This window comes from Nyctibius grandis, chromosome 8 (genome assembly GCF_013368605.1).
Source record: "Nyctibius grandis isolate bNycGra1 chromosome 8, bNycGra1.pri, whole genome shotgun sequence".
NCBI lineage: Eukaryota > Metazoa > Chordata > Aves > Nyctibiiformes > Nyctibiidae > Nyctibius > Nyctibius grandis.
In genome coordinates, this window is record NC_090665.1 from 14029117 (window position 1) to 14096295 (window position 67179).

Consider the following 67179-nt stretch of genomic DNA (forward strand, 5'->3'; position numbering starts at 1 on the left):
GTGGTGGCTGAGTGAGATGTGGGGTGTGTCAAGAGAGGGAGAATCCCTTTTCCCTGGACCCCCACAGCAATTGTTCCCAAGCGTCCCCCTGTACTGCCGTGAGCACAGACAGTTCTGAGAGCCACCAAGCAGAGGCAACCCTTGCTAAAAACCCTTCGAAGCCCCAGATGAAGCTCAGGCTGGTTCATCAACACAAAGGGACTCTGCAGGGGTTTCCAGCTTCCCTTTGCTCTGTGCAGGCAGCGAAAGCCTGGCTCGACCGCGAGAACTTCCCGTCAGGGACACCACAATGTTCTGTTTCTTTGCCTCAACTGCCATGACTGCCAAGGGACAGGGGCTGGGGATCAGAGGGGGACATTTCCAGGAGTGGAAACCCAGTCTGCTCCACCAAGCCCTCCCACCCTGACACCACTCACAGGACAGACCCTTTTTCCACAGCAAGAAAAAACTCTGGGGCAGAGTTCCTCTGACTCAGGAGCTGTTTCTTTTCCTCTTGTCCTCACCATGACCTCTCTTTATGACCCAAGACGTCTTGGGCATCTCAGGCATTTAGGCCTGAGAGATTATACTCGGAGGTACCCTGGGGAGCTGCTCCCTGCCTCTCTCCCAGCAGCCCAGCAATAATTTTCCCCCAATATTTTTGCTGCAAAAAAAAAAAAAAAAAAACCACAAAAACCACAACTCAGGAAAAAAGCTAAACTAGAGCCACCACGCAGGGAGTTGACAGAGCACAACGCTGTTCCTCACAGACTTGTGGAGTATAGGAACGTGCTGGGGCCAGGCAATGGCATAAAGCTGATGGGAGCAGGGAAGGAGCTGTGAGAAGAGGGGGGGGGAAAAAAAGGCAATGGTGTTTCAGGACAACAAGGAAAGAGCTGCTTAACTTCAGCAGAAGCAGCCTGCAAGGCCCTGGACCGAGCTATCACCTTGCAAGAGCCGCCTTGCCCACTGTGGTCCTCTTGACCACCTTCTCAAGCAGGCTGGCTGGGGGCAGCTAGTTTGTGTGCCACTCTGCAGGGGTGCATGGGGGGAGTCCCTGGGGACCTGCACCTCTGCTGGGATCCCTGACTGGAACAGGACCCCACAGTGCTGTGCTGGGGACGGCTGCCTGGGCAGCCAGGGCTGCTCTCCCTCTGCCTTGGAAAGGCCGGCCCCTAATGGCAGGAGAGAAGGAGTTCAGCCTCCTCAGAAAAGCAATGAAGTATTTTTGGACCAGGCAGTGATTGCAGAAAGCTGGCGAGATGTACGCATGGCAGCCCCTCGCTGCGGGATCCCCTAGTGCAAAGTCATATTCCCACTAACCCTTGAGCTGGGACGTCAGGAAAAGATCAGAGACACCTGACCCTGCCAGCCACATGGCGTGGTCTGCAGGGAGGTGACAGGAAAAGGACCTTTTATGTGTAGTGGTGGCTCTGCCAAGCTGAGGGGAGCGAGGCTCGGTCATCACCAGGCCATGAAGCCACAGAAAGCCAAGACACCAGCTTGGGCAGCACCAAGGGTGCTGAAGGGGAAAATGCAACCGCACCGAACTTGCCGGTGCTCGGAGCCTGGCAGCTGCCTGTGCTCGCACAGGCTCTGCCCACTGCCCACCCACCCGACCCTGGGAGGGACGAGAAGGGGGCAGCCCACCTCAAACACTGCTCGGAGCAGCCTCCACCAAGCTCCTTGGAGCTGCTCCTGGGAGGGCAGGGAGCTGGGTGCCAGCAGAGACCTGCCAGCACCCACAGACAGGGGTAGGGTGAGGGCGAGCAGACCATCCCACAGCCACCACAACCTCCTCCTCTGCTGGTGGGACAGACCTGCATGGGACACCAGCTCACTTTCAGGGCATCATCCTCAGCAACAGGCTTTGCCCCATCCCGCCCCTGTAGGCTGTGCTGGGTCCCCCACTCCTCGCCCGTCCCAGGGGCCACCCAGTCACCCCCTGCTCACCCAGGGTGCCACGATGCTACCCCAGCCACTGCTGTCCCCAAGGTGCCCGCACCAGGCTGCCCAGCCAGGGGCATGCAGTGCTCCCCAAAGCCCTCAGCTTGGAGCAGGCTGCCACCAACCTGCACCTATGGCGAGGAGGAGCACCCCTGCACAAACCTGCTGTCTTCTGGGACTCAGGGGGGCCCCGGGGAAAGAGGGTGAGCAGGAAGCAGACCGAGGTGCCCCGTGAGGATCTGGGAGAGACTCGATGGCACATGAAGGCTGAACCTCCCTGAAAGCAGAACCTCAGGCAGCTCACAGCTCCCCACCACGAGAGGCTGCACTTGCTTGTCGTCTCAAGCCAGGCTGCCAAAAATCTCCTCCCCCAGGCCCAGCAGCCCAGGGCAGCAGGAGCCAGCACCTCCAGCATGCAGACATGGGGCCCACAACCACAGCAGAGGCTGGGCAGGGGCTGCAGTGTCCCCACCCTGCCCCAGGGTGCAGGGAGCCTTGCCCACCTGGATGCCAAGCTGGCTGGCGAGCAGTGCTCCGGCTGCATTGCAGATGTGGCCCAGGAAGCTGTACAGGAGGCAGAGGATGGACGCCTGCTGACAGCCCTGCCCTGGGCACCCACAGGACAGCCTAGGGCAGAGGGACAGGCTGCTCCAGCCGTGCTGGGCACTGTGGGATGCCAGAGCTAAGCAGCCCCACGGCCTCCCACAGTCCAGCCCAGCCCCAGGGAGTTACAGTGAGCGGGCGGCGATCCAGCACAGCACAGCCAGCATCCAGAGCCCCCAGGACACGCAGCCCGGCTCCCCAGCCAGGCAAGCTGCTGGCCAGGCAGGAGAGCCACTGTGCCCTGTGGCCGGTGTCCCCTGCACGGCTGGCTCCGAGCATCCCTGAGCAGGGAGTGCCACCATGGGCTGCCAGCACCGGCCCACAGGTACAGCACCCAGCACTGCCCTCCACCCACAGTACAGTGCCCAGCAGCTCCCCCAGGGCAGAAAGCACCAGACTCCTGGTCAGACTAGGGCTCCTTAAACTGAGCAGAAGACCAGGAGGAGAATGGCAGCTCCAGCTCCTGCCCTGCAGGGAGGAGAATTGTAGTTCATGATGCAAGTGCAAGGTATCATAAAATGGGAAGTTCAGCTTCGAACTATATTCCCAAACGAGCTCTCAGGTAATGACATCAGCCAGGAGAACTAACTGCTTGCATTATAAAGCAAAGCCCCCTAGAAGGGGAGGCAGACCGCTGGGGTGCTGAAAGTGCTGCGGATCCCAAAGAACAGACCGGAGCCAGTTGCAGCCCGCACACTCCTGCTACATGCACGAGGTACTTTGAGAAAACAGCACTCAGAAACAGAAACTTGCCTTCTGCAGACAGCCCCAGGAGCAGCCGAGAGGCACATTCAGCAGGTGGCCGGGGCGAAGCACAATGTCTCCTTTGTGCAGGCTCCTGACACCAGAGCAGCCCCACACCGCCTCAACCTGCCAGCTGCTCGTACGGGCTGTATTGAGCTGTCAACACGGCCTGGCTGACTCTCCCCAGCAAGGGCAGGGCAGGGTGGATGCGGTTCAGCTACAGACCAAACCACCACAGGAAAGCATTAATTGATCCACGGTCCTCGCCTATTACCCAGTTTCCCACTGCTCAATAGCAGCATAAAATATTAACAAGCCTTTAGGTCCACAACTCTCGTTATGGTCCTTCTTCTACCAAGGCAAGAGCCTTTTAGCACAGCAAGGAGCAGTTTACATTTAACAAACCTGAGAAAACATTAATTGCTCAGTTATATTTACACTGTGCCTCCATTCATTCACGCAAACACGGCAAGCGGTTCAGCAGGTCTTGCAGCCAAGGGTTTCTGCAAGCAACAAGCAGAATCATCCCAAGCCTCAGACCCTGGGGATTTCTGTTATTCACTAGATTTGGCAGGGTCTACACCAGGACACAGCCTGTCCACCAAGGAGGCTCATGGAGACCCAGCTGGGAAAGGGCTGAAAATGCAGAAGAAGAAAACAGGTATGTGCAACATGAACTAAGAATTGAAAAAGCTTTGAAAGGAAAGAAATAGAATAGAAAAAATATTTTAAAGCTTCGATAAAGGATACCCCCAACTTCAATTTGACAGATAACAGCTTCACGAAAGACAGGACAAAAAGAAATGGGTGTTTCTGAGCAATCAGGTCCCTAAAGTATTATAAGGGACAAAAGCAGAAACTATCCTTCCAAGGAGGGTGGGGAAGTCTAATCAGAGACCAATTTGGCTAGGACACAACCTCTTCAGGAAACAAAGGCAAAAAGCACCTCCTCCAGGAGAACCAGATTAAATAGTCTCTTCTGAGAATCTACTTTCCGCTATGGTACACTGACTTAAAATACCATTGACCATATTCATTCAGTATAATTATGCTTTAGTTTTACAGTTGGCAGGGAAGTATCTTCCCTTCAGTGATGTAATTAAGAACTCGAGCGCAGGGACTCCAGGGGAAGCAGGAGCCGAGGTGAGAGCTCTGCTATCAGGGGACCCCCCGCATACACGGTGCAAACTGGCTCTACAGGACAAGCACACAGAGGGTCACAAAGCCAAAACCAGCTTCGTTGCACGCCCCACATCTGCTGTGGCTTTGCCCAGCAGTTGCTTTCATCTCTCCATCCACACTTAAGGCCTGGAAAGTACAAAATTACAAGACAGCAATCCTTTTTTTAGTATGAGACCAGCGTCATCTGTTACTTTGCTTCACCACCTAAAAAAAAAAAAGCACAACTTGTCTTTGCGAGCCTTTCCAGTCCTATCATTACTCCCTGGGCTGGACTAGGGATGAAGAGCACTGACCAAGTGCAGAAATATCTTCTCAGCAGGGCAACCAAGGAGTAAATCTCACTTAAGCCTGATCCCAAGTAAGTACAGTCTTTTTAGCATCAAATGCTAATGTACTCATTAAAATCTGCTGTTATGACACTTCTGTGACGAGGTCAATGTCCGACAGGTCAGTGAGACAGAACATGATGCCATATAGGAAGTAAAATCTCAAATATATTTAAGGACAAATTAGCACCAGATTTTTGGCCGGTCACACGGAGCTAATGTTTTAAAATACCAACAGGAAGTCACACAGAAAAACAACTGGTACCAGCTCAGTGTGAAGGACAAAGCAGCAGCATTTTCCTTGCACGGTGTGCCATGCTCTGCTCTGCCTTAAGCAGAGAGATGGGGAGTGGTTCCAGTACCGGATTCTACAGAGTAGGGCTGGTACAGCAGAGAAGGAAGAGGGCAATAAAGATCCTTTTACCTCATTTCTCAACACACTAATGTGTTCTGTCAAATCAACAAACAAGCTTTAAAAAAAAGAGACAAGCAATAGCGTCTCAAAATGTAACAAACATCACTCATTGAAATGAAACTATTTAAAAGATTTTAGTCAGTTTTACAGGGCTTGCTTTGATCCCAACAGCTATAAAATACATCCTTTATGGATGGAAAAAAACATTCCTGCACAGCTCCATCTGCTCCCATTGAAAGGATGTTTCAGCAGCAGTCAAATGTCTGGGCTCGCTTCCAGATAACACAGGTTATCTGGAAGCCAGAACAGCCAGGTCTCTGTTGTTCTCAGAAGGGATGAACTTCAACTACCAGAGCCCACTCTTATCCCCTGCCCAGGCCAATCCACAGCACGGAGCTCCCAGGTCAGCTAGCCATGCCTACTTGTCCTTTTTTTCCCCCTCCGTTCAGGCCTGCAGGACAGTGCAGTCCCTGCCCAGGAAAGTCCAGATACCAGTGCCACAGCTAAGCCTCCAGGTGCTTAGTGATCCTGCGAATTTTCTCCTTCTTGTTCCTGTTTCCGTGTTTTTTCCAGGGCTTTCCTACCACATTCCCAGGATTGGGTGTAGTCACAGGCACGAGGCCGCTGCCAGGCCGGTATCCCATTGCAGCCCGGACACCTTTCATCAGGGCACGAACGTTCTCCTGGAAGAGGAGACAATCACCAGTGACCGATGAGGAGATATTTAACCACAAGGAACTGTGATATGTTCATAAAACCAGACACATGCAAGCTCAAACCCATCAAGACCTGCTCAGCCCCCAGCTCCAGAGCTGCAGGAAAGGTCACGCCATGCAGCTGAGTCAAAGCATGCCAGCACACTCCAGTTCTGTCTGCAGCCAAGCCTCGCTGCGCCAGGCCCTCAGCATCTACCACTGCAAGCAGAGGCAGAGCGTTGACGAGACACGGAGCTCCGACAGACATTAGCTACGGCACTAGGATTGATTCTCACAGTCTCTGCTTTGCACACAACAAATTGTCTTTGCAAATAAATCTGGCGTCTGGGAAAGCCAGAGACTAAAATAACTTGCTCAAGTCTGGAGCGTGGGTAGCGCTGCCGGGGCTCACAGCTCATTGCCAGCACTTTGGGCAGCCAGAGGAAGAGTCTGGTAATCCCAAAAATTCCTTTCAGGTCGTAGTTTTCCGAAACAGTTTACTGTTTTTTGAAAAGGCCCTGAGTTTTTGTTTTCAAAATGCATGACTATCTTTAGCTGTGCTGAAGCCAACACTGTTCATATCCAGCTAACCAAGCAGAAACGACCACGCTATCTATGACCCGTCCTCTTCACTGCTAAACACCCTGTTCTGATCTTTGTCAGGTATGCAGGCTTAGTCAGTTATGTGTTTGACATTTCATTGAGTCATTAATAAATTTTTTCAGTAGTGTAGGGGCAAAGCAGATCCCTGTGGGACCTAATAAAAAGCATAAAAGTTAAGAGAAATTCCCATTTTCCACTTCATTTTGAGATTTCTCAGATTTTAAATCTGTTTCTGTGTTCTCTTCATCCGATTTCAGGTTCTGAGTCAAAACAACCATGTAGTACTAAATCAATTGTCTTAAAGAAGCTGCTCACGTTACCTAAATACGTCATCTCAAGAAAGTAAAGTTAGTTTGAAGGACCTCTTAATCCAAAACTATGCTCTTGGTCGGCTGCTGTGTCACACCACTCTCCTTCCTTGTCTTTCTTCCCAGTCACTCTCCTGTTTGCTCAAGATTGATGTTAGGCCCATAATGACAAGGGTCACCCCACTGACCTTTTAAAAATCAACTATGCACACCTCACTAGCTGTCTTTCAGTCACCTAGGACATTCCCAGTGATTTAGGAGATAATGAAAAGAACAGAGAGCTCTTGGGTAGAAATTACGTGCAGATCCCACAGCACCTAACACCATTAATTCCACGCAGCATCCCTCCATCCTCAAAGCTATTTTTTCCAGTAACACTGACACACCAGTGCTGCAGTAAAAACTCCTAGAATAAATCTCTAGAATTTACCTGGTGGAAAAACGTTTTGTCCACCACATTTTCAATTTGTTTTGCTTTGGTATTTTTCTCAGGCTTCACCTGTGCACTAGCCTGCACAGTTCTGCTCTCTGGGCATCTTTGACGCTGGTGCTGAAAATCATTTGGGTCAACGCTAGGAGGTGGATGGCAATATAACAGCTTCCCCTGTGAAAGCAATGGGATACAGTTATTACCAAAAAACCTCAGAGAGAGACCCAGAGAAGAAAGAAAACAACTCCAAACTTAAGAAGGGCCCTGGAAGTCCAGGGGCTCACACTGGCAGACTATCAGTACACTTTATTTCTCCTCCCAGGCAACAACTGGCTTGACTTCTAAGTGGACATACTGTTCCACCTCTACTTCAAAGCACCATTTTCAGCTGCAATGTCCAGCTGCAAACAATACAGTGCAGAACTCTCAGGAGTACTGAAGAATCCTATTAAGAAATAGTCAACAATAAGTTGCCAAGAGGTGCTGTAGAAGCATGCAGTGTTACAACACTCAGAACTACAGTCCTTAGTGCCAAATGCTGGTCCAACTATACAATATGGGTGCGTTTCCTGATTATCTGCTGCCGATTTTAGAGATATAATTTATTTAGCTAGCACCATATTTTTAAGCAGCCATCTTTTTTAGATTAGCAGCTTGAGAAATTCCATTTATTCTTTTAAAACATAAAAATAGCCCGATTAAAAGAGTATTTTGACATACGGTGATTTTATCCAGAGAAATAGAGTTCACTTTATTGTGCTCCTTCATGCTCCAGTGAAACCTTCAATTCACCTTCTAGCAAGAAAGGAAACCCAGATGTGGGAAGCACTTACACTGACATAGTCTTTTAACACATATCGAGCTGATCTCGGCTGGTCTGGCTGTCCATGAGCTGTCATAAAGCCTCTCATATCTGGAAGACAAATCCAAAGTACATTCTGTGTCAGTACAACAAGAGAATTAATACACTCTTCTCTGCTGCCTAACTGCACATTTGCATCCTTTCTCAAAAACCTCCCTTAGAAAGAGGCTTCTGGTGGGGAATGCAGGGAAAAAAGGGAACATTGCTGACTGTAGGGGTACTGCAGAAGCATCCTAACCTGAAAAGAATGATGAGAGCTGACATCTCCCTACGACCAGAAAAACTGCTTTTTTTATTTTTGATTTAAGGCCAGAAAAGATTAACTGCATCAGAGAATCAGACAAGGGAGATAAACCTTCACTGCATTCTTCAAAGTCTAGTTCAAGACACAGTTGATGGGAGGCATCTAAAAGGAGGAGAGCACCACACTCCACAGACTGGCAGGGCATTTCACCAACACCCTCAACACAATCACTACAGCTGTCAGACAAAACTGGCAAAGCACCACTGTGACAAACACATGAGATCAGCTGTTAACAAAGGCCCTTCCTGAAAGTATGGGAAGTCCTAATGGGAGGTTCAATGCATGACAAACCTCAGCTGGGCCTAACTTTAAAAAGTTCTCCTAAGGCCATGTTCAGGACCATGCACACAGCACAGGCAATAGGTTTTAAAGGGATCATCACTCACATCCGTATGCTGTTAGCAGCTCTTCAGCTGTTGGCTTTCGATCTGGATCCTCATCTTCCCTTGGCCTTATGATATTTATTCCATAGGTTGCTTCCAAAATGTTTCGTGGGATATGCTGGCAAACATAAGCTAGTGAAGGAAACCACCTGGTGATTTTCAGCTACACAAGTAATCTTAATCCTGCCGTAGTCACTCCCAGAGCACACATTAAGAATGACTTCTGGATTTTGTCACAAACCAGAAAAACGATGCAAGCCTGACAAGACAAACTTGAAATGAGATGGGGAAAGACCAACACAGCAGGGCTGTTTTATCCAATGTGTGTCCCCACCACCCCCAACGTATGAGCACGTGTGCCCCTAGCAGGGCTGGAACATGCTACATTGCATACTCCAGATCCAGCGCTTGGGGACACTCTCACAAACCCCATGCAAAGGATATTAGAGAAATGGGTGGGACATGATCCCTCATCTGGTCTATGGGCAGAATTCCAGAACAAATCATTTCTGCCTTGGTAGAGATGAAAGATGGCATCACCAGACCAGGGCAATCACACAGGCACAGGCCAGGCTCCACATACAGGGTCTACACAATAAACAACCGATGAGTTCACCAAGGCAAGTCAATGTCCATGGAGCAAAAAGGAACAAAACAAAACAAAAGAATCAAATGCATAGATGGAACAAGGATGCAAATGAGAATAAGCAGAAATTCTACTAACACAGATATCTGCCCTGCTGGCCCCAGGCAATGAATTAAGGAAATCTGCAGTGGAAGGCAGCAGCACTTCAAAGGTTCATAAATAAGGTGTCCAGATGGGGGCAGCAAGATCTCCAGCTCTCCAGTCTGATGGGAGAGGAGAAAGCACTCCAGAAACCTTTAACTAAATTGGACTTTTTGGAACAGGTAGGAGATTGCACAAGTACAAATCCCACAATTCTTATTATAGCATTTGAGTTGCTACCTCAGAATTAGGAGCTTGATCAATATGAAAATGGCAGCATAATTAGACTTATAGCAACAACTGCAGACAAGGATGGTTTGAAAGCACACACTTTTCAGAGGTTCTCTCCTCATGACTGGTGTTGAAAAAAGAAGGGCCAAGCTACTTAAATAAAATCAGGACATGGAAAATATCTCCCATTGCACAGCAGCTCTCATCAGTGACTCTCAAACTGTAGCAATAGTTCAGAAGCAAGAACTACAGTCGCAAAATGATATACATCAAGCCCACCCCTCTCCAACCTAAACTCTGCTGGGCAGGGTTCAGGGTGGCAGAGTTCTCAGTGAGTCCACTTGGTTACAAGTAGTTCATAATGAAGCTCTCTTCCACTGAGGGTGGGGAGGTGGTGGGAAACCAATGCTCTTTGTTAGCAATACCTGAAAGTGTTTCGTATGGCCTGGCGTAGCAGACACTGACACCTTTTTATTTCCAAGGATTGTGTTGATGGTCGAACTTTTGCCAACATTAGGGTAACCCACCTAGATGACAAAGAAGTGGAATGGAAACAGTGATATCAGGCAGGGCGATGCCAGAAGACTGGCAGAGCTCTGACATAGGAGTACGTTAATAAAATGTACTAAAAAAATTAAGGCAAGCAGTGTGGAACATTGAGCTCCAGGAACTTCAGAATTAATCTTTGCACAAAACCCTCAGTGACTTGTGCTTGCTAGTTTTTTTACCCTTATAGGAAGCCACGCTGCAGGATGAATTTTTCCCATGGAAGGCATATGGAATTAAAATTTAGATTAAGCAAGTTCCATTTAAGCACAAAGTCCAACTCACCAGCCCAACATTTACTTCCCCATCCTTCACCCTTGGTCCATTGTGCATGGTTTTGAATATCTCCAGCAGCTCATCTCTCTGTACCAGATGGCTGAAGTTCCTGACGTTCCTGTTCTGCTCCTGCACTACACACTGCACTGCAGCACCATCAGTCCTGCTTTCCATCCTCTCTGGAGCAACAGCATTTACTCTGTCCTCGCCTTCATCTTCAGAACAGGTTTGCCAGGCCTCCTCTTCATCATCTTCACAGTCTTCATATTCATCACTACTGTCATCATCACTAACCAGAACTTGGTTTACAGTTTGGAAAGCACTGCCTGTGGATGTGGTTTCTGCGCTGTCGTGTGCTGTATCTTCTTCTTGAGTGGAGCTTTCATCCCCAGAATCACTAGGGTCCTCTGCTACATCTTCAGCATCTAGTTCCTGTGTGAACAGTATTTCATGGGTGAAATGCAAAGATAACACTAAGTCTTGCTGTTGACTGCAGTTGCTGCAGCGCAGTCAACTGTGTTTTCATCAACCACATGCCACGGACTGACAATTCACTGCTTACATCACACAGGGGTTTTAGGGGTCTTAAGTAGGATACAGAAACAACTAGCCCGTTTTAGGAGAATGACAGAAGTCTTCCAAGAGGGACTGTTAGCTTCTCTGTGAAGCCGTTAGAGGTTTCTCTCCAGAAGCACAACTCTGAATGCGGGCACACCCACAGCACCCTTAAACATAGCAGCAGCAGAGCCCAGCAAATATATTTTTTTATAACTATCAAGTGTTCCTAGTAATAGGAATAAATGTAAATTTTCCAAAATGTTCAGAACACAAAGCTATTTTGTTTCAGGTCTAAGCATTCCATTAAAATAATTTCAAGCTGTCTTGTTTTCAGTCCAATTCTTTACATTTCTTCCCTGTCAACAGTTCACATTCAAAAAGAAAGACCTTTTCATAACAATAGTATTTTGACCTTTCTTTCCAAAAAACAAAACAGTCTCGCTTTTACAACAATCTCTAAAAACATTTTATCCAAGGACTGTAAACCAGCTGAATAGACTAGGTATTTTTGGAAGGAGATACGGGATATTCCATAGCTCAGCAGCGATGGCTGTAGCAAATGAAGTGAGTAAAACCTGAAAGCGGCATCTACTGATAACACGTAACTTGGGGCAGCAGCACAGTTTGTTCCACTGGGCAAAGAAAGGCTCTCAGGTACTTCAGGTTCTCTAAGGAACACCTCCCCCCCAGCCCGGGAGAGAAAAAAAACCTCTGTACAGATAACCACGTTCCTCACAGCATCCCTCTTGGAAAGGATTCCAATTCTGACAATGAGTTCAGAGTTTACAAACAGATCTACAAGGGCTGTTTCTGCAGATATTCATCAGTAGCCTTAAGGGACAAATTTACATTCTAGTTCAGTATTATTTATCATGTCATTAACCTTGAAAGAGAAACTGCAAGCACTATGAACAGTGTACCACTTTGTTTCAGAGAGAGGAGAGTAAAATGGTGAGCAATCATTAAAATGCTGTTTTACAGCCACATAGATCCTGAGAATAATCCTTCTTTGAGAGAAGGACTGTGCCCCTCCTAGAAGGATGCTCAGGTATATCACAAGCATAACTACAAAGCAAGTTATCAGAGGCAGCCAGCACATACCCAGTTGGAACTGGTCATCCACAGTACCTGTGCTTCTCCAGACAGCCGTTTGCACTCTGCCAAAGCTGACCAGAACACCACCTTAATGCCCTCTTTCTCAAAGAACTGTGCCCAAGCAGCCCGCTGCTCCTCACTCAGTAAGTCGGCTTTGTTTATCAGGATCATGTTCTCCTTGTCATTGCTGACTTCCTTAACATAACTTTCCTGAAGAAAACAAGAGAAGGACCAGTTCGTACTCTGGTTTGGACTCCTCCTCCCCCCAAGGTGAGATAAGAGCAGCACGACAGGTTACCCCATCCAGCTCCACACGAGTGCAGCTAAGCTTACCGTCCCCTGGGCCAGATGGAACTGGTGTTTAGCAGACAGCTACAAGAACAAATTGGAGCGTGCAACTGCAGCAATACAGGTTGTTTCTGGCCACGTGTGCAAACACCTTGTCTGCTTAGAGCTACGACAAGATATTAATCAGCACCTCACATCAGGAACTCCTAAGATGAACTACTTGAGCAATTTTGTATCTCATTGATGCACAGTGTTCTATAGTCCACCATTACAAAGTTGCCAGTTCAATAATTCTTGATCCTTCGCTTTCAGCACAGTAATCCTGACCCATTTTTATTCCACTATGCTTTTAAACAGAACAATTCCTCTAACTGTGGATACTTCTGGTGGGTAATGAGGAGCAATATAAAATCTGCAATATAACATCTGCAGAACTGCCTCTAAATCCACAACACTGTGTGAAATACCAAAAAACATTGAAGAAAAAGAATTTGATGCAAGAATACTTGCATAAATAAGATATCCAGTTAGGCAAAACAGCAGAATAGCTTCAAGGTAGCTGCATGTGTTAAACAAAAAATAAATCATATAAACTCTAAGAAATAAAATGAAGACAACATTCAAGAAAGTGGTTTACTTACCAGATCTTGGCATCTAAACAGAAGGGGGTTTCTAGCATCTACTATCTGGACTACAATATCACTGCAAAAATAAAAGAAAGCCCTATAAAGTACTCTTTCTTACCTTGCCTCAAAGAAAGCAGCAAGGCACAGCACATTACTCGCTTTTAGGTTTTGCTTGGAATTTTAATGGTTTTAACTGTTTTATCCTACGAAGTACCTTTTCTGAATTAACAAAGCATCTCAGCATCCCACATACTCCAGAGCCACACTCCTGCTACAAGCCAGTACTGGTGTACAGTATTTCTGCCTCACTTGGCTAATTCCACAGCTGGCAAGGGGAAAGGAAGCACGCGAGTTTTGCCAATCCATCTACCCTTCAGAAATGCTCACCAGGCAAGAACCAGAGTAGTGGTATTCTATCCTTTAGCACCTAACTAAAAACTGTGATAACACAACTTTTTCTGTCTATTCTCATACCCCAATTGCTGCGGGGTGGCTACAGAGAGGAAGAAGAGGTAGTTTTCCCACACAGTGAGATATTCTGCAACACTGTTGTCCCCTTTGCATGGAGCAAGATGTACAAAGTCTCCCACAAATGACAAGGAGATTCTAAGCATTTGCTATCAGGCATTTTCAGCTTTCCTTTGTGCTCTTCTTGTCACAAAAAAACATAGAACAGTGAAAGAAAAGTCTTAGACTCCAGTGAAACATGTTGCTCCCCCATGCAAGCAAGGCCTTGCAAGCGTGCTTTTAGGAAACATCTTCCAAATCCAGACACTAGGTTGCCACCACATACATGAGCGAGACTCATCAGTTCTACATGCAAATGAAACACATTGGCTTCAGACACCAGAGGCATCCATGCTTCTTTTTTCAAAAGGAAGGGAAAAAATTTAAGTACATTCTCTTCCACTAGAACTTCTCCAGGCAGGTAATTTAAAATACTGGTTGCTATGCGCTGATTCTATTTGTTTGACAGGGATTTCTGTTAACTCAGGACAGCTTCGGAACACCACGAGTTCAATGGAAGAATTTCAAGCCTCACTAGGCAGTTGGTTACATATTAAAAAAAAAAAAAAAAAAAAAAAAAATCAATAAACCCCCCAAGGGAGCTATTTAATAAGCTGCATGGCTGCAAAGAGGTACAAAGCAGTTACAGAAATTCAAAGATCAATACAAGAGAAAGCTGACACCATGGTACTGGGATTGGATACAGAGAAGTTACTGAATCACAACGCTGGGAGCTAGTCTGAAGCAAACACAAGAGAAGACTGACAAAAGAGCAAATTATCTGGCAAGGTAAGGGACTGGACCACTTTTCTGCGCGATTCTGAGACAGCATCCTCACTCTACATGAAATAAAAAGCTCCAACAAGAGCAGAAATGCATTAATAACACACTTCAGCCACCTCAAAACACACAATACACTACTCGCACTGCACATCATGATACCCTGTAGTGGATGCTCCAGACCCAGCCCTCTCCCAGTCAAAGGCCCAGCAGCACCCAGTACAAAGCCACTTCTGTGAAAGGACCAGCTCACCATGACCTCACTGGTGAAGTATTTTTCAATTTTAGGAAAATCGGACGAGATGATCTCAAACTTAATTACTAGTGAAATTAAATGCCCCAGTTAGATTAACGCAGCAGATAGCACTCCTATTGTATTACAGCTCAGCAGGGCAAACAAAGCTATTCCTGTGATATGACAGGTTGCTGTCTTTTGCGGACTGCTGCAATTTCTCTGCATGGCAAGAGGCCAAGGACCAAGAGGTTCCTTCTTTCCCACTGTTATTTAGTTGTTCTCCCTTGCCTCCTGCCCCTGACCAGCAGGCTGCTGCTGTGTGGTTGAGAGAGAGGGGAAAGGGTTAATCTTGGCAAAAGGCCTCAAAGACACATTCTCAAGAGAGGCCTCTCACACAGAGCTTCTGGAAGAGGCCAAGAGCAGCAGCTTCTGAAGAATCATCAGAGACTTGCAGTGAACCGCCTGCAACATTGCGGTGCTGAGAGCTAGCATGCACCACCAGCAGCTGCCCTTCTTCACGCCACATGTTGATCACTTCAAAACAAAACCACTTCAGTGCTGATAATAAAACATTACTAACTGTAATTGTTTTTCCTGTGCTCAGACACTTGAAGCTTGACTCAAAGTCTTCAATTCAGGAAAACACATTAAACATGACTTTTAAAAGTTACATAGTGATATTCTTTACCTTCTTTCAATGACTCTCCAAAGCTGACGCCAAAATTCCAAGTTTCGTTCAAATGGGGTTAGAATTAACTTTTTTTCTTCTTCAAGGCTAAGACAAAACAGAGCAAAGATGTCTCATTTGGCCCATTTCAGGCAATAAGCACACCACCAGTTCTTCCTTAGATCCAGGACGCTTTCATTTCAGGGAGAGCTATCAAATCAGACTGATATAGCAGGTACTATTTCTGCTGGTTTTGTGTCCAGGTAAACTGGTGGCAGTGGCACTGGTTCAATGGGGACACAATGGCTCCTGACCATGCCAATGGAGAAGTGGTAAATGATGGAAAAAGCAAACACTCATCAGAAGTCTGCCTGTGAAATTTCAGAGCCACAATAATAAACCAGGGAAGCTATCCCAAATGCCAGCAGTTATTACTCAACCGAGTACCACCTGGAAAACATAACAAATTTGGGGATGGTACCTGACATGGCTCTATACAACCTTTGACTATTACCAGTGCCTGAGGGACTTTGCTCAGGGCAAGCATGGGTTCGCTGGGTGTGTGCAGACACCACCTAACTCTCCAGGCCAGCAGAGGCAGCGCAGGACCAGCACAAGCACTGCACACTATTCAGAGCAGCACTGTTGCTCTTAGAAAACATGTTCACCACTCCTCCACTTCACAGGCAAGAGCAGAACATCACACTCCGTACTGAAGAATTTTAACTGTAATCAGTACAAGAACGTGCACACACGTGACAGCTATGCAGAGCTCACCACAAAGGTGTGCCTGGACTGTGGATGGGCTGTCCAGCCTTCCAAAACAATTACAGGGAGCTACTGACATGACGTTAATTTTATAGGTCCAGCAAGGATAAATACACCCCACCGCTTCCTGTGTCTCCAAATCCCACCAGCTACTTACCCAGACACAAGGGGCATACTCACTGGGCAAGCTGTCGCCTCCACTCGAGAAAGCTCTCCCTCTCAGCTTGCTTCAAGTCCTCCGCACTGGTCGTCCTATCCCAGTGTGGCCTGTAACAATCACATTTTGAGGTGAGTGGTCAGAAGCAGCAATCAGACCAGTTACGTCACTGCAATAAACATCCATAAAGAACACAGGGACCACACATTCAGCTATGCTGAGATGGTTATAGTTCAGATGTGTGTTGACCTGTTTCCAGCAGCTTTAAGTACGTCTTTTTACCTTGTTCCTTCTATACTCCACTAGCTGAAAGGCCACTACCCTACGCACACCAGATCTCACAAAGCTGTTTATTTGAGCTAAGATCTGTAGGGCATTTAAGATGGGGGATTCACCTCTCTGTCCACCATGCACAGAGCTCTGGAAAGGCTTACTAGATGGCCTGGATGCACCAGCTCCAGCAGTGCCAAGCTTTGAGCAGGAAACTCATGAAATCAGGACAGACAGGCTGAGGCTTGCAGCACCCGTGTGGCAGGCAGGCACCTGTGCTGTGGGTTACATCAGGCATGTGCAGGCCAGGTAGTGGCTTCCCTAAAAACAGGGTATTGACAAAGCAGAGGGCTGTCCCTGGGCTTGCGGCCACCAAGGGGCCGAGCCCACTCGGCAGAGGGGACCCAGGCCCAGCCCTGCAGGACTCACCTCCGTGGGATGCGCAGGAACTGCCGGTTCTCCTCATGCAGCTGCTGGACACGCTGGGCCTCCTGGGCCGTGAGCAGGCCCGTGCGGCTCTGGGCAGACACGATCTGGATGTTAAGATGCTCTGCAGAAAGAGCGAGACAGTCACCCAGAGAGCCAGCTGTCCCTGTCACCAGCCCTGCTGGCTCCTGCCACCCCACCCCAGCCCTGCTGACCCCCAGCCCTGCCTCAGGACCCCATCCCCTGGTCCCTTGCCTGCACAACCCCATCGCCAGCCCCAGACCTGCTCCCTCTCCCTCATCCCAGAACTGGCCCTGGACCCCCGCCTGGGTCCCCAGCCCCAGGTCCCCCTCCCCAGCCCCTGGTTGTTCCCTCCCGGCCCTAAGGTCCCCCTCGCCCGGCACTGGGCCCCTCCCCTGGCCCAGCCGCAGCCCAGGACCCCTCCCCGGGCCCTCACCGGCCATGAAGCGGGTGCCAGCCAGCTCGGCCGTGGCCAGGAACTCCTCCAGCGGGCTCTGCTCGGCCGCCGACCGCAGCTCCGGGCCGCGCTCGCCGCCCACCTCGCTGGCGTGCAGCTGCGGGGACAAGAGGCCGCCGTCAGCCCAGGCCGCCCAGGCCACCCCGGCCCCCGGCCACCCCGGCCTACCCATGAGGAGGCGCCGCGGCGCTCCGGGCCGCGCTGCCGCTGCAGGCTGCGGCCCAGCCCCACGCCCCGCTTCTTGCCCATGCCGCCGCCGCCTCCAGAGGAGGCGGGAGCGCCCGCCCCGCTTCCGCCGCCACGCGCGGGGGCCTCCGCCGCGCCCCGCGCCCGCGGAGCAGCGTTCCGGGCAGCCGGGTTCCGGGGCGGCCCTGCGCTCCTCGCGCCCGCCGCCGGGCGGCGCCACGGCCCCGGCACCGCCGCCCCCCGTGACCGGCCCCCCGTGCCCGGCCGGCCTCTCCATCGCTCCGTGCGCTCACGGACCAGCCGTCCGGCACCCGCCCGCACGCTGCCCTGCCCGTCCGTCTGTCCACCCGCACCCACACACACCCTCTGTCCACCCCCACGCTGCCCTATCCGTCCATCCATCCGTCTGTCCCCACGCTGCCCTGCCCATCCATCCATCTGCCCATCTATCCATCCATCTGTCCATCCATCCATCCCCACGCTTGCCCTGCCCATCCATCCGTCCATCCATCCATCCATCCGTCTGTCCCCACACTGCCCTGCCCATCCATCCATCCACCCCCACAGCTCTCAGCACGGACACACGCCTCTCCGATGCTCCCCTCCTCAAGGCCAGTTCTAACCCTCCCACTCCCACAGCAGCCACCAGCCCCACCATTAACACATGGCACTAATAAAACACAAGGCACGTCTAAACACGACGCCCAGAGGTCTGTGCTGCTCCACGGAGCCCAACGCACAGGGCTGTGAGCCCCAGCAGAGCCACCTACGGCAGCGCCGACGGCTGCGGGGGCCGGTTTTGCTCGCCGGTTCGGCCTGGCACAGATGCTATCTCCGAGGAGCGAACAACGCCAGCAGCGAGGCGTGCGAAACCCTGTCCCAGCAGCCGGCGATGGGGGCAGGGGTTTTGTGCGTCCCTCCGGGGAAAGCCACAAGCTCCCGGGGCTGAGGTTGCCCCTGCGCCCTGTAACACACCCAGCCCAATGCAGGATCCCCATCCCCGGTCTCCATCATCCCAACACAGCGAATAGTGTGTATGAGGAACAACGGTGACAAAGCAGGATCCTGGTTGTGACAGTGGAAGGTGTGCTATGAGGCAGCTGCCAAAATCTAGCCAGAGTCTGGGCATCTCTGCAGGACAGAGGACATTGCCCACCCAGCCAGGGAACCATCAAACAGGTTTCGGTAGCAGCCGTCGCAGCCGGGTCCAGGTCAAGATGGGAGAGAAGGTTCAATTAATAAACAACTCGACCTGTTCTTGCACAGTGAACTGATTTATGAACCATTTCTCCTTTATGGGTATTGGGTTAAGGCCAGACATTTTTGACTATAACTCTGAAATGTGTATCAGTTGTAATCAGAGAATAACCTGGCTAAGCCCTGGAAAACACAGGTCCTGCCGACACAGGCAGGCAAAGCTTAACTTCAGGTGCTGGCCGCCAGCGGCACGGCAGCGTGCAAAAGCCCATGGGCAGGAGTGGTCTTTTCTCACGCTCAGCACTACGTCATGCTTCCCCAGGATAAACGCTCGTTAGGAAGACACAGTTCTTCCTTTCTTCTCCTTTTCAAAGCCGGCAACCGTACGGCATAAATTTCCCAAGAACGTCTGAAACCTTGCCATGCTCATCCCAGGCGCTGCCACCACCGCCAGCCTGTCCCAGCCCCTCCTTTGCCTCCTAAAGGCAAATAAGACAGATGAAAGGGGACTCAGCGTTCGCCTTTTCATTTATGCGAGGTGCTTCAGTGGAGGGCTGGTGGGCTGCAGACAGCACGCAGGGATTTAGTAAATTAATTTTTAATCAAGTCATCTTTAATAAAACCATCTCAGGTCTTTATGTGGGCACTGAGGCAGTAATATAAGTGCTCATTATTCTATTTCTTTTGTACTTCAGTTGAAAGGTACCTTCCTTCTGCGCTGCATAATCATCAACCAAGGCAGCCAGCCAGCCTGGCCTTTCCCCACACCTTGGGTCTGGCAGCACTTCTAACCCCACAGCTGAAGCAGGCACGATGCCATTCCCAGGCTGCCCAACCAGGGGCAAAACGCTTTAATAATCCCATCGGCGCAGCCCCGGCAGCGCAGCCTCGGCACCGCCGAGGTCCTTGGCTGGTGACACAGCCACCGGTACGGAGCACAGAGCTCGATGGACCTCCATGGGACATGGGCAGCCATGGCTGGTGGCATGAACTGGAAACAGAGACACTTGGGGACGGGCAAAAGTGCTGGCACAGGGGGGAGAAGGAGGCTCAGGCTTGCTCCACTGCCTGCAACCCTCTGTGTATGCTGGGGGCGGTGAGGTTTGAGGGTAACCTGAGAGCAAAGATCTGTGCATTTTGATTGGGGTGGTTTTCCCACACGTTACCCTTTATTCCCACACTATTCCCCATTTCCAGACTGAAGTGCTCCAGGGACAGTCACTGCAGATATTTTCTGCCACCTTTGTGGGAGCTGCTGAAGAAAAGCGCAGATTGCCCTCATTCTTGCAACAGACACATTTCTGGGCGCTTCATAAACACTAAGGAATTATTTCTGTCTGCTGATGCCAGCAGCACAGCGAGGATCGTTTTGAGCAGAGCAATGCTGAAGGAGATACAGACTGGGTGATCCAAGGGACAGAGACATCAGAGCCTCAGCTAGCATCTTAATTGGCTATTTCTAATTGCAACGTTTCTCATCCCACCCCTATTGCTCTGCTGTGCCTACCTGAGCAAGACAGGCTGATTCTGGTTTTACCTAAACATGACAACCTGCTTCTGCTAGATTAATCGTGGATCAATCTCACGCAGTGAAAAGGGCCATAGAGGAAGAGGTGCTGTCACAAGAGCTGTACAGAGGCAGCTTGGCACCAGTGTGTGCATGCCAAGAGCCCAGACCACCAAGCAGACTGTGGAGGAGAGGAGCGCGCTGCTGCCAAGTCCAATAAACCTGTTGATTTGCAGCCCACTCCCGTACGATGCAGCAGCTACCACGGCAGGCAAAATGAACACGAGTTTTGCTGCTGGGTCCCGTTTTTACAACTCAGCTCTTTGACAGCAGTGCTTGGGCTGGAGCGCAATGCTGTCCCGGGACAGCAAGCACCCCCTGTGCATCACCAAACCTCTCACCGCTCCTTTGAAGTGTGTAACTGAGTGCCCAGCGCTGCCGGCTCTTTGGAGGGTGGCCATAGCTTTGGGACTTCTCACAAAACCATTGCATAGACAAAGCAAAATCTGCTGTCCTTCTAGCACACTGTAATCATCAACTTGTGTCAAAAGGGCTGGCTTCCCTCCCAACTCCTTCTGCCTTGGAGCCAAACCACTGCTCCAGTGTTTGATGCAAATCCTGAGAATTATTTAGCAGCAGCAGCTCTTTTTCAGAAGCCAACACCACCAGTGCATTTTTGCCTAAAGGAAACATTGTTCTTTCTGGACAACTTTTCCTCCATTTTCCTCTACGGCAGCACTGGGAGATCTCAGGACTGTGTCTCTAAAATATTCATGTGACAGCTATTCATTATTCATCTAGGCTCACAATGCTCGATTCAGCGGCACTGCCAGCCTCAGCCTGACAAGCAGACCCATTAAGAAACCCCCCACAAAGCACCCCTGCAAGAACATCAAGACAATTTTGCTCTGTGCACAACTGCAGCTGCTTGAACCCCCTTCTTTCCAGCTGCATTCAGAAGCATGCCGGCACCATAGGAACAGGGGGAGCTCGCTCCACAAGCTCCCCCATCTTTTGGTGAAGGTCTCGGGCCCCTCTAGGAAGAGCAGCACCCCAGGGAGGCTCTAAAGCAGGGCTGCCTGGGCAAGGCTGAGCCCTGAGAAGGCACCAACCCCACTGGGGCCCTTGGGCGAGTTTTTTAGACTCTGCTTCTTCCACCAGCCCGATGAAGATAAAAACGCCTCTGTGCCTGGCAGGGTGGGGGAAGGTTAATTAGAGAGAGCTGCCTGCGTCTTTGAAGGTGCAAAGTGCCGGGCAGGAAGCCAGGAGGGGATTTCTCCAGCTCCCGGCGTGCCAGCTCTGCCTGGGCAGGCTCATCCCCTCTGCCCGCCACTGCCTGCACCAGCTCCCCCTCTACACAGGCAGGGATGGCCCCATGGTGGCAGACCCAGGATGGGGCATCGAGCAGCGGATGCCACCCCAACACCACCTCTGCACCGCTCTGCTGGCAGCATGGCAGGAGGACCAGTGCCCGGCACAGCCCCACTGGCCCGGCGAGCATCCCCCGAGGGTGCCGTGACCCCTGAGGGAGGGCTCTGCACCCCCGGCCGCCGGCTGCCCTTCTAATTATAGCTGTGGGCGCAGGAAGCGCTGTGGCAGCCTGTGCAGGAAGCGGGGTGTGCCGCCCTCGGTGACTGAAAAACAACCACGGCGGAGGTGTGCCGCCACCGCCACGGCCCTGCCGAGCAGCGCAGCCCCAGCCCCGGGGCTGCCCCCGGGCTGTGGCACCCCGAGCCACAACGGCATCGCCCTCGGTGAACCCAGGGGGATCCAGGGCCGTCACCACATGGACCCTCCACAGGCCTCACACTGCCCCAGCATCGCCCTCAGTGCACCCAGGGGGATCCAGGGCCATTGCCGCACAGACCCCCCGCAGCCCTCACACTACCCCACTGTGTCAGCACTGCCTGTGTCCCCAGCCCCGACGCCCAGAGCCCTGCGGGGCAGGGCAGCCTGCAGGATGGGGTGCTGCTCCCCTTCAGAGAGGCAGGAGGGCAGCAGGGACGGCATGAGGCATCCATTAAGGGCTTCGAAGGATCCTTCTCCCTGAGCAGCAGATGCTGTTCCCTGCCCCGCCGACTCATCTCAGGCTGCCCCAGCTCCCACCAGCAGGCTCCAACTACAGCCTCTGCCAGTGAGACTCGGCTGATGGCCGGCGGGGCTGGGGTCTGTGGCACCCCGCCAGTCCCCATCAATGGCCTGTGGGGCCCAGGTGCCGCTCAGCCTTTCCGTTTCATGGAAAATCCTGACAGTTCAGCATTTCCTTTGTCATGGTTCAGAACAAAGAGTTGAAACTTTGACATTTAGCGTAGTTACAGAGCCTCTGAAATACTTTGTTTTGGAAAATACTGAAATGCCGGTTTGAAATGTTTCGCTTTGACTGTGTCACTTCAGCTGCTGCGGCACAACGAGCTCCGTTGCTATCTGAGAGGAGAAAGCCTGGGATGTTTTCATACACTGACAAAATCAATGCATTCCCATGAATTATTTTGGTCTTGTCATATCAACTTTTCCCAGCACCTTTACCCGCTTCTCTCCCCAACCAGAGCCCCGCATCAGCTCCAGTTCCAGCTGCTGGGCACAAAAGCCATCCCCAAAGCAGGGCTGCTCTCTGCAGGGTTTTACTCTCTCCCATCGCGCAGGCCCCGGCATCCCCCCATACCGCAGCAGGGCAGCCAGCACGGGCAGCCTGGCATCCCCCTCCTACGGAGGCGGTGGGCAGCTGCCCGCCTGCCCGCACCCCAGCAGGGCAGCGTGTGCCCTGGGGCCGAGAGGTGCATGGTGGGGTGCAACCACGGGCTCCAGCGCAGACCGGAGCGGCCAGGGGAGGAGGAGGATGGAGCAGGGAAAGGGGGAGTGTGCCATGGGCCAAGCGCAACACTCGCAGCGCTGCCGGCGCGGGGCAGGCTGGGCCGCGGGGCAGAGATGGTATCTGACAGACTTTCCCACGCCTCGCACAAGCTCTCGGGGCGGGCGCACGCAGGCAGGTGATGCTCAGTAGCTGCTGGGGTATTGCATAAATAGAGAGCGGGCTGCTGTGCTTCCCCCAGGCTACAGGGCCATGCAGATAAGCCCCCAGCGTGCATGTCCTACACAGCACGGGTGCTGCCGGCCTCACAGGCGGGGAGGGAGCCTCGTGCTCACCAGGAACCAGGCAGCATGGCCTGGCCCCGCAGGGCAGGCTCCCCTCTCATTGTGCCTCAGCTTCTCCTCCTGGCAGTGAAATACGGACATCCAACGTGACAGGAATAGCCCCATGCTTAGGGCAGGTGCCCCAAGCTTTACTGATCTGCTCCCTGCTGCCAGACTTCACCCAAACGCTGTGGCACAGCTCCCCAGCCCAGCACGGAATTAGGAGGGGTCAGCATTTCATTTGAGAATTGCAATTACAGGCCACCATGATATGCAACATGCTCTTCTGTTGCCAAAGCATGTGGTGGTTCTCCACGCCCAGAACTGAAGCAGCTGCTGCACAGGAGGAACGAGAGGGTCCTGAAGCTAATTGGGCCCATTAATGAAGCAAGGAAGGCTGCAACGGTCTCCGGCACACCAACTGGTGAGCAAGCACGGCGAGGAACTGAGCTGAGACCGTTTGCATCCTCGAGCAGGGCTGTAACCACAAGATACCTTCCCTGCAGCTGCACTTCCAGCCAGCCCGGAGGCAGCTATGTCGGGGGGCACCACCTGGAGCCCCCAGCAGGTCCTGCTCCCACCGAGAGGCTGCCGTGCCCACATGTCTCAGAGGAGCAGAAGAGGTTGCTCTTGGCCTTGCAGCTCACAGGCGCCAGCCGGAGGTGGCAGCCGCTGAGCACGGGGCAGGTGTGGGTCTGGGGGGTACGAGCCAGGAGCTGTGGGGTCTCAGTGCCGTGGTTCAGCAGGACACCACGAGGGAAGAAGGCAGTTCTGTGGGCACTGTGGGAGTGCCACACCACGTGTGGGTGTCACATGTCACCCTAAGCCGTTGGATTTATTTTATGTGCACAGCAGCGTCTTCTGATTTCACCTTGAAAGACAAAGAAGACAAAGGAAAAGCACACTGGATGCTTCTGGAGATGAAATGAACTAGCTGTACAAACCAAAGTCCTCCTCTCCCTGCCATACAGACGGATGGTCCTGCAGGCTGGCAGGAGCTGCCTGCAACGGGATGCAGCACGGCACACAGCCCCTCCTGCCCACCGCACTGACAGCGCTGCGAGGGGCTCCCAGTGGGCGCCCAGCACTCAGCCTGCGTCAGGCCAGGCAGGGCCGAAAGCAGGGACCCCCCAGCTGGGGTGGGCTGCTGCTGGGCACCCGGATGGGCCAGACCTCAGCCCCTCGCCTGCCCTCCTGCCGAGTCCCAGCAGGACTCTGCCAGAGAGGCAGAGGGCTCGGTTCAGCGTGGTGCGGAGCCCAGGTGGGCATCTCAGTGGGCGCTGGGCTTTACGCCAGGGGTCCAGCCAGCTTGCCCCGGCCGCGCAAGGGCTTGTGTGTGCTGACCGGTGCATGCCCGGCCCATGTGCAGCTCCCCCGCTGCCTCTCTCCCCTTGGAAAATGGGAGCATTAACAGACTCACGTCTCAGGGCCAGCACCAACCTTCTGAACACCGCGAAAGCTGCGGAACACAGGAAATGCAGCATGCCCCAGCTCCACACCCACCCCTGGCCTCTGGAACCCATCGGTGCGGTCAGGCGTCCCCCGGTACCAGCTGCGGCCGAGCAGGCTGCGGGCACGGCGCTGCCGACGCTGCCCTCCAGCGAGGGGGTACTGCTGAAATGCCAGCAAACGGGCAAGCGCTGGTAATAACTCGACGCCTGTCACTGTGGTTAGTTGCAGTTCCCAAGTGATCTGCTAGATGGCATAATGTAGCAATAATGATAATAACGATAACGATACACGGGTTTAATTGATCCAAACTCTAGAAATAATTTGTCAAATAATTTAAGCAGGTGTTTACCTATTTTACTGCACGAGTACGTACCGCTTGCCTTTTGTCACACGTTTATTCAAACCCTGACGAAGTGCCCTTCCCTGCAACCCTGCAATTTCTATTCTTTCTGGCAGAGGATATAACACACGACACGAGAAGCTATAGCCACGACACAGAGACCAACTTTCCAAAGCTCTCATTATGCCTGTGACTGTACTCGAGCAACCCCAGCAAGAAATTAGAAGCAAGCTTCTGGTTATTCGGTTGCTGCGTATAAATAAAGAGCACAGCATTACTCATAAGTAATAGCTTTTATGTGCTGCAGGCCCGTCGGCTCCCAGAGCCGGACTAACCAAATCAAAGGGAAGATTATGTTGCAAGAGAGAGACTCCTCCACGGCACGCCCCGGCCGGGAAGGCTTTGGGTTCTCCCGGCCGTGGGGTCTCCCGCAGCGGCCTCGGGATTTTTATCAGTTTGGGAGGTTTTGAGCCGCCAGCTCCCCCCTCCCCGGCTGCCCTCTGCGCCAAGGCCGGCCGCGCCGTGGGGAGCGGGGCGTGACGCCGCGGGGGGGGGGGGGGGCGCATCGCGGGCCGGGTCCCCGCGGCGCCCCGCTCCCCCATGGCCCGGGCGGCAGCGGCCGGTGCCCCCGCTGGGGGCCGCGCTCCGCGGGCCGGGGCGAGCGGGCCGGGGGGGCCGCCCGGCCGGGCTGGCACCGCCCCGCGCCCGCCCCACGGCGCGGCGGGGCAGGGGCCGGGGCCGGGGCCGGGGCCGGGGCCGGGGCGCCGCGGCGGGCGGCGCAGAGCGGCGGCGGCGGGCGGGCGGCGAGCAGCGCGCCGCCGGCTCGGCGGGCCGCGGGCAGCCGGCGCTCCGCCCTCGGTGCGCGGGGCCTCCCCTCTCCGCGCCCGCGGAGCGCCGGCGCTCGCCTATATCTACGGCCGCGGCGGCGCGCCGCCCGCAAGGATGTGAGGCGGGCGGGCAGCCCAGCCGCCGCCGCCGTGGCATGCTCCCCCGCGCCCGGAGCCGTCGGCGCGGCGCCTAGCCGCGGCTCCGCGGGGCGATGCTGCCCTGGAAGCGGAGCAAGGTGGAGCTGGTGGCGGGCGAGGCGCGGCGGCAGAGCAAGCCCAAGGGGTACGCGGTGAGCGTGCCCTACTCGGCGCTCACCTCGCTGGCCCGCGCGTGCCCCGAGAGCGCCCTGCACCGCGTGGGCAGCATGTTCCGCTCCAAGCGGCGGAAATTCCGCGTCACCAGCGAGGACCCCACGTACACTGTGCTCTACCTGGGCAACGCCACCACCATCCAGTCCAAGGGCGAGGGCTGCACCGACCTGGCCGTCTGCAAGATCTGGAGCAAGAGCGAGGCGGGGCGGCAGGGCACCAAGATGAAGCTGACCATCAGCGCGCAGGGCATCCGCATGGCCCACGCCGAGGACAAGGGGCTGCGCCGGCCCGGCCACCTCTACCTGCTGCACCGGGTCACCTACTGCGTGGCCGACCCGCGCCTGCCGCGCGTCTTCGCCTGGATCTACCGCCACGAGCTGAAGCACAAGGCGGTGATGCTGCGCTGCCACGCCGTGCTGGTCTCCAAGCCCGAGAAGGCGAAGGCCATGGCCCTGCTGCTCTACCAGACGTCGGCCACGGCCCTGGCCGAGTTCCGGCGACTGAAGAAGCGGGACGACGCGCGGCACCAGCAGCAGCAGCTGGTGGGCGAGCAGAGCATCCCGCTGGTGCCGCTGCGCAAGCTGCTCAACGGGCAGTGCTGCTACAAGCCGCCGGTGGAGCGGAGCCGCAGCGCGCCCAAGCTGGGCTCCATCACGGAGGACCTGCTGGGCGAGGAGCAGGAGGAGCGGGCCATGCACTGCGACTGCGAGGACATCCTAGAGGCCCTGGGCGAGCCCGAGGGCGAGCTGCTGCGCGCCGGCGCCGGTCGCGGCGAGGGCCCGGAGCTGGGCCAGCTCCTCCGCGACCTGGGCGAGCTCAGCCTGGGCAACGACCTGCGCTCGCTGCGCGCCGACCTCCGCGTCCGCCGGCTGCTCTCCGGCGAGAGTACGGGCAGCGAGTCCTCCCTAGAGAGCAACGGCCCGGACGGCGCCGCCCCGCCCTGCAACGGCGCCGAGCAGCCGCCCCCCGGCGACCCCGAGACCGGCTGAGCGCTCGGCTGCGCCGGCAGTGCGGGGTCCCCTCCGGGAGTGCACGGCGCCGCCGGGGCGCACCGGGTCCTCTCTGGGACGGCACGGACCCTCCGGGCACCCTCCGGGAGTGCACGGCCCCACCGGGGCACACCGGGTCCCTCCGGCCCCGCCGACGTTGCACGGCCCCACCGGGGTCCGTCCGGGAGCCCTCCGGTTCCCTGCGGCGCCCCCGCGTCCCGCAGCATCCCGGGGAGCGGCCGCCCCTCCCGGTGCCGGTGCCCGCCGTGGCCCGGGGAGGGGAGGCGGCCGCGGGCTGTTTACCTCCGGCTCAGCCCTTGAAGATCTGCCAAATTCCTGGAATAGCTTTCCCCGGGGAGGGCGGCGGGAGGGAGGTGTTGCGCCTTGTTTACAGTCAGAAATCTCACATCCGAGAGGGCCCCCCCCCCGCCGGTTTCTCCATTAAAGTCGCCCCATCGTGCTGTCGTGTCCGAGAGGTTTGCACTGTTGTGAAATTTTTTTATTATTATTTTTAAGTTAGACCCTTTTTTTGGGCCCCGGTCCTGTCCCCGGTCTCAATGCTCTAGATCTTTTGCTGTGCAAAAGAAGACTCTACTTGTGGCTGTTCACCTGTACATAGGGAAATGTATGCAAATACATTTTGTTATTTTTAAGAACACCACCATTGCGATCTCCTCTGTTTGCACATATGTGAAGAAAATAAAGATGACAGTAATTTAAAAGAAACTGGGGTCGCTGTAGCCATTTGGCCTCTGTGTGTGCATGTTCCTGTAAGGAGACGGGCGGGGAGATCCCTTGGGATGTGTTGTAGGTGCAGGAGGGCACTGTGCCGGAAGGGCTTTGCAAGCACCGAGCAGGATTCCTGAGCTGGCTGGGGATCTTCCACTGCGGGGAAACACACTGAGCACTTCTGGTCTCTTAACACAGGGATGGGATGAGTTTTTCTTCTCTCCGCAGCCTCTAACGAGAGAGAGGCAGGAACGTGTGAGAAGCCTCGTGTCGGGGCTCTCTGGCTGGATCATAGTCTCAAGAAACCTGACTGCGCAGCTCTGAGGCTGCCGTGGGGCTCGCGCGTGGGGTGAGCTGCCCCTTGCCTGGCAGCATGCGCATGGGTGCCTGGAGCACCGTGCAGCCCTTGTGGGGTTTGCAGTCGGCCGCTATTGCTGCAGCTGGTCCCTCGTCGCTTGCAGCGCCAGCCCGAGACAATTTCATAACCTCACGCAGGGTAAGCAGCGAAGTTGATTAGCCACGAGACTGCCGCAGTATTTTTAGCTGTAAATCTGTTTGTAAGAGGCAGGCTCCCAGGGCAGTAGAGATGTTCCGGTTTCATTTGTCCCCAAGTGGAGGTATCAATTAAGAGAAAATTACTCTGGCATTTCTGATGTCTTATGTTTTCCACTGTGCCTGTGCTGCAGTCGGGCGAGTTGCAGGAATGTCATTGAAAAGCCCAGCCAGCTGCTGGGGCCAGGCCACACTACTTGTGCAAGGCACCAGCCTCTGAACTTGTAAATACCTCATTAAAACAGATTGCAAAATCTGCCACCGCACTGGTGAGAAGCTTTTACCACTGCCTCAGTGCAAGTCAGTGTGAGGAGGGAGGCACTGGGTAGGGTGTAATGGCGAGAGGGGGCAGCCCCCCCTCAGAACAGGCACCTGCTTGCCCAGGTCACGCTCAGCCTGTGACAGGCATCGAGATGCAGCAGGTGACAGTGGCTGCTGCTGGATTTGAGCACAGAGCATGGGCAGGCTGGCACTGCTGAGACACACCTTGCAAAGGAAAAGGTGCCTCTTGCTGCTCTTTCTCAGGCAAAGCTCCCCTTGCCTTTCCCAGGGAGGGAAGGGGCAGGCAATGAGGTGGGGAATGAAGCACCCAGAAAGCTTATCCTGCAGTGCTTTCCCCAGGGTGGGGGCTGCGAGTGGGGTGGAGGGAGCGGGGCACGCTTGGAGCAGGGCAGTGATAGGGCACCCTGAGAGCAGGGCACGCCGGGGAGCTCACAGGCTGGTTTGAGCTAACCCCAGTTGCTGAATGACCGGGCGGTGTTCGCTTTACAACCTCTGTGTGTGCTTAAAGGCAGTTAATGGCATTAGCTCTGTCAATGCCTTTCCTCTCTCCAGAAGAGCCATCATGTCTGCAACAGTAAGGAAAGGTTTTTACCGCATGCCGGAGCTGAAAGCAGAATTCCCTGAGCAGCACGGGCAGCAGACAGGGCCTGAAGCATTTCCCCTTGAAGCCATTAGCAGGACTACTGTGCAGTTTCCTTAGAGGCCGGTACAGGTCATTAGCTGTAAATGCAGGGTCCAAATCCCTTTGTGCCTGCGATATTTTGGTACTAGAACCACTGAAAAAAAAAATCATACAGATGTCTGCAGTGTTACTGCGAGGTTATTCATGTGTGCTTAACTGCTGTGCCTTCCCCGTAGCAGCATTCATGGGCCTGCAAATGAGAACAAGTGCCTGTAAGGAGAAAAAGGTCATTATATTTTCTGCACAGCAAGTTTGAAGGAGCACCTCCCTAGGATAAGGAGAGGAGGAGAGAGCGAGACCCTCTCTGTCGTAGGTTCAGATAAAGGGCTGAGCTGCTAATGATTTTCCTTTGAAACAAGTACCTTCTTGCCAAGCTAAAAGCCTGCTGCCGGGTGATGAGAAGAGCAGGACTTTGGGAAAAGCCTCTGCAGGACATGCAGCCTCTGCTGACTGCCGTGAGGTGGTTCCATTCTCAGCCCTTGGAGGTTTCCAGCACAGCAAGGTTGAACATTGAGCTCCACACAGCGCCGACCGAGCAGACAGCGTAGGATGAATTGGCCAGAAAATACCCGTAACAAACGATACACCACCAGGAGAGACAATGATCCTGCTCCGAAGGCTTCAGCTGCTGGTCTGAATCCGGCAGAGGAGGTGGATGCTCGGGCCAGTCAGCTCAGGTACCGCACCAGGTGCCTGGGATTTCCAGAGCGTGTTATGGCTAATCAGAGCATGTCATTATTCCAGGCAACAACGATGATTCCCCGAATGTGAAGAAATTAAGGGAAACAGAGCACTTGTTACTAATACTATTTGTTGACTTGGTGTATTTGCTGGTGTACTACAGACTTGCTCCTGCCCATAGGTAATGAGGCTGAGGGGGGCCAGACCAATGTGGAAGTGTTTGCAGGATCCCATGTGCAGCTGCTTGTTTTTCTCAGCCCTCAGCATCCCCTTCTCCTGTCCTTAGATCTTCCTCATCCACAACAGGAAAAAAATATAATTTTCAACCAGAAAAATTAGCCAGTGGTCAAGTGGAGTGAGCTAGGTCACGAAACGACTTTTAGCACAGACTGCAGGACTGATTTAGGTGGGGAATTATTTGCAGTTCAGTTTGGTGACATGCCCTGCACGTGGGCACGTCCAGTTTGCCTGGCCAGGGGCAATGCTGCAAGAACTGCTGGCTGAGGGGCTGCTTTGGCCTCCCAGGTGCGAGGTCTGGTTGGATGTCACCAGGTCAGTGGTGAAAACCTCTTGCTTTTTGGGGTCTACAGGCAATACCCAGTATCAGGCACAGCTCCAGCCCCTGGGGCAGTTCCAACTCACCTTCAGCACACACGCTGCGACTCTCATGGGGAAGCAGGAAGGCGTCAGGATTTCCTCCTTGGTGGTGTGTTGGAGAAGAGCAGCTGACCTGTCCCACTGCTGTTAGTCATCCCCAAGACACCACAACTGTCCCATTACCCAATTCTTGGCGATCACACCAAACCTCCCATTACTTAGTGGGGAAAACCCCCAAATTTCAGCCTGCAAACGAGGCACAGGGCAGGCCTCCTACCTTCAAACCATCCAAGGGGATGTGGGTGATAGCACTGCACAGCCCCTGGTTTTCTCGGGCGAGGGTGGCCAGGGTCCCATGGGTGACAGGAAAAACCTGCAGTGCCGTAAGCAGTGCACAGTGCCCTGGCTGTGCCTCACCTCCCACTTCTCCTGGAGCCGAGAGGAAACAAAACCTGCATTTCCAAAGCCAGCAGCAGCCCCAGCTCCCACAGAGCTCACGTGCCATGAAGGCAGCTTCCCCCTCCTCGCCCCAGCTGCTGGCAGCAGCGGGGGCTGTTTTCCCCAGCAGCTGGAGGGAGATGATGTGCAGGGACAGGAATGCGAGGGCAGGCAGCCAGGGCAGGACATGGACAGCGTGGGGTCCCAGAGGCCAGGCCAGGTCGGTTCATCCGCGGGGCTCAAAGAGGGCTCGAAGAGCCCCGCAGATGAACCGACCTGGCCTGGCCTCTGTGGTTCTGCTTCTCCCCGCAGCTCCATCACCCACCCCAGGCAAGGTGACACCCCCAGCTTGCTGGCTGGTGGCTTGCAGCGGGCTGCATCTTGGTTAAAGCCTTGCAAGGTGCATGAGCCGGGGGCAGGGGGTGTGTGGAATTGGCTGCTGCTATGTCCCGGCGTGAAATCAAAGCTATGCATTCAACAAAACATGACATTCCCGCTTGCCAGTGGGGGCCCTGCCCGGCGGGAAGGCTGAGTGCTACGAAAACAGTCAGAGAAACAGTTATATAATGAAGGACATGGGCCCAATCCTGCCTCAGCTTGACATCGCGGCTCTGTGAGGAGCTGAGCTCCAGGCTGCAGCTGCCCAGCACCCTCCAGGATCTGGCCTTGGTTTCCATGCTCCACGTCAAGGGGTGGAGCTGGGAGAAAGGCTTCTGTGTCACTAAGTCAGAGCCCAGCTCCCATCTGCGGGCTTAAACCAAGCCCCATTGGTGGCAGAAGCTGGGCAAGGTCTGGGACGGGATAGCCCAGGACTGCCGAGGGGCACGAGCTGCTCACTGCAGGCATCTGGGCTTTCATGCTACTGCCCTGCTGCTCCATCCCAGGTGCTCCGGACCCGGTGGTGGCACATCATGGTACACATCATGTGTCCCCATGCCTCGAACGTGCCCTCGGCTCGCTCTGTGGGAAGGATGTGAGCTCTCTCCTGGAGAACTGGCCCCACAAAGGGCTGTGCCTATGGAGCTCCTCCCATGCTCTCCTGCTCCAAAATGGGGGGTGGCTGGCCAGCCTGCCTCTGCAGCTGGTCCTGCTTCCAGCCCGCACAGAGGGGTAACATGCTCAGCGTCATGTCCAGATCTGGAAATCCCTGCTGCTCCGGCACGGGTGCTCTGCAGACCCCAGGAAGGACACATGGAAAAGGCTGTGGGACGGGATTCATCGCTCTTCCTGCGGCACCGTGAAGTTGCACGCAGTCTGCTCAGATGCATGAGCAAGCTAACCTGTGACATTAATGAGAGCTGACAGCGTTCCTGGAGGGAGCCGGCAGAGCGACAGCGCAGAAGCCGCTGCTGCTGGGGGACGGAGATCACCCACGCTGCGCGCAGAGCCGGGCTCTGCAGCAGGCTGGCCTGGGCACGCCGTGGCCCTTGAGTCCTGCTGCGCTGAGCTCTGTGCTCACTCCAGCTCCAAAAATCATGGTGGCGGGTACACCCTCAGCTCCAAGGGACAGGAGACGTGGTGCCCGAATCCAGCCCTGGCAGCTGCCTCCCGCTGAGCGCCTGCCCAGCATCGCTCTGCCCTTTCCAGCCAGCCCTGCCTGCAGCCAGGCGCTGCCTTTCCCAGCCCACACGCTCCCCTCCGGCTCCCCTGTCTTGCTGTGTGTCCTGGCCCCCGGAGCGCTCCAGGCCTCGGGGCTGCTATCTCTCACTCACACAGCTCCTTTCCCAGCCCAATTTCATGCTGAGTAAGAGCTGCTGTTTCAGCAAGTGCCGGAGAGGATCGCCTGCGCTTGGCACACAGTGCGGGCAGCTGAGAGTCGTGAGGGCTCCTCCTCCTCTGGGCAGGGAACAGTTAAGGGAATTAGGATGAAAAGTTGATATAAATAATTCGGTAGCTCCTGTAGGAAGATTGCAATTTAGCTTAATTATCATAATTACATTTTCAATCTCTCTGCTAATAATTATGAAACAATAGAGCCAAATGTGCATGCAGCCACCTGCTTTCCTGACCAGTGACTTACTCTGCTGCATGAAGCAGGTCCACAGGAACGGCAAGGCAGCTGGCAGGGATGGCGGGTAGGGATGCGGTATTTCCCCAGCACCTTGTTCTGGGCGTTGGGAAGCCTCATTCCCCTCTGCCTGGCACAGGGATTTTAACTTCAGCTCCAGGATCAGCAATGGGATCATCTGAGAGCAGCCTGCCTCAGTGCAAAAACATCTTCTCCTCTCCTGAAAGTGGAGAAGAATAGTCTGGAAATACTCATTTCTGAGCAAGGAGCCCTTCCCCGTCCCACCATCCACCTTCGTCTGGGACGTAGCCTGACCTGCCTGGAGGGATCGCCAGTGCAGGAACAACACACAGGTCCCTGCCCCGCTCTGCCCTGGCTCAGCAGCAGCAACAACACCCCGTGTCCACGTTCTGCATCCCCCAGTATCCCCGTCACCTCCCCACATCCAGCTCTGATCAGTGCCGGGCTGGGGCAGGTCTATGAGCTTGGGCCCCCCCGGGGCAGTCTGCCACTGTCCCTGCAGGTGACACTGTGTCCTGTCCTGCTTCCTGCTTGCTACACTGCTCCGGCAAGGTGCGGGATGAGAAATGAGCTGCTTATCTTCAGCACTGCTCTGATCTAGTTTTATTTTCTTAAGCAATGGCCAGGCTTGAGAGAGTGTCTCATAATGCAAAGGCTCTGCGTGGCACGGAGGGGAGTCCCTGCACCAGTACAGCAGTTATCCTACACGCACCAGTACAGCAGTTATTCCTCCTACACCAGTACAGCAGTTATCCCCCCTACACCAGTACAGCAGTTATCCTACACACACCAGTACAGCAGTTAGCCCCCCTACACCAGTACAGCAGTTATTCTACACACACCAGTACAGCAGTTATCCCCCATGCATGACTTTGCTACAAAAAACCTCTGGCTCCAGCCCTGGCTGGAGCAGTGTCTCAGCAGATTTCTAGCAGCACGTACAGCATGGTACAGCCATGCAGGAGCCCCTAAGATCCACCAAGATCTGCAGGAGCTGGTGGCCAGGACGTACACAGCCATTGCTAGGAGAGGCCACCGGATGATCTGATTTCTCCCTTTTTGGACTCCCACCCCAATCCCATAGAGACCTTTTGGTTACTGCTGCTTTGAAGCGAGCTGAACCCGCTGCCTCTGCCCAGCTTGCACTGCTGTTACCGAAGAGACAAACGCCAAGGAAACCAGACCCTCCGGTGCTGCTGCCCGTGAGTGAGGCAGAGGAGTGAGGACTGCTGCAGACACGGGGTATTGCAAGGACATGCTATGCAGTGGTGAAAAGACTGAGACAGTCTTTTATCACTAACCCAGACTTGACGTTCATCAGCCAGGCCATGACAGTCACTGGTCCTGCTCCCCAGTTTGGGGTGCCCGCACTCGAGACATGACCTGTGCTCACATGCGGTACATGGCCATGCAGCATCCCAGCACCTGCGAAAGCAGCTCCGTGGACACTTAAACCCACAATTCCTCGTGGCACCTTTGCGAGTAACGCCATGCAGAAAGCTATTTCAGGACCCAACACGACTGTCCCTGATGTCAGGTCCAATTAGTTATATCTTGCAAGGGGAAAAAAGTCCCCTAAAGCCTGCTCTGGTGGGACAACGACATTAAGATGTCCCAGGTGCTCATCTGGGTTCCCCAAGCAAACCAGGAGCTAAACATAGCCCTGGGAAAGTGGCAGGAGGGGGGGCTGCTGTCCTCCACACCGAGGTCTCCTGGGGAGGTCTGCTCCTGTGCCTGCCATCCCTTCTCTTTCATAACCCGACCTTCCTCTGATCCACCCCGGAACGGGCAGTGGGCAGGACTCACCTGCCTGCAGTGGGACTACACCAGGGATTGGGCTCATCTTGGGGGGGTTGACTCATGCTTTACCCCCCCACGCAGGGGACCATCAAATCTCACTGTAGTTTTCCAAGGAAATACCCATCTGAAGGAAAAAAAAAAAAGTAGTTAGTCAAAATAGTGAGAGACAGAGAATTTTAGGCATTTAATATTCTCATTGTCCTCCCCCACAATGGCATTATCCTTCTCTAAATAGACGCTGGGCTGAAGACATGACAACACGCTACTTCCCCCAAACAGCTCAGTGAAACAAATGCAGGAAGTTTGGAGGGGTCGGAGCAGAGCTGCGGCCGGCGGGAGCCCGGGCACCCCCGTGGGTTCCTCCTTGGGGCCACAGGGGCTCCAAGGGGCTGGCAGCCAAGCTGCAGTGAGCCAAGACCTGGGGTCCTGTCCTCCGCAAAATGGGGGTGCTGCCCTCCCCCTGCAAAAGAGTGGATATGGGGTGTCCTGGCCCTGTCCCCATGCCTGGCCCCAGTGCTGTCCCCCCATCCCTGGGCAAGCAGCGGTGGAGCAGCCCTGAAGCATGGGAAAGGCGGCAGCAGAGACAAAGACCCCACACCCCAGCAGGAGCTGGCACGGCTCGGTCCTAAGAGCTGGTGATGCTGGGCTGGCCTGCCTGCTCCCAGCGCAGTGACAGCCCACCCTGGAGCACCCAACAGCCCAAACAGCCCCGGTGCCAGCTCCTGCCATGGGGTGATCAGGAGGAAACCGGTGTTCCCTGGTCCAGTGCAGCCAAGCTGCACCGCTGGCACCGGTGCTTGCTCGGGCGTGGGGAGCTGCGCTCCTCCTGCCGTGCTGTGCACGGTGTGATGGGGATGCCCCAGGCTGGGCATACCTGCCCCAAGGAGTTGCTTCATATGGAGGCTTTTGGTTCCCCTGTAACGGCTGTGTGCCGCGGGGACAGCCCCCTCCATGCCCTCTGCCCTGGAGCGGGGTGGCATTCCCCCTCCTGGGCCGGTGCTGAGCCCCCGCCAAGCACCCAGGGCTGTGCTGGGACCCCGGGCCTGAGCCATTTCATCAGGACCAGGGGCTTCCGCACGCAAATACAGAGCCCCCAGCGAGAGCCACGCTGAGACGGGCAGATGGGGTTTGACCCTGGGGACAGGCAGCCGAAAGCCGGAGGGCTGGCATCCGAGGAGAGGCTGTGCGGGTCCCTCCGGCCAGGGACTGCCTGCGATCCCAGCGAGCCTCCTCTGGGTTTGGCGCTGGTGCAGGGCACGGAAAAGCTGCTGCTGGCAGTTACGGCACTTAAGCAATTTTTCACAATCATCTGTAATAGCAGAACCAGCAGTAAGGCACTCGGAGGTGCAGTTAGACCTTCCCTCCCCGAGGAATACTGTTAACTGAAACCGAATCGCAGAGGCAGGGAAATTGCTCGATGAAGTGGTTTGGTAATTGTGAAAAAGAAGAACTTGTTTTCTTTGTCTTGCAATAGCAAATTGCACAACGTGACCTGCAGCGGCTTCAGCTCGGCAGGTTTTCAGGAGGCGGCTGTGTGGCCATTTAAAATTCAGACTGCAAGGAGGGAAATGATTCCAAGGCTGTTGTGGACTGTATGGTATCCATAAGGAACACAGTGGTGGGTGATTGAGGTGGCAGCGATTCACCTGCTTTGCTGCTCGGGTGCCCTCCCGTGCCCAGGTGAGCCCTCCTTTCCCGTTCGGGGGGGCTCTGAGGGGAGCTGGCTCAGCCCCAGGGCTTGCCCCTGTTCCCTGGGTAAGGTGAGCGTAACGGCCCACCTACGAGAGATGCGTTAAGCAAGAGGAGCTTTTAAGAGCTCAGTTTGCTGGGTTGCCATAAGAACCATTATGGTGATGATGACTTTTAGCAGTTTAACATAAAAATACTCTTTGGCAAGGTGAAGAGGTGCTCTGCAGGTCAGACCAGGAAGGAAGGAGAGCAAAAGCCACCAGGCCAGCTCCGGGGCTGTGTAACAGACCACGCTCAATTAGGATTAATTGCTTGTCTTGGTGTCACTCCTGTGTACTCCAGGCCCAGACGTGAGCTGGATGTGCTAGGTGGAGGACAAAAAAAGAAGAAAAAAACAGCAGTGCTGAGAGAAGCCGGCAGCAGAGACCAGAATGAGCCCTGGCCAGGAAAGCACGCCTGAGCTGGGGTCCCTCTCCTCCCCTTCTGCTTCCTTCCCTCCCCAGGTGCTCCTGCCCTGCCCTGGCTTTGCCATTTGGATGGGAATGGGAATGCTCCAGCGTGAGGCAAAGGCCATGGACACCGTATATTTGATTCAACTCAAAAAAGGCTACTGGGTTTTAAAAGGAAAATGAAAAAAAATAACCCCACAAAATACTTCCAGCTCTGTTTTGTCCCAGTTTTAAATGGTAAAATCTGTACTTTGTTCTCAGATAGTGTTGCAAAATTGAACCACTTTCAGCCTCTCACCTTACTTAACCACAGGCTACCTTCACGCAGAGCTGCTGAGTGCAGCACGGAATCAAAGCTTTCACTTGGCCTAGAAACCTAAAGTGAGTGAATGTTGCTAAAACACACATAAGGAGCCTGGGCTTTGAAGTGGAGTGAAGTCAAAAGCCAGCGAGCCCCTGAAGGATCGCTGGTGTGTGCTGCTCCCAAGCCGACGAGCACACTTCCAGCTGAGAGACGCGCTGTACTTCACAGCCCCGTAATGCCTTCCCAATGACCGCCGTGGCCTAGAAATAACTTGGTGCTAGACAATGCTTTTAGGAGGCTGAGGGGTGTTGCTGACTTTCTGCAGCAGCCCCACAGCTGGCTCCCACCCAGCCACACCGCCCCTCTGCTCACTGGCACTGAGGACCTGTAGCACCCATGTCTGATGAGCGCTGAGCTTTGCTCGGCTGGCCAGGCGAGCAGCTCCTCTCCTGGGATGCAGAGAAAACATCTTTTGTCCTGCAAATGATGCAGGTGCGTTGGCCTCCCCAGGGGCTCTGCCTCCCTGAGCAAGTCCAACACACAGAGCTACCAGGACGGTATTTCCATTTCTCTTTGGAGATGTGGACCCGGGAGAGGACTGAGCTCCGGCAGCTCCTCCAGCAGGGAAGATGCTGGTGCTCAGCAAGAGTGTCCCGGCAATGCCAGCTGTTGCCCTCCTGGTGTCACTGAGTCCTGCTCAGCCTTGGGCTGCACACCCCATGGGACTCTGCAGGGCAAGGGATGCTCCAGCAATCGGGCAACTAGCGATAGGACAAGAGGACACAGCCTCAAGCTTCGCCAGGGGAGGTTCAGGTTGGACATCAGGAAGAATTTCTTTTCAGAAAGGGTTATTAGACATTGGAATGGGCTGCCCAGGGAGGTGGTGGCGTCACCATCTCTGGATGTGTTTAAAAAAAGACTGGACATGGCACTTAGTGCCATGGTCTAGTTGACAGGGTGGTGTAAGGGCAACGGTTGGACTCGATGATCCCTGAGGTCTCTTCCAACCTGATTGATTCTGTGTAATAAGACCCGCGGCCGCTCCAGCAATGAGACCCGCGGCTGCTCCAGCCCCATTCCCAGCCCTCCATACCCCCTCCTTTGCTGCTGCCACTCCCCTGAGCTCACTGTGGGGCAGCTGCCCCCTGAGCCCCCCCAGGTTCTCCTGCACCCAGAGGCTGCTGGAGAAGCCCTGACCCCTGTCAGGAGCAGGATGGTTGCTTGGCCCTGGACAGACGACAGTGAAGGTAACAGCAGCCTGCCAACCGAGTTCCTCCTGCCACCCCAGCCAGATCCATGCTCTCAGCTGCTGTGCAGGATCACTCTGCAAAGCCCAACAGCTGCTGCACTTCATTTCCCAAGCAGCTGCTATTTACCAATGACCGAAGCGAGTGCTTGCCCATGTAAGCACCGTTCACAAGCATTTCCACGTGGAGCAAGTGACCAGCAGTGCTGGAGGGTCACAGTGAAGAAAGCCATGCTCCCAGCCAGCCATCCTCTCTCTGCAGAGAAGGCAGGGATGCTCCCGCTGCCAGCAGGTAATGTAGGGAGGATAATTCACTTATCAAGTAATTTAGTGCAATTCTTAGTTATTAATACTGTGCTTTCTATTTCTTTTAGGTCTTGTGTAATCTCTCCTCTGCTCTGACTCACGCTACCCCAGAGAGTCAGAGCTGTGCACTGCCTTAGCACTGCTTGTGAGACCTGTGAGCTCCTTAGCTGCTGCCTGGGCTTGCCAAGGGGACCATCTCCCCTTCTTCCTTCAGCACCAGACCCCGACCAGTCTCTTGCAGCGCAGCAGGAACAGCCTGACCTCAACCTGCCCCAGCTCACAGCCCTGGGCTCACTCAGCAGCACTGATTTGTCTGCAGTCACTCTACAGGGGAAGGAAAAAGCTCCCTTGTGTTTATCCGCATCCATCTTAAGCACTGGAGAAAGGTGTTATTTGAGCTCAGCAGAAGGGTCATTTTTTTTCCTTTTTACGTGACTGAACTAGAGTTACATGGGCAAAGGCATAAACTGTGCCTGACACCCGTCTGCTCTTGTTCACCCGCAGTATCTTTCAAATACAGGGTCCCAGAGCAGCACCTCGGGGGCCCAATTTGCACCCACAGATCCCCAGAGACCCCAGAACAGGCTCTGGGGGGTTTCCTCCTCCCCAGTTTGCCATCCACGAGGCCTACTGCATTGGTCCCGGAGGCCGGGGAGGCGAAGGCTGCGTGCGAGCAGCCTGGCTACTGACCCAGGCTCTAGCCCCGCAGCAGGGCTCCCCGCCTCGGCCCCCTGTTCGGGGAGGCGAAGGCTGCGTGCGAGCAGCCTGGCTACTGACCCAGGCTCTAGCCCCGCAGCAGGGCTCCCCGCCTCGGCCCCCTGTTCGGGGAGTTAACTGAGGTGCCACTATCCAATCCCTGCCTCCCAGACACCGTGTCCTGCTTAGTTGCAGCTCTCATAGCTTCATTACAAATGACGTATTTCATATCAGGGGGGATGTTATTTACACAACAGCTCTCATCGTCTGATATCTGCAGTGAGATGACAGCATTTCCACAGAGCCCAGCACGGTGCGTTCGGCTCACCGCTGCTGCTGCCTCAGTTTCCCTTCTTGGTGGCCAAGCCAGGAGCTGGCACCCACAACCCTCCATGCTCCTTGCACAGTAGCACAGCAAAGACCCGGCTGCTCATGCACCTTCCCTTTGGCTCCTTGGTCCCATCACCCCATCTGCGGGCAGGGAACCATGACCCGCACCAGTCACCATGCACCAGTCACCATGGGCAGAGCCAGTGGGGCTCACAGGGATGTGCATGGAGGTGTCCTACTGCAAGGACACCTTGCCCTGTCCCTGGCAGGGCCTGGAGGTAGGGGATGCTCTGCCTGGGGCGAGAGGCTCTGAGCTGCCGTGCAGTGGCAACCTGAGCTGCTTTAGGTAGCCAGCCACGGGCTGGGCAACCAGGCTTCATGAGTTATTTATAAGCTACAGGAGGGAAGTGGCGATAAATAATACATTGGCACTCTCACATTCTGCATGTGTGTGTCTGTAGATAAATATTTCATTCTCCAGGAATAAGCATAGATGTGTGTTGATAAATAAAAATTGGAAAATGTTCTGTTGGATGGTTTTAAATGTGACTCACAACTTGCATCTGAAGAACAGAGTGTACCTTGTGTACGGCTCAAAGATGCTAATTCCCCTCAGCAGAGGCTGCTTTAAATGTATCACTGCAGCGTACTGGGCAGGGCGCCTAGTGTAACATGCACACCCCAGAAACACAAAGCCCCCGCTTTTCTTTCCACACCATTATTTTAACATCACTTTTATAACAACACTATTCAAACAGCTTCTCTAATTATACCTTGTACCAACCGGGCTCGGGACACAGCTGTCAGCCTTCTAAATATTAGCAAAGAGACCCAGAAGGCAGCACATATCCTCTTCTAAGTGTCATTTGGAGTTTGCAGTGTGCTCAGGCATGGCTGGCGATGCCAAGCTCGTTACTGCTGTTTAATTAGGCAGGTAGTTTCTCCCATTGGAAAAGCATGTGATACTGAGCGGGATGTGAACAAATACATGGGTCCCACCAGCCCCTCCACCAGCACGGAGCTGCCATGTGCTGCTCCCTACACCAGCCTCAGGGACCCTTGGGAACCCAGGGACCTCCTGGACTGTCAGGCAGCCCGCAGGACAATGCAGCCCCCTCCCCAGGGAGGGCCTGCCCTCCGTGCTTGCTGCTCGGGAAGCCCCAGAGCCCACGAGCCAGGGCCACCACCCGTGCTGCAGCATCAGCCTGGCACCGGCAGCGAGGGCAGGCGGAGGGGCTGCTTTTCCCACAAACACAGCAGGGTTGGGTTTCTAGAGCAGGTTGCTCTTGGCTGGCTCCGAACGCAGCGCTGGAAGTGGAACAATTTAGTGGGGTCATTGTGTAACTTGGCCTTCCCCGAGGAGGCCGTGAGCTGCACAGCGCCGGTGCCCTGCCATGGCCTGCAGCACGGCCGCGGCAAGCAGCGCACACCAGCAAACAAGCCAAGCGCCGATCGCGCTGTTCCTGGCTGGTTTGCCTGGTAGACACCGATGCAACACATTGACATATTTGGACCTTTTCCAGCGGCTGGGTTTGGCTGTGCTGGCTTGTGACTTTTCTGAGTAACCCTTTTTCCCTTCCTTGCCCAGTCGCCAGCAGCCCGGTGCTGTGCCACGCCGGCTCCGGTCCCTGCGGCACACAGGCAGCTCCCGGCGCTCGCCATGCCATGCTTCATGCCACCGCCCACAGCAACACCAAGGGATTTTCCACCTGGAAATCCCAGGGACCGGGCCAGGCTGCAGCAGCAGAGCTCGGCGGGCTGACTTTGATCATCAGCCAGGGCTCGTCCCCACCAGCGGTCCCAAGCAGTGGAGTGCAGCACATCAAAGGGCAAAGAGGAATCGTTCCTGCTGAGCGCAGCAAGGCTCCATGCCACGAGAGACCGTAACAGGCTCCTGGGAAGGGCAAGGCACAGGGAGCTGCTGCCCTGGTGATGGGAGGCTCCGAGGAGCTGTGGGGCAGATCCAGGCTCAAGGAGAAAAACCAGGGAAGAGAGTCTGGGGAAGGGAGCGGAGCAAGGAGGCAGAGGTGGGAAAGCCAGGCAGGAGCCTGCATGCCTCCAAGAGCATGTCTTGTGCTTCTTCAGCCACAAGACACCAAGCTACAGGGGTCTGTCTTCAGCAGCCCTTCTCTTCAGCCTCTGCTTGGCTCTCTCACCAACAAGGTGTCCATCCTGTTGGCGATTAAATCGTAGCCGTGTTTCTCCCTCAGTGTGCCCTGCCAGGCATTTTACCGCAGGCTCCCCCCAGGAAACTGCCTGCCCAGTGCCCACTCCAAGGGGCTCCTTGGCCCCATCGTTCAGCCAGAGGAGACAGAAAACATGAGATTCCCCAGGGAGCAGGGAAGCCCCGGGGGAAAACAGGACTATTCCAAGGGGTGCTGCAAGCCTCAGGTTTGGGAAACCACATCACTAAGGGGACATGCCTGGCAGCATGCTGGGGATGCAAGAAGCACCCCAGAACCTGCCCAGACCATGTGAATGCGGTGGTGCAGAATTACACCATGCAAAACATGACGTGGCAGGCAGTGCTGGTGGGGAGAAATGCTTTGATGTCATCTCAGCCAGCTGGAATTACAGCCTCGTCAGCTCCTCCTCAGGGGAGATCCACATCGCTGGGAGGAGGCTTCGCAACAGGCACGCAACAGGAAGGTACCACATTGACGCTGTCTGCCTGCTCACTCTGGCCACACGCCACCATCCCCACTCACACTGCACCTTCATCCACCAGCACCTTCTCCCGCTTCCCACACGGCATCACTGCCGTCTGCCAGGAAAGGTTCATTTTCCCCATCCTCCTCTTAGCAAAGCTATTTGTGCAGCAGCACCTTTTGCTTTTCCCCCACTTGGTACTTGCATGAAGCACACAGGGAGAGATAATTTTGTTAAGCCCAAGAAGTCTGAAACCACAGTACACGTATCTCTAACGTAGGAAGTGTGGGAATTTTATTTCTCCTCTGATCTAATCCTTATGCTGCAGGTCCCCACTTCTTCCATCCCCGTTAGGAACTGTCCAGGCTGTTATATGGCAAGAAATAGGTACAGAAAGAAGATAAATTGCTCACATGCCTCACTTCCTCCTTCTTTAACATGGGTTTATCACCCTGCATAAACTGAAGTAATTGTGCAGAAAATTGCTCCATCCACATCATGCCTTTGAGGAATTTCTGCTCAGAGTAACTGGCTGCCACCAGTTGCCAGCCCCACCACTGATAGCAGCTTCCCAGGACATCAGGCAGTGTAAGGGTGCTGCAGGGGCTGGGGGCTTTACCCCTCTCAAGGCAGCAGGGCAGGACCTCACAGTGGGCCCATCCCACTGCCCTGGAGCAGGGCACTGGGGGTAGCCCCAGCCCCAGGCAGCCCCATGGTTGAGGTCAAGGTGGGAAGCCCACCTGCAGGTCTGGGACCAGTGGGGCCCATGGCCAGGCAGGCACAGCATCTCGGTGCTCTCCTGCTCCCTGCCTCTCTGGGGAGCGACGCCATCACAGGAGCGGGGTAGGGGCAAAAGCACTGTCTCCCCAAAAATACACACCTTCTCGGGCTGGTGTCTGCTGGCTGAGCAGGCAGGGCAGGCTCTGAGAGGTGCCCAAGCCCAGGGCTTCACTCCCCGCAGGACACTGACCCCGCGTCCTGTCCCTGCTGGTCCTGCTGTGCTGGGCTGGTGGGGACAGGCACAAACAGGGCACGAGGACAAGTGGCTGAAGTGTCCTACATAACAACACAGGGGAGGAGAGCCTCCACCCCAAGGACTTTTGTGCTGCCTGTGACAACCAGAAAGGAAATAAAAATAGTACCTATTGTGGTGTGCAGGCAGCGGCTGTGGCAGGGTTGTGTAATGGTGCCAGCCAGCGCGGGCTGGCTCTGCTGGGGGTGGCGGGGCTGCTGCGGGGATGTGGGTCACCCAGGCACAGCCCAACACGGGGCCAGGCAGCAGCGGTCCCCGGGGAAGAGGAGGGGTGTCCCAGCCGCTCTCCTAATGCCCAGCTGGACCCCCCCAAGCCCCAGTCTGGGGCTGCTACCCCTCGTTGCCCAACTGTGGGGAGCAGCCGGCTCCGTCCTCTGCCACCTGTCTGCAGCAAAGTATCAGTGGCTGCTCCTGCGTCCTCCCAGGCTGCCCTTCCCCAGAGTGGCCCAGCTCCTGCAGCCTCTCCTCCCCACGCTCTAGCCCTGACCAGTATGCCAGCTCTCCTCTGGATGATCTCCAGTCCCCCTGCCTTCCCCTGAGCTGGAGAGCCCAAAGCTGGCCCAGAGCAGCCTCACTGCTGCCCAGGAGAGGAGACGCTCACTCCCCACCGTGCCCTGCTCCGCATGGGGACATCTTCTCCTACTGCTTGTCCGCAAAACCCGTGAGATTAACAAGGGGAAAAGCATGGGCCACTCTCCAGCAGCCAGGATGGAGCTGGGTGTGCTGGACCCATGGCTGTCCAGGGCAGCCGTGCCTGATGTCCTCACCCTGCGAGCTGTCAACGTGCCTGATTCTGCAGCTGGGGTGCTGCTGTGCTTTGCCGATTCGCACGCAAATTGCTTTCCAATGCCATGGCCCTGTCAAGTGTTTTAGCAAAAGCTGGATTCTGCTTTTTTATGGATTAAACACAAGTCTGTCGGCACCAGCAGGAGCTGGTCTCTGGCAAGACGCACAGCTGCAGAGTAAGTGGGTCAGGGAAGTGGCTTTTGCAGACACCAGCCAGAGCTCTGGAGCTGCATCGCTGCAAGACATCATGCCCGGCACTCTGCTTTCCTTGCAGAGAGGCTCAAAAAAATCACTTGGAGACATGGCTCAGCACAGGCAAGTGCCAACCACTCAGGTATTTGTGGTTTTCAATGTACCACTATGTCTTAACCTGACCACAAAGCCACTGGTGTCACTCCTCGGTGGGAGTCAAGCAAGGGTCCTGACAAGGGTCCAAAGTAGGTTGGCGTGGACGTCATCCAGCGAGCACCAAGCTGACCTGCACTAGGGATGCAGGAGGGGTGAACATACACACCTGCAAGGCAAGGAGGGGGTCATTTTCCCCGCCCCAGGCAACACAGCTTGACCTGACCCCCCCAGCTGGCTCCTCTGCTCTCCTTAGCGTTGGCAGAAAGCAAAGAGCTCAGGTACCAAAAGCAGAAACATTGGTACCTGCCTGCCCAGAGCACCTGAACCATACCTCAACCCGTGGCAAAGCATCTGCCACGGCAGGCACCAGCGTGGTCGGTGCTTTGCTCATATTCCCTCTCTAAACCTAGCCAGGTTGTCAGTGGGAAATGGAGATCATGCAGAGGGAAAAAACTCTGTTTGACGCTGCCCACCCAGAATAAACCACATTTTCACTGCCTCATCCCACCCTTGGGTGCAGACAGGAGCAGACCCAGACAGAGGGGCACCACTGCTACAACGGGTGGCTCAGGCCACTATTTAAGACTTTTGTTCCAGTATCAACCCCCATCTTGCTGCTCTGCGACAGCCCTGAGTACAACTGCTCTTATAAAGTGCCAGGAGAACATCTTGCTGTAAATCTTCACTGTCCTCACCAGAACTGGAAGTTTGTCCCTACTTAATCCCTGTATGGCTCTTTCCCTCCTTCTGGGGAACATGCAAATACCTTTAGAGATGATAAGTCCTTTCTCTGTCAACTTTCAGGTTTATTTATACAGCAAAATATTCATTAGAATGCAAATGGAGGAATCCCTGGGAAGCAATCAAAGCAAGCGGGGAGGTTTATTCACACCGTTCCGTGTCAGACAAGCTGGGATGAAAGGACCGGCTGGCAGGAACCGCTGCCTACAAATGCCACCGTGCTTTTGCCACTCCTGCGCTGATTGTGCTCATGCGGGCACAGGGCTGGAGCGAGCCGGGGCTCTGGCAGATAACCTGCCTTTCCCTTCAGCCTGGCTCCCGCCTGGCTGCCTGATCTGTTGGTGCCACCAGAACAAATTCCCATTAATTGCAGCACTTTCTGCAGCAGACCCCGGCGTGGTGTGTGCTGCCCAGCCGGCTTGGCAGCTGCTGGCATCGCCCAGGCCCTCTGCAGCCCTGTGCCCAGCAGCTGCCCAGCCTCTTGACCAACACCTAGTCCTACCCCACAGCCTCATGCTCCATCCTGTCTCCTCATTCTGCTCCTGCATCTCCGTTTCCATCCCCTAAAAGAGCAAAGCCAGCTCAGATTGCTCATTGCAGCCCCTGCCAGATGAATAAGCACAAAGAGCTGGAAAGCAGGTCCCTGGTGGGGGGGGACGGGCTGGGGGCTGCTGGTCCCCTGACCATGCATGCAGCATGGCAGCACAGCGGGCAATGGGAGGGAGAGGGACAGCAGCAGTGGGAATTCCAGCGAAAGAGCTGGCAGGGGAGAGCATGGTGCATGCCGAGCGGCCACACAAGCACCAGGCCACTGCCTGTCCCCAGGGAAGGGACCATGGCCACCACTCCCCGGTGTGGGAGTGCCCAGCTCCCCTCTGGGTGCACCTGAGAGAGTGCTGGAGCATGGGGACAGCACCCCCACCCCAAAGGCACTGTCACCATGGGGACACCCTGTGAGGCCAGGGGTGTTAGCTGGCACTGGTAAAGCAGGCTAGCCGGTAAAGCAGGTTAGCTGGTCCCAGCTGGTGAAGAAGGACCTTGTCCTGGGCACGGGCAGGTAGGCAGGCCTGTGGGCACAGACACATGCAGAGAACCAGGGAAAGAGGGGCTTTGCCCCCACACAACCACCCTCTTCCTGAGCAGGGAGACATGGAGAAGGAGAGGCTGCCAGAGGCTCACAAGCCACAGACCTTGCGTACCATGGGAGGGCTGGATACTTGCCGTCCAAGAGGAAAGCCTCTGGCACGGCTTAATCCAGCTGAAGAAATTGTGTTTAGATAAAGCCACGAGGCGCAAAGGGCTCGTAATGAGGGTGTTTAGCTGGATGAGTGTTTCTGGAGTAATTGCAGCTCTGCCTGATAACACAGCCAGCCTAAATGGGTTTGCGCTATCCCCTTACACCAGGAGCAGAGCTCAGTGCCCAGTGACAGTGCTCCTGGCCCAGCTCTCAGGGGGTGCCCAGTTTCCACCCCCAGACAAAAAGGGCTGATTTTCCCTGGGATCTGACCGTCCCTGCTAGGGTGCCCACCCTGGGAGTACCAGCCAGGTCACCTGGCATGGGCAAGGCTTCTATCTGGGCAGCATCAAATATTTAGCTGGAAACAGTGCAGGGACACCGGGCCATGTGTCCCCCCTGCCCTAAGGGGGCTGCACTCCCTGCACCCCCCCGGCACGAGCTCCACCTGCTCCAAGGGCCTCCCCATAGGAAGATGCCAACAATCCAGAAATAATCAGCCCATTTCTAAAGGTGAAGAAGGCTCCTAGCAAATCCTCCCCTGGGTTTCCTTCCCCCAAGCTTTTTCTCACCCTCTGCCTCTCCCCTGAGATAGCAATCAATGATACTGCAGGTTTAATTAATGTTTTTGACTTCCAGCACAGGGATGTGATTTCTCCTCTGTGCTTTTGCCAGAAGCCATCTTATCCTGCCAGGCAGGCTGGTAATCTGGGCAGGCAAGACTGGCTCCATACCTGCAGCTGCTACCGAGGCAAGGGGTTGTGCCTTTGGCATCCGTGGCAGTGCTGGTGTGGCAGCAGATCCCTGGTGCTCGCACTGGGCATCGTGTGCCATTGCTGGAAAAGCTGTGAGCTGAGGCAGAGCAATGCCAGGAGGGGGGGAAGAGGAGGGACCCCTGGGCACAGGGGCAGCCAGGCTGGGTTTGGGAAGGGACACAGGAACCAGTACGTTTAACCACCAGACAATCCTCATTTTCAAGCATCAGCACTGACCCTGGCTGCTGCACTGCAAGCCTCCAGTTTGAAAAGCCCTGGCAATGACTTCTGACAGCAAAGAGGGACAGGCTGCTCCCATGAGACCCCAGCCCCTGCCCCAGCCTGTCTGCCCTGCGGCCCCTCAGCCCCTGTCACCACACAACACTGGCATGGGGGCACCCAAATAGCCCTGATAACAGCTGGCGCAGTGCTGTCATCCAGGGCTGTTTCAGGGAATTTCTAGTTTTATCCAAGATACTCAGACAATGTAAAATTAGGTTTGGCCTTGCTGCTAAAAAGAAATGCTAATAACATTCAGCCTGAGGGCTAGAGACGGAGCCACGTCTATTAATACACTGGCATCTTCCCCCTCCAGAGTGGGATTTCCAAGCCAGCCTGCTCCAGCACAGCCGAGGACTTGCTGTTGCTCAAGAGTTGACTTTAGCCATGACTCCCTTTTACGCAGGGTGGCAAGAGCAGGGTGGCTATTTCTAATTACAGGGAGGGCTTTTTCCCCCAGGGTGTTTAATTAGTGCTGATCAGCAGAGATGTGCCATTAGAGCCAAGGCAATCTCTGTAGGTCAGCATGGCCTGGAAGGTGGCCAGGCAGCCCTGGGAACACAGCAGCGGTGGAGGCAGGAGCGGGGAGCTCACTGCACTGGGTGCCCTCAGCAGGCACAGGCTGGTCCAGGGGCAACGGGGGCTTCAGGACCTCCGAGATATCAGTGCCAGGCTGGGAAGGCAATCTGTGCTGGTTGCGGCAGGGAAGGGGAAGAGGGACCGAGTGATGCACTGTGCCATAAGTCTTCTTCCCTCGTGCAATACATGTGCAGATGGGAAAGGGAAGGCTCAGACCCGCTGCTCTCCCAGCGGCACCCGCCCTGTCCTGGGTGGAGCAGGGAGACATGGGGTAAGAGGAGGTGAAAATCCTGTTTTTCCCAGTCCTGCCTGCATTCCTGCATTACTGCACTTCTGAGAGCCCCAGACAACCCTCACACCGACCATAGGATTTCGTTAAGTCTATCAATCAGCTATTAAGTTAAATTTGGGAGTTAAAAGCTTCCCAGAAGATGTCCAGCTTGTGTGTGGCTGAGCAGGAGTACCTGTGGGCAAAACATACCCCTTGCAGTGAAACAAAAAGCCGCGGCTGGATAACGTGTCCTGGGAGCAGAGCCTTGCCTCTTCCCAGCCACAAATCGCCCATGAGCGGCCTGCGACATTCTCTGCTGTGCTTGTTACCCCCACGACGTGTGAAGCTGCCCTGCAAATACTCTGAGCTCCGCAGGCTGTGTGAGTGCTGCCTCCGGGACGGGCAGGCTGCACTCTGCCTCTCCTGCTTGACTGCCAAAATCTGCAGGGCCCCTGGATTACTACAGCCTCACGGAGCAGGGGATCAGCTAGCCATCAGGGTGTCTCCATGCAGAACCGAGGATGGTTTTGCTTATTCTGCCCCAAAGCGTGTCCCATGAACGTGACAAACACCTTAGCCCCCACAACAACCACACCTCTTCCCCACGGACCCTCCACTGCTGCAATGCCCGCCAAAGCCCCATCTAACATTGCCCTCAGCTGCCTCCTTCTCCCCAAACCACGGGCTGGGTGGGGGCTGCTGGTGCCCAGGGCAGTCTGTGCACGGTGGGTGAGTGCCAGGCTCCTGCTGCAGCCCTGCCAGGCACGGGGACCCTCACGTGGTGCCTGCTTCTGCTCACCTCTGGGGCCCCGAAACGAAACGTGCCAATAGGCATCCCTGGAAGGGAAGGATATGCCCAGGTAGGCACCCATTGTTGCACGACCCTTGTTTCCTTAGGAAACCAGCACAACAGCAGCCCTGTATCTGCCTGAACAGATAAAAGAAGGGATGGGATGGGGAGCAGTGCTGGGGGCAGTCACTGGGTCCAGCTGGGAGAGGACAGCCCTGCGACGGCTGCGGCTGCAGAGCCACGCTCTGCAGGCTTGTGCTAGGCAGGCTTGGTCCCTGCGAACACAGCTGGGGGGTGGCTGTGCTGCACCGCAGCCCTGCCTGCCGGGAGGGGGCTGGCAGGTCTTCCCAAAAGTGGCTGGAGCCGCAAACGCTGGGTTGTGCCGACAGCTCTGCTGCTCATTTCCCCATGCCCAGAGTGCTGCTGGTGGCTGTGGCAGGAGGTAACTGGAAGCGCTAAGCACAGCGTGTGCTGCTCACCGGCCGGCTTTACACCTCTGATGAGCAGAGGAGGGCAGGAGGGACAGCGGGTTTCTCCATCCTGCCACCAGCGCACGCTGTGCCACGCACGCCTGGCCGGGCTGCCAGGAACCATCCGCTGGGCTGGGGAGGCTGCAGGTGGGGCTGGAGGGTGGCAGCAGGGAATTTGTTAAACACTTGCCATGAAACGCTGTGGTTTCTGTGAAACTCGCAGCAGAGACCTCCTCACTTCCAGGCACGCCTGCTCGGGCGATCGATGCACACCGACCTCACTGCTCGCGAGGCTTTTTGATCGGTGAGCTCAGCCCTGGCGCTGGCTGTTTTCTATCAGCTACTTAACTATTTCCCTGGCAGTGGGGATGCAGCGTTAGAAGGGGCATTGCCGGAGCCGTGGGCAGCAAAGACTGAGTCAGGGATGCTGGGGACTGTGCAGTCTCCAGGGTGGGTCCCTGCTGCACCACAGCTGGACTGGCCGCATCAGGCCAATGCAAACCTTCAGAAGCATCCTTGGCCCTTGCTCCTGGTGGTACCCAGCTCTTCACGGGGACCTTCATGTACCTCAAAGGCAAGATGACAGGCAGCATCATCCACCGCCTTGCTCTCCAGCCATCATAGGATGGCCATGCCAGGGGTGTCCTGGGGGGGACCTGCTCCAGCCTCCCCTCCCAGGCTGGGCAGGGAGGCAGCAGAGCCATGCCACCGAGCACAAATCTCATTAAACACTCCACGGTGCTAAGCAGCAGCTCCAAGCCCTGAGCCTCCCAAAGGACATAAGGCTGCTTAGGATGCCCTAAGCTCTTCATGCAGATGAACACTTGAGGCCATCAAAGAGGTCTTAAAATCTTAAGGCAGGTAAATGTTTAAACTGCTCTAAGCCCTCACAGTGTCACAGCCAGGCCAGAAGGAAGTCCCCAGTGCAAAGCCATCCCTGTGCCATCACTCTCTGCCCCGGCAGAGCAGCTCTCCAGGGCCATCAAGCCCCCACATCCCCAGCTGTGTTTCTCCCCCCAGCCCATCTCTCTGTCCTCACCATCCTCCCCAGACCGCATCCACATGGCAAAGGGTTGGGCCACCACATCCCTCCCAGCACTGTATTTATTTTCTGTCTGGACACTGGTGGATTCGATATGCAGCCCTCCAAACCCCAGCCATAGTTTCTGCTCCCTCTCATCAGGAGAGCAATAAAATGAATGGGTTTTTGTGGGCAGTTACACGCTTAATTCAAGCTCTACCCATGGAAAAGCCTGAATGAAATTGCACAGAGAGCACAGTTGGTGCCCCAGGAGTGTTTTCATAAATAAATCTGGAGGTTTCAGTGGGATCTTTAATACACACTAAATAGCAGTCTGTCACAAACACGTCCTCATGCTAAGATACAGCAGAATATATCTCATCCACAACAGCAGATCAATCCACACAGAGTTTCCTCAAGTGGTTTCTCAGTGTCACTAATGACTCGTTCCTTCTGGTTGCAAAGAACAGTATTTGCAGTAACGGGATACTGCAAATTACTTCACTTGCTTCCAAGATGCTGAAGCTGCCCTTAAGCTTAATACTACAAGTTATTGCAGGTATCTGCTCTTCTTTCCTCTGAGGTACCATGAGAAAACCTTGCCGCCTGTCTCCCTCCCACATCTTGTGTTCCTACATGTTTATTTTCAGTGTGGGAACAAACTGAGCTCTCCAGTTTGGGCCATGCATCTGCCCTAGAGAGGATCCTGGGTGCGGGACGTTCGCCAGCCGAGTTTGAGCCCTGCACCCACAGTCGTTTCCCTCCCCAGACTCCATTAACTCGGCGAGTGCTGCCAGCATAGCATTTCCAAGCATGCTCCTATGGGGCAGGAACACTGTGTCCCTTCCCAGAGCTGCCTGCCTTGGAGCAGGGCTTGCTTTCAGACTCCCTCTTTACTTTTAAGTGTATTTATTCCTACAGCATCAACCTTCAGTTTGCTATTTAACTTTGACAGGATACCACCTGAAGCACACAGACATCGCAAAGTCAAAGCAAAGCAAATTAATGTTTTATTTTGACACAAGAAACATCCCATCCAGCCAAGTGATTTGACACCTGCATGCGTCCTCTTCAGCATCCTCCCCAGCCCGAGCCACCTTCCCACCATAGCATCCCACCCAGTGCACAGCGCTGCTCCCACTCCTGCAGGCAGTCTGGTCCCAGTCTAAAATGACCCCATAAAAGACCTCTTGTGACCTTCCTAGCTGTTGCAAGGAGATGACACAACCTCCAGTTGTGACCAGTGCTACCCGTAACACACTGCTCCCTCTGAAGTTCAGCCCGGAAAGCGCCCCAGCAGCCATGTCCTCATCGCCACGCCATGGGAGGGAGGGATGGCCAGCATGTGATGGATCACCGCTTTTAGCCCTGTGACAGGCATGAGAATCTACTGTTGGGTCTTTCATAGGTTTTATTTCAATGCAGAGCCATAAAGAAAGTTGAAAATGCAGCCAAGCACTTTGATGTGGATCAGCACAGAGAGATCCAGCATTCAGACAGCCACCTCAGACTCCCCAGGTCACCAGAGGACGTTTGCTTCTTCAGCTAAGGCCCCAGATCTCTGAGAAAACCTTGCTCCAGCCCCAGGAACCTGGCATGGGTGAAAATATATTTGGAGGGAGAAGAGGATTTCCATATGAAAGAAAGAATTGACTTGGGAAGAAACAGGGAGGCTGCAGCTGGTGCTAACATGAAAAGCACACTCATGAATATGGACTTGGTAGGAGAGCCTACAAACACCCATTTCCACACTTTGCAAATGCAGGTTTATTTTGCATGCAGGACAAACGCTTGCATGTCCCAGCTGGGTATGGTACGGCACTGCCAGAGGGGCTCCAGGCCCTTCCAGCAGAAACCTGCAGCAGCATGCTCAGGGTGCTGCCAGACCCCACGGATGGGGGCACACGGCCAGGTCTCATCCCAAACAGCCCTGCTTCCCATGACTTCCACTGCTGGAATAGGGACGAGGGGTCTGCAGCATAGTGCTCACACCACACCTATTCCTCCTCTTCCTCTGCATGAGACTCCGCTCTCTAATGCACAGTCAGTCTGGGAGACCCCAGCACAGCAAATACCAGAAGGTACAGTTCGCTCAGGCTGAGGTACCTTTTGTGTTGAAGGACTCTCACATGTATTTCACAGTTTCTTTAAACAAAATCCAAGCCCAGACCAGCAAATTGAATCCTTTACCATGGTGCTAAATTTCATACAAATTTCTAAACTTAAAAAAAGCAATTGTTTATGACGCTATAACTGTGCAATTACATCATGATAGACAGGAAAATATCGAGAGAATGTATAAAAAAGCCAGGCTTACTCAGCTTTTAATGTAGCACAAGTGTTCACTCAGGCATCCTTGGAATGTGAATTTTGAATTAAGGTTGATGATAGCCTGAAATAATAACCTCCATACTGTCTACAAGGCTTTTATTCTTTTAACTCCTACATCTCGAGAAGGATAAACTCACTCAGTAGTGGTCAATTAGCACTTTTTCTTGCAGCTTGTATTTTCTGCAGATACCATCTCTGCAATCAGCCTGTGCTGGTGCCGAGAGCACTTGCAAAAAGCCTTTCTATTCAACTGACTTTTAATGACTGAGAAGCTTTGCTGCTGGGGAAGTTTTGGTTCCTGGGATGAAAATAAATGGGACATGCCTTTATGTCTTGCTACTCTGCGCTCTGCCAGTTCTTTTTTGTACAGAAATATCACCCAAGTCTCCAGGACACAGGCCACCACATTCATAACCCCAGCCCTCTGGTCTCTGCAACCTGGTTCAGCTTCATTTCTCCTCTCTAGGTTCAGACCTTCTCATGGTTTTTTTTTTTTTAGGATATCTTGACCCCCTGAACTGTCATTTCTATCCCACACCTGGTCTGTCACCAGGTTTGTGTCAGGATCACTGCAAGGGTGACAAGGACACATGCTGACAAGTGAGGCCACTGAGAGCAGGCACCACAAGACTTCGTTGCACAACCACCAGCATCCTGAGGACCCTTCTCTGTCTGGGACCCTCAGAAGCTACTATGGAAAAAAAAAAAAAAAAAGAGAATGACTCACTGTTGTAAGCTACAATGAAATAAATACTTAGCAGAGAAGCAGCTGCTCTGGGTTGCAGCAAGGTACTGCCTTGCTCAGGATCCTATCTCACCCAGCATCCCAGCTCTAGCTGTGGCACGCAGCAGACTCTCAAAGAAGGGTGCAAGAAGAGGGTAAGTTAAATGGTATGTCGCAGAATGTACCCCCAGTCATCAAGACTTTGTGGCCGTGGGACTTCCAGAACCAGGTGATACCTTGTCTTTAGAGCCTCCAGCAGGCAGCAGTGTCAGCTGCCTGCCTCTGGCATTCAGCCCTGGTGAGGGACACCACCCAAGGTCCTTTTGCCCACAAAGTGTCTTCTGCAAATAGAAAAGCTTCCCCAGGAATGCAATCCCCATGTAAGCAAGCGACACCATGGTGAGGCACTGAGAGGCTGAGGAAGGCAGACAGACATGTTTTTGGACAAGCTCTGGATGGGAGCTGAGCACAGCATGGACCCCCCCAGCACACCAGTTCCTTTCCCACAGCACAGGCCGGGGCAGCACATCTGCTCCCAGTGCTCTCGGGATGCTTCTCCTAAATCCATGTGCTAGTCTGGGAAATTATCTGGTTAGGAAAAAAGCTCAAGTCCCATTTTCAGCTCATCTCCACCAAGCAGAGCCATTCTCTCCCAAAAGGGGTGCAATGGCAACTCTGCAGGGACTGAGAATTGCCTTAGCAGCAATGTCTTGAAAGACCAGGGCCACAGGAGATAATAGATGAGGAGAAGCAGAAAGCCACTGTCCTCTGTGTCTGTGGTATGCCATGGAGAAGAGGAACAGGGTAGACTGGTCCCTAGCACTGCTGCGGGAATGCAGAGGTGACTCAAACAAAGCCTCACCTAAACAGTGTCTCTTGTCTATGGACAAGGCAGGCAGAAGCAAAGAGCTTTTCTGATGATACTCAGGACACAGATTACAATAAGCAATTCAGTAAATAAAATGCCAGCTGGGAAGGGCTCAGGCTGCCAGGGAAGTTTCCCCTTAGGAAGAGCTGATTCTTCAACAATCTGACATTTACAGTGTCCTAAATTCCTTAAACAGGACTCATAACTGGAAAATGCAGCAGTGGCTATCGCCTCTGTAATGATGAAGGGGAAAATTCAAGTCCCGATTCCCCTGGCCCCTTCCCCTGCCTGGTATTTTTCCATGGCCTGGTTACCCTTTGGACACATCCCAAGTTCCTTCCTGCGGTGGTCTCTGAAATTCATTTAAATCTGGAAATTACCCTGCCTGTTTTTCTCCATAGACTACATGCGTCCAGACTGACAAATCACAGCAGGACTAGATGTCAACCATGATTTAACTCTTCATACCCAGGGCCAGACCCTTTTGAAGGATGCCTGCCCTCTCAGCTCCATGGCACAAAGTGTGCCAAGACAACAGCTTCTAGGAGAGGTTCCTTTCAGTTACCCTTTGCTGGATCCTCCCTGACTCCAGTTCATCACACCTGGGACTGCTCACAGCACTCAGGATGCGGGCACACTGTGGGTTTATGCAGGTATATGCTCTATTGCATGGTGGCAGCTGATGCATGAAGCAGCACATGGATGCCACCGGCATGCAGGATGCTACAGGTAGTCCCAGGACACATGGCAGCAAGACCAACAACACGGCTGTCGCAGGCTGGAGCAGGGCAGGACATCTGCCAGCACGAGGAAAGGGCCTTCAAGGAGCAGAGCCACAGGGCTGTGTGGAGAGCGAGGCTATTTCTCAAAGAGACCAGAAGAAATCCAGGTGTTGCTTCAGGATGGGATATGGCACGGGTTGTTCTGTAGCCAACAAGCTTGTGGGGGCTGAACAGATCTCATCTCCCCAAGGTACAGCTGAGCCACAAGTGCCTTCAGTAATTAACATCAGTTTCTTACTGCTACATCAGCCTTTCTGGTGCATCAGCTCCAGGGGGAGGACCAGTGACTTTCCTGAGTCTGGAGCACTCCTGGCACAGATGCATCCCCAGCGACCAGAGTGCCACGTGAACTCCTGCTGCGAGCACTGGCAGCTGTGGAGGCCGTGCCTGCTTAACCAGGGAAGGATGGTCACTTCTGCTTTTTAAGAGGCTTTCCCAATCCCCACACAGGAGCAGGTCACACCCATGGTGGAGCATGGCAGCTGTGGCAGATAGCCAGGTACAGATTTGGGGTCAACTGTAGCCTTTAAACTCACTTGGGAATGATTTAGAGAGACCTCAGGTCCTTCTCCAATGATGATTCATTTGGCAAGCTCACATACATGGGAAACCTCCTGACCTAGGAGCATATTCCAAGCAGAGCAAATGACCAGTGCCCACTTCTACCACCAGCAAACTGCCCATTCCAGTGCCACCCATCCTGCCTGGCATGGCTTCCTGCAGAGGGTCAGGAGGAGGGAGCTTGGCTAGCACGGCTAGACCAAGACTAATCCCAGCCAAAGTTCCTGTATCCTGCAGCTCAAACAGCCAAGCAGAGCCTGCTGCTAGAAGACAAGAGGAGTTGGAAAATGTGATTAATAGAGACTTGGAAACAAAGCTGTCTTGATTTCTTTTGAAATGGAGAGCATTTCTTCAGACAGCAGCCGGCATGAGCCTGCACAGCTTCCAGTGGGAAGGAAGATAAGTGTTTGCCTGGACACTGTCCAACCCAGTGTGAAGAGAGACACATTAAGGAAGCGAGTGTTTCACAAACAAACCCATAGCTCTCAGTCCAAAGGTGCTGAGATGGGCTCGTAGGACCCCGGCTTGGGCAGGGGCCACCCTGGACCACGCTGCTCCTTGTCTTTACACCTAGAGGCAGTGCCAGAAAAGAATGGCATGGTCACAGTCACCTGCGAGACAGCCACATCCTCACCCCTGCATGAGGCAGAGCAGAGGCCAGCAGGAGACAGACCTTTCCAGCAAAGCCACCTGGACCAGAAGATGCGGGGAACTGGTTTACAGCCTCTGGCAGAAGCTCCAGGAGCTGTGACAGGAGCTGGCCAGGATGGAGAGCAAAGCTGCTGGTTGTTTCAAAGTCTACATTGCACTGGCCCTATAAATCAAATGAGGAGATGTAGTAAACTCATCACGGTGGGATTAAATGGATTTCTCGCTGGTTTTATGCCAATGCCATGGAGCCTTGCTTCATCTCACTCTCGTTTCCAGGGGCTTTTAAACAAAAGCTTCTTCCCTGCACTGTGATGTGGGTAAACAAAGCACCAACTCCTGGCCGGAGGGATGGGGAAGGCGGCACCGAGCATCCGTGCTGCACACCACCTTCTGTGAAACGGGAGGAGATCAGGGTGAGCTACTCCAAACCAGTGTGGGAGGGGAGCTCTGGTCCCCCTCACCCAGCAGGACTGCATAGAAGCTGGTGGCCTCCTCTGGACCGCTCCAGCTTGCAGCTGTGGCAGGTAGTCCAGCCACAAACCACACAAGCTAAGGGAATGATTCCTTTAATTATAAACAAGCCCCATCTCTTAAATAGCCTGCAACACTTAAAGGGCTGTTTGTAAAGAAAATATTTTATTTCCAGGAAGGTGGCTCACTTGTGACAGCTGTAAAACCCCATTAATGAGAGCATAAGAGCTCTAGAGCTGTTACAAAATCCACTGGCTCATTTCTTGCCTTTAGTGTTGCTTACAATTCAATTTGCACTCAGGATCATTTGTTTAGCAGATGTTAGTACAGCAAAGTGAGTTAACTGCACCCAGAACTCCCTCACTCCCAAGGCACAACTACATGCTCTCAAAAGCCCCTCCGGGCGACCCACAGGGCACAGCTGTGACCCCCCTGCCAGGATGGGGCCAGCACACAGCCTCTCCCCACCACAAGCACTGGTGCACATGGGCCCAGCTGCTTTTGCTGGCCTCTCAGCAGCTCCCCTGGGTCACACCAAGGCAGCTGTCCCTCTGCAGCCCACCTCCACCCAGGGGTGCTCACAGGTGCCTGGGGCAGTTCTGCAGAGTCCCAGCATCATCTTTTGGGCTTTACCCCTCCCTCCCCACCCTGCCATCTCCACATTGCTCAGAGCACCTTGCAATACCCAGCCCACGAGGGCAGGTCCCTTCTTTGCAGCTCCTCTCTTGTACGGGGCAGCAGCCTGGACTGTGGTATGACAGCACTGGGAGTGGGAAGAGTGGGGCAGTGCTCCATCCTAATTCCTCTCCCACAAGGACAATAAAAAAAAAATACATATATTCCCATAGGAACACCACTCAGCTTTGCACATTGAATGGAGAGTCAATGAAACCAGACAGCCTCTCCTGGACCTTATTCTGTGTGGTATAATTAAACACTACCGACAGCTTCACACACCCAGCTGTGACAAGGAGCCAGGAAAACCCCGCTGCAAAAGCTCCAGCACAAAGTCACATGGGGCAGAGATGCAGACCCAAGCGGGCAGGACATGTCTGGGGCAGAAGGGCTGCTGATGCCACCGGTCCCGGGCACCCCCTGTCATCGGTGCCTTTGAAGCGCTGAGATACAAGAGCGGCTCGTGGTGACTGCTGCACTGAACTGCCGTGCGCTGTCTCTATTTATTTGATTTGTATCACCTGAAGGAAAACGCTTTTGCTGTCTTCATGCACTCTAAGCATTTGGCTTCAAAATAAAAGCTCTGGAGACCTGCCATCACACGCCTTCCTTTCCATAAAGAAAGAGCAAGATCCAACATTGTGAGCTGAATTGCAGAAAAGTGCTCAAGCCCTTTGCTGCTGCTGCCTCACCTTGCTCAGAGAACAGCCTTGCAAAGGTTGTTTTTGAAAGCAGCTGTCTCCTCCTGCCGCAGCTTTACATGAGAGCTGTCATGTCCTGACTTCCCTGCTTTACCTGGCGGACTTTGATAGCCTTTGGAGGCGTCAGGCTCTTCCACCCTGAACAAATTCCTTCAGAACTTGGACTGACCTACCCACAGAGTGCCCCTGCTCCTCCCCTGGCAGCACACGAGCACTCACGTGCACAGTGGGATGGGAACAGGTCATGTCTGCTGGGGTTCTGGGTCGTTCCCCTCTGTGTCTGGCAAGCTCTGGCAGGATTTCCTCCTCTCCAGGCGTGCAAAGGGCCATGGGGGAGGTATGTGATGGGGGGGGGATGTGCTGCGCTCAGCCCTGCTCCTCTGGTCCCGTGTACGTACGCACAACCCAGCCTACAGCTCCCAGGGACAGTGGTATGAATGCAAATGGCCTGGGTGAGCCCAAAAGAAAAGCACTGGGCAGAGCTGCTGGGAAAGTTTGTCGCTGCTCTTGGGAATAAGGAGTGGAAATTCAGTTCCCCAGTTTCTCCCAGATCAGGTACTGGTTTCTTTCTCATTTCAGTTACCTCACTTTTGTGCAATGCACTTTCTGTGGTCCATAACTCAGATGCCCATCCCGAAGCACATCGTGAGGGACGTCACTGCCCGCAGGGACACCAGGCGCTTGCAGTGTGCCCTGGGCTCCACTTGCTTCAAGACACCAGCACAGCTACCTGGTATCTCTACAGCCGCACACCCACCCACAGGAGCACAGCCTCCCTGCCAGCCCACCACCAGCTCCAGCCAGAGAGCTCATTCCTTACTCTTAGAGGAAGAAAAAGAAATACTTATTTACTTTGCAATGGACTCCAGTCCCTCAGATCAAGACAGTCAGAACAGCAAATCTAAAAAATGTTTCCCTAATTCTGCATTACTCCAAAGCACGGTTTTGCTCTAAAATATTTAGCTTGCTCCAACACCACTGTTAGTGTTGCACCAGATCTCCCTCCTTCTGCCTCTCACTCTCTCTTTGCCTCTCCTCCCTCCCCCTCCTGTTTTTCCCATCTGTGTTTGGAGCAGAGGAAGCGGAGATGAAACACAGGCTGCTGCCTCTTCCTGCGGGCTCCGAATCGCCCAAACCAGCCTCTGCAGACTCTGTTCAGCCTCTGCGTTTCTTTGCCCACCACTGACAAGCTCTGCAAAGATCACAGTGTATTTACTCTTCTCCCGGTGCAGTGAGGAAGATCAAACACAAGTGCTCAGCATATTGTTACAGAAGGCTTTGCAAATACAATGGTCGGAGGATCCAGAAATGCTCTGACCTGACCCAGCACTGGGCCCTGGTTAAACGATTTACCGAGGGCTGCCAAGGGGCCGTGCAAGCATCATGCAAGGCAGTCTGCTGCTGGTTGCAGAAGTTACCAGCTTATTCCCTTTGTTGTTTTTTTTTTTTTTCCCCTCCACTGCCTCTGAAGGAAAAAAAAAAAAAAAAAATGGGTCTTGAAAGCTCCCACCAGTTCTGCAGTGACCTGTGGCATTAAGGATGCGGAGGGAGATGACCCCACCAGACTACAGTTTATTCAGCAGCAGCCCGTGGGTGTTGCTCACCCGGAGAGCAGAGCCATCTCTGGTAGCTCCCTGCCCTACTTCTCTTTCATAAATGCATAATTGTGGCATTGTGTTACATAATTTATCACATTACATGAAAATTGGGGCCGTCCTTGTGTAGCTTATTCCTCTGGGTGTTCGAGCTGCCAGGCAGGAGAGACAAGAAGTGCTTGCACGGGGTTTTGTCGGTTGGAGGATTGATTTTGGGGGGCCCTGTGCCGTGGGCCTGCAAACAGCCACTACTTTAAAAAAGCTTTTAGAGCTGAGAACAGAGTCCGAGACCCCCTATCCCATAGCACACAAGCAAAGTGAGTTTCACAAAGACCAAGCTCTAAGTTCAGGGCAGACCTTGGTCTGGCACGGGGTGCAGGGACAGCATCCCCTGCCCACACCACACACGTGCCAGACCTTGCACAGATCCCTGTCACACTGCTGTAACCATGGGGTGCCAGAAAGGACCCCAGGACATCAGCAGAGACTCCCCCAAACAGCCTGCTCCTTTCCCAGCACTCCCTTATGTGCTGACCGAGGACACAAGAAAGGGGCAGCCATGAGGGGGTAAAGCCCTCCCCGCTGCTGCCTACCCCACCTTCGGTGCCCGCAGGACGGGCTGGGGAGCCAAGCGAGCCAGTGTTTGCTAGAGTCCCGTCCTCCCATGGGAGGGTCACCTGCTCTCAGCTGGGCTAAACCAGCCAGAGAACATCCGTGCAGAGCAGCAGGAGCGACGGAGCGAGGGCTCGTTTCCCAGAAGATGCTAACGCAAGCAGGGGCTCCGGGTGCCAGCACCCCGTGGGACAAGCCGCACGTGCGCCGCGTTTCCGCCTCCTCCATCGCCAGGAGGTCCGGGCTCAGCCCTCGCTGGCCCTGGCTCAGCCCTGCCTGGAGCCCTGCCCGGAGCCCTGCCCTCCCAGGGCAGGCAGCGCAGCCCCAGCTGCAGCTCCCTGTCCTTGGCACACAGGATTTCACTGGGATCCCACAACTCCGCTCACCCCGTAAGCCCCCGCTCTCGTCCTGCCAGCAGCAGGACGGCTGGCTCCAGCCTGCATCCTCCCTCGCACCGGGGCCGCAGGCATCCCACGCCTCTCCCCCAGCCCGCTGGGGTGATGAGTTTTGCAGGCACAGCAGGACTTCCCGCATCAACCCACTCAGCTGTTTAAGCTGGAAATGAGTCTGTCAGATCCGGGAATGACGACACTGCCATCGGTGAGCCCCAGTGCGGCCTCGCAACCACTGCCTGCCCCCAGAGCTCCTCATGAGACAGGGATACTCAGCAAGGCACCACCAGGAACTGATGGCAGACAGCAAAGAGTCCTTGCCGTCCCCAGAGGGAACTTGCTTCTCCCATTAATATTTTTATATTTTTAATATTTTTAATTGATTGCCACTGATTTTTGCTGTGTTGAAGCCTGTGCCATGGAGGAGCTGATGCAGCATGGTACCCAGGAGCTGCAGGAAGGACAGCTGCAAACCCAGCACCAGGCAGAGCCTGGGGCCTTGGCTTGGAGAGGGACAGGGCAAGGAACACCCTAGTGCCACCATTTCCCCCCACAGCCAAATGGCCAAGGCACCAAGGTACAAGGTGATGTCCAAACACAGTTCAGCACATTGTACTCTCTGCCAGCATGGCTCTTGAGAGATTTGCAAAACAGAGCTGTTGTCCTCAGTTTGTTTGGGTTTCGGGGTTTGTGGTTTTTTGTTTTTTTTTTTTTTTTTTGGACAAGACTCCAGCCCTGCCTGACAAGCTGGGATGCTGCCTTGCAATCCAGTTTCCTCGAGGTCTTTAATGCCACTTGACAATCTGAGTAAAAACATCACATGCAAACAGATGCTCTGACCAAGTTTGAAGTGCAAGAGAGAATTAGAGATGCCATTTGGCTGTTACAATCAGCTCCTAGGGGATCAGCTCCTGGTGTTGCATAATTTAATATTTTAACCAATTAACTAAATGACTAGAAAAATCCTTCCTGGTAAGACAAGCAGATGACACAAGCTGATGGTGCCATAAACAGCAAGGAACGCGTGCTGCTAGCGCCAGTGATCTGAATCACCCAGGGAACAGCCACAGCCCCAAATAAACCTTAAAACCATGAGCACAAGGTCAGGCTGGGACCTGAGGGCACAGGTGCTATGAGGGATGAGAGACGTGGTACAGGGAAGCAATGGCTGAGGACGTGACCCAGGGGCCACAGCTGATGGAAGCAACCAGGCTGACCCACAATAGTGAGACCATTGATAAATTACTGTCCCATGCTGGACACAGCACCCAGAGAAAAATAAAATACAGGTTAGAAAGGACCTCTGGAGGTCTCTGGTCTAACCTCCTGCTCTCAGCAGGACCATTGCAAACACTGGATCAAGACATTTGAGCTCTGGAGACCTCCAAGAACAGAGGCCTCCCACAACCACTCTCTGATGACCTGGTCCAACACCACACCAGCCTCTTGGCACAAAAAGCTGGGGGAAAGCTGCCTGACCATCAAAACAAGCCTTCAAAGAGAACGGTATGAAGGGCAAGACATTGCAGGCACAGTCAGTGGGCACAGGCAGAGGGGACCTGAGCCCTCCATCACTGCACGGGGAGACCAAACGGCATCTCAGGGCTAAAACATGACACTCAACAAAAGCCACCTCAAAAGCACCGGCAGCTTTTCTACTGTAAGATAGATCAAACACTTACCAGCTTACCGGGAGCCAGACTGCCACTGCAGGCCTTGAGCACGAGGAACAGCAAGCCCCCCTCCATGCCCAGGGGAGTACCTGTGCCTGTCTGCATCGCCTAAATAGCCTGACCAGCACGAGCTGGGCTGCATAAAGCCCATGGATGGCCAATAAAAAAAGCAAGTGAGGGCAATGTACAGGTGTGTTGTGTGATGGGATGGGATTGGGTTGGGTGCCAGGAGAGCTGTTAATCTTGTTCAGCTGTCAGAGCCCTCCCAAGGTGGCTGCTGACATGCAGCTGTGAGAAGCCCCTGTACCAGAAAAGTCAGCCTTCCATCATCCCTCTGTTAGCCTTTTTGTCCTGCTCATGCCTAGGGGTATCTGTCATTGCAGCTTCCTCCGGTGTGGGTGTGCAGGGCAGTGGCCGGGGAGCAGCAGCCTGTGCTCTGGGATGATGCCCTTGCCGTGGGCATCTTCCTATTTCCTTCCCCCTTCTTACGAGTGAGTCAGTCCCTGTTCAAGCCCGGCGTGATGACAGTGAGGCAGGCACGCGAGCACTTGCCTGCAGCCCTGTGGGAAGCACCTCAGGGCTGGGACGGGCGGTGAGCCTTCTCAGGGTGCAGGGGAGCAAGCTGGGAAACAAGTGATGCCAGCAGCCTGGGGTCTGCCGCGCCATTTGGTCCTCACTCTGTGGATGGGCAGCCCGTGGGTTGCACTAGGCTCTGCTCGGGGAGGTGGAAAGAGGCATTTGGGGTGCGGAGCAGCCCGTGCATCTGCTGGGGTGAAGGTGGCCAAGGCAGGAGTGAGGGCTGGTGCCTCACCATTCCCCAACCTCCAAAAAATAGCTGCCATGCAGCTCTTCGGTGAGCCATGGGCAGAAGTATGTCCCAGCCATGCAGTGGCCTCCTTCAAATAGCGTGCAATTAAAAAGCAAGTTTGCAATTTGATAAATTGTAGAGAAGAAATTAATTGCTCCCTGTATCTTGCCTCAGTCTGCCTGCTGTGATGACTGGCACACGTGCTGGTTCAGGAGCTCCCGGGAAGGGTAATTACCAGGGAGGGAACCTCACGAGCCAGGCACGGCGATGAGAGATGCTGCTCGCCCTGCGGCCTTGGCCATGGCCACGCACACGTGTGCATTGGGCACACCAGGGTTAGACACTTTCGGGTGACATTGCCCACTCCCTGCAGTGGGGGTGAGACCCTTCCTAGATGCTGAACGTGGGAGAACCTCCCCTCACCACAGCCCCTGTTGGGGAGCCCCAGTCTGCTCTGGCCGTGCTCTCTTTTGGGGCAGGAGGGAGATGGAACAGGTCCCAGCTTGAGACCATGCTGAGGTCTCAGCTCTTCAGGCTGCCACGACACACCTTTGAAAGCAGATTTCTTTGTGTTTTCTTATTGCTACTGGAACCAAAACATGTTTTCTGTGCAAAGTCCTAGCGACCCAGCAGCTGTGCTCCCCAGGGAGGGGTACCTGCAGGGGCCCCATCCCTGCATAGCACAGTGGTGAAGAGCCGCTCACCCCTCCATGGGGCTGCTCCTTTGGGGCATCACCTCGCTGGGTGCCCACGTTCCGGCTCCTGTGGGAGCCCCCTCCCTGTGCTTTGCACATGGGCTGGGTTTTGGGTATTGCCTCCTGTGCTTTTAAGCACGTGTGGGGTTGCATGAAAGGCTTATCTGCCTCTCCTGGGTATGAAAGGCGGCCATCACACCCATCCAGCAGGATCCTGCCCTGCCCGGCGCTGCCTTGGTGCAATGGCCAGAGAGCCCACGGCGAGCAGTGCCCGTGGGTCAGTGCCCACACAGAGGGGAGGGGAAGCAGGATGGTGCTGAGGTGCCACAGCCCACTGGAGCAGTCAGTGGGTGGGAAAGCTCCACGCCATGAAATCTGGAAATGATCGGACAGGAACAGGGCATGTAAATTGAAACCCCGGAGTGGTGGCCAAGAGATGCCCCAGCACACGTTGGCCAGCTCCTCAGAGCTGTGGCTGGGAGAAGATTCAGGTCTGCACATCATGAGCTTTGCAAGAGGTGAAGGCAGCTGCAAAAATAAAGACCAGAATAAAAAGCATAAGCTTATGACAAAGTACATGTACATCAGGAGCCCACATGATTGATGAAAGAAGCAGTGAGCATAAGGAGAAATCTCTGCCCGGCCCAAAAAGGCAGAGGGTGACAAATCATGTAGGCAGGAACCCAGGAAAGGAGAGAGACTTGATAAATATTTCTGTTCGGCATTTGGGAGGCAAAAGTCAAACAATACAGCATGTCATAAAATAAAATACAATCGTTATAAAACACTTTCCATCCTATGAGGGCTTCAGGAGGGTGTTAAGCAACAGCTACTGAGGTGAGATTTTTAAATCAGCAGGTCTGACACATCGGCGAGTGTGAAGGAGCCGGGTGAGGAGCCCTCTAATCAGTGCCTGCGGTCCCTGGGGCTTTCCCGGGGTCCCAGCGCTGGCGCGGTGCCGCACCTCCACGGAGTAAACAGGATGTCCCAGCTGACATCAGCCCTGCGCTGAGGGGCGAAACGGCCGCCACCGGCTTCCATCGGTAAAGGTTTGAAGCAGGGAAATATCATTAGTGTCAATTAGCACCATTTAATGGAAAAGAGGTCTTGGCACACCTATGATGTTCCTGAGATTGCCCCAATCGGTCAAACTCGTGACAGCGCTGATGTAAGGAGCTTGCGTAAAGCGTTTGGCACGTCCAGCTGCTTGGAGCAGGCGCAGAGTCAGTGCCTTGGAAATCCAGACCCTCCCGCGGTCCCAGAGCCTTGCTGCAAACACGGCAGGGCGTGGGCACGCTCGGCCAGGGCGTTTCCAGGGGCCTCCGGCAGGGACTAAGTCTTGTCCCTCCATTATTTAACACCTTCTTGGTTTCTCGGTGAAGGCAGAAGGTGTGCAGGCCTCGGCGAAGCGATCCTGGCACAGACATAGCCCCAGGAGCAGGCTGTACCCAACACAGCACCCAACACCCGGGCGAGGAGGGGCTGTACCCAGGGAGGCTGGGACCCCCCCCAAAAAAAGATGCCTCCCTAGGGAAGGGTCTGAACACAGCCACCCGGGAGGGGGTTGCAGCCCCCCGCAGAGCCGTGCCCAGCGTGGGGGTCAGCAAGTCAGGAGGAGGCAGGGGGAAGCTGGATAAAGTCTAAAGAGGAAGCTGGGGAGCGATGGAGGGATGGGAAGACAGACCTTTCACGGAGAGAAATTCCCAGGACACCATCCACATGGGCCAGAAAAAGAGGTTAAAGGGCTAGTTTGATCCCAGCTTATTAAAGCTCTTTCTGATGTGATTAAATCTTTGGCAGCGCCTCTGTTTGGCAGACAAGGATGAAGGAAGGCTGCGGATGGAAACACGACATGGATTTCAATGGCTGAGGGCAGCTGGCCCCTGAAATGCTCTGCCAAAGCCCGCGGTGAGTTCCCCTTCCCTGGCAATGCTGTAACCGAGGTTTGGGCAGGCTCAGCCCCTGTGCCCCTGACCTGGCTGTCCTGCCGGCTTGAGGTCCTGCCACGTGAGGTCCCTGTGAATGAGACAGGTCTTCACCAGAAGTGTTATAGAGAAATGAGGAGCGGGTCCGTTTCCACCCCGGGGGGAGCCTGCGGTGCCTGAGCAGCCCCAGTCCTCAGGGATGTCCCACTCGGCCACGCTCGGGAACTGCAGCTTGGACAGAAACTCTGGCCCATTGTTTTCCCACTGGGGACACAGCTGCTTCCTTACGGATGGGGACACATCGCTTCCGCATGCCAGTGATGGAGGACGCACGGCTGGAGGGCAGGACCGTGGCCGAAGCAGGCGCAGCCACTGTCACCTGCGTCCCCTGGGAAGGTCACGGTGCCCAACTTTGTGAAGCAACCAGACGTGCACAGCGATGAGCTCCTGCTTGACGTGGTTCCCCCATCCCTGCACCATGGTGGCCCCCAGCATGACTGCCCTCATCGGTCTGAGTTTAGGTTAAATTGGGATGAACACACTTCAGGTGGGCTAGGAGCGTGACACAGCCCTGCAGCTCCGCTATGGACA

At 54.5% G+C, this 67179-nt stretch overlaps 2 protein-coding genes across 3 annotated transcripts; one reads left to right on the top strand and one right to left on the bottom strand.

The window, feature by feature from the left end:
- Nucleotides 1–3718: 3718 nt before the first annotated feature.
- LSG1 (large 60S subunit nuclear export GTPase 1) lies at nucleotides 3719–17665 on the bottom strand. 2 transcript variants are annotated; one of them, XM_068406336.1, is made up of 14 exons: nucleotides 17585–17665; nucleotides 17396–17513; nucleotides 16942–17062; nucleotides 16266–16352; nucleotides 15339–15425; nucleotides 13144–13204; nucleotides 12248–12424; nucleotides 10571–10993; nucleotides 10165–10266; nucleotides 9226–9369; nucleotides 8785–8908; nucleotides 8066–8145; nucleotides 7233–7406; nucleotides 3719–5879 (listed from the first exon to the last, which is right to left on the bottom strand). In XM_068406336.1, exons 1-14 carry the CDS (start codon nucleotides 17663–17665, stop codon nucleotides 5700–5702), a joined length of 1959 nt encoding a protein of 652 aa, XP_068262437.1. In that variant the 3' UTR covers nucleotides 3719–5699. The 2 variants fall into 2 exon arrangements, with proteins under 2 accessions (XP_068262437.1, XP_068262436.1); XM_068406335.1 differs by having other exon boundaries at nucleotides 12221–12424; nucleotides 17396–17641.
- An 8445-nt stretch (nucleotides 17666–26110) lies between these two features.
- FAM43A (family with sequence similarity 43 member A) lies at nucleotides 26111–28064 on the top strand. The gene has a single exon (XM_068406611.1). The coding sequence runs from the start codon at nucleotides 26270–26272 to the stop codon at nucleotides 27356–27358; it is 1089 nt and encodes a 362-aa protein (XP_068262712.1). The 5' UTR covers nucleotides 26111–26269; the 3' UTR covers nucleotides 27359–28064.
- Nucleotides 28065–67179: the final 39115 nt, after the last annotated feature.

Excerpts from the sequence above, each read along its gene's own strand:
- LSG1 (XM_068406335.1), bottom strand. The coding sequence starts at position 17,588 with ATGGGTAGGCCGGGGTGGCCGGGGGCCGGGGTGGCCTGGGCGGCCTGG. Across the intron at positions 9,370-10,164 it reads GCCATACGAAACACTTTCAG|ACCCTGTATGTGGAGCCTGG; the intron begins GTATTGCTAACA and ends TTTATTGTGTAG. Across the intron at positions 7,407-8,065 it reads TGTTAAAAGACTATGTCAGT|GGGAAGCTGTTATATTGCCA; the intron begins GTAAGTGCTTCC and ends TTGCTTTCACAG.
- FAM43A (XM_068406611.1), top strand. The coding sequence starts at position 26,270 with ATGCTGCCCTGGAAGCGGAGCAAGGTGGAGCTGGTGGCGGGCGAGGCG.